General features: G+C 26.0%; 1 protein-coding gene and 5 long non-coding RNA genes across 10 annotated transcripts in view; 5 read left to right on the top strand and 1 right to left on the bottom strand.

The window, feature by feature from the left end:
* Positions 1-8,986: 8,986 nt before the first annotated feature.
* Positions 8,987-11,249, top strand: LOC126550072 (uncharacterized). The gene is made up of 2 exons (XR_007604087.1): positions 8,987-9,178; positions 10,317-11,249. It is a non-coding gene; the product is annotated as an uncharacterized LOC126550072 (long non-coding RNA).
* Positions 11,250-37,335: 26,086 nt separating this feature from the next.
* Positions 37,336-43,823, top strand: LOC114121199 (uncharacterized). 2 transcript variants are annotated; one of them, XR_003592182.2, is made up of 8 exons: positions 37,336-37,448; positions 37,523-37,622; positions 37,747-37,858; positions 41,111-41,182; positions 41,298-41,523; positions 43,417-43,543; positions 43,629-43,687; positions 43,768-43,823. It is a non-coding gene; the product is annotated as an uncharacterized LOC114121199 (long non-coding RNA). The 2 variants fall into 2 exon arrangements; XR_007604427.1 differs by having other exon boundaries at positions 41,111-41,221.
* Positions 43,824-43,912: 89 nt separating this feature from the next.
* Positions 43,913-52,560, top strand: LOC114121241 (tubulin polyglutamylase TTLL6). 4 transcript variants are annotated; one of them, XM_050201720.1, is made up of 10 exons: positions 43,913-43,931; positions 45,022-45,088; positions 45,571-45,727; positions 49,734-49,864; positions 49,931-50,087; positions 50,181-50,281; positions 50,946-51,074; positions 51,145-51,370; positions 51,449-51,624; positions 52,306-52,560. In XM_050201720.1, the coding sequence occupies exons 2-10, from the start codon at positions 45,030-45,032 to the stop codon at positions 52,499-52,501; spliced, it is 1,332 nt and encodes a 443-aa protein (XP_050057677.1). In that variant the 5' UTR covers positions 43,913-43,931; positions 45,022-45,029; the 3' UTR covers positions 52,502-52,560. The 4 variants fall into 4 exon arrangements, with proteins under 4 accessions (XP_050057677.1, XP_050057678.1, XP_050057680.1 ...); XM_050201721.1 differs by lacking the exon at positions 43,913-43,931 and having other exon boundaries at positions 45,014-45,088; positions 45,621-45,727; XM_050201722.1 differs by lacking the exons at positions 43,913-43,931; positions 45,022-45,088 and adding an exon at positions 46,879-47,027 and having other exon boundaries at positions 45,659-45,727.
* A 7,108-nt stretch (positions 52,561-59,668) lies between these two features.
* On the bottom strand, positions 59,669-61,634 carry LOC126550555 (uncharacterized). The gene is made up of 5 exons (XR_007604666.1): positions 61,509-61,634; positions 61,330-61,385; positions 61,139-61,252; positions 60,914-61,023; positions 59,669-59,989 (listed from the first exon to the last, which is right to left on the bottom strand). It is a non-coding gene; the product is annotated as an uncharacterized LOC126550555 (long non-coding RNA).
* Positions 61,635-67,015: 5,381 nt separating this feature from the next.
* Positions 67,016-68,061, top strand: LOC126550557 (uncharacterized). Its single transcript, XR_007604668.1, has 3 exons — positions 67,016-67,351; positions 67,425-67,716; positions 67,785-68,061. It is a non-coding gene; the product is annotated as an uncharacterized LOC126550557 (long non-coding RNA).
* Positions 68,062-71,974: 3,913 nt separating this feature from the next.
* Positions 71,975-72,089, top strand: part of LOC126550554 (uncharacterized) — a 2,331-nt gene continuing 2,216 nt past the window's right edge. Inside the window, exon 1 of the long non-coding RNA XR_007604665.1 lies at positions 71,975-72,089. This exon is cut by the window's right edge and continues 327 nt beyond it. This is a non-coding gene — a long non-coding RNA (uncharacterized LOC126550554).

The following is a 72,089-nucleotide window of genomic DNA, read 5'->3' as shown; positions in this document are numbered from 1 at the left end:
AAATTTGTCTCTGAATACACGTCAATTAAAAAGTAAATAAGCTTAATATATAAAAATGGATAATATTAATTTACTATAAATTAAAAAAAAAACATAGGAACTAATATACTCACTACATATTGTTAAATTTAATTTATTATAACTAATAAGTAGCTAACTAAATGTTATTGTTCTAATAGAATAGTATAGTATTTTACGAGAGTATTCTTTACGAATATAAACAATTGTTTTTAAAATTAAATTAATATAGAATATAATTAATAATATGTAACAATGCAATCATACTAGATTGTTGTTTATTAACTTTGCAACGTATACTCGTTAAACTAATTTATATTATAACTGTCACATCTGTAAAAATTACACTATGCAATATTGAGTTAAATTATTAATATTATTTCATAAATGTTCAATATAACTTGTATATAAGATTGATAATAAGATAACTAATATTAAACTAATATGTCTATGAACTATAAATTTAAAAAACTTATATGTAATCATAAACAATACAGTAATTATAAGATTTTAGATAATAAATAGAAAATATCTAATATGTACATGTTATTAGGTTAAGTTAAATTTAACCACATCCGCATTTTGAATTGAAATTGTTATCATTCATCAAGAGATAATATAATTTTCAAAATACATTGACTGTTGTTATATTTATAAACAATTTAAATTGTAGATTTTTATTAATTTTTAGATACAAGATGTCAATGCTTTTCTTTTCAAGTCAAAATACTTGAAAATGTTATATTGAATTCTATATAAATTATTCTTGTGAGTTGTGACAATTAAAGCATAGCGAAAATAAGTATACATAGTTTTTGTTCATAAGTAATTTAAACTCAAATTTTGATAAAATTTGTCAAAATTACAACGATTTGGAATTTTTTTTTTTGAAATGCCATAGTGTTTTCAATTTGTACTACAACGTTCCTCATACAACAACTATGGATTTCAGTAGATAACGATCTATAAAATGTGTCTGTAAAAATACCAACTTTTAATTTTAGTCAATCCTTACTGTTTACAAATTAATACTATTTTTTTTAATAATACTTTTTACCATAAATAAATAAAACAAAAAAAAATTAATTTAATAATTGTGGCTGAATAATAAACTGGATAATAATTTTACAAAACCATACTTTAAAATAATATATTATATAGGTAAATTTACTTCTACCATTTTAATAAATAATAATAAAAAAAAGTCGAGGGAAAAAACAATCAAATAAAGGATATAAAATGTAGTTAGTAATTTGAATGTGAATAAAATTATAAAATGTAAATGCATTAAAATCCACTACCTTTATAATATTATATTGCACAAAAATAATTAAATTAACTTTAATAATTTATAAAAAAAAAAATTAATTAAATTTAAATAAAGCACTAGGAACCCAGCTTTATATTAAAATAACCATATAACCATATGTTTGTCATAGGTAAATTATTAAAACAATGTTATAATAACGTTTAAAAGTATAATATTATTATAGTTGATACTAAACAACTCAAATCTTAATAAATCAAAGTTATTGATAATTTCAAGCTGTAGATTGTAAAATTTATTATATGGTTAATACTATGTATTATAATACAATGTACACTATTTGTTATATCCCTTTCGTAGCTGTTGTAAAGCGATAAGTGATAATCCAAATATTATATAGTATTGAACAAAGAAAGAAAATATTTAAATTTACATTTTTATACAGTAACATAACTTCTCAAGTTCTAACAGTCTATATAATATTATAGACATATATTATAACATTAATATAGTATTGTTTATTTTATGCTGCTATAAATGTTTCAAAATATTGTAAAAAATATTGACTACCGGTTAGTCTAAGCTAGGTAAGTATATATCAACACAAAAGTCAACAACTTAAAATAACTAGTTTTTATAACAAACTTCCGAACTCTAGAATTAATAATCATTAATAAGTTTATTGATTTGAATAGTTATTTTATGGCCACCTAAAACTTTTTAGTGTATAATAATAATATTTAGCTTATAACACATTCATTTTATTACAAAATTGAAATCATATTGTGTCTTCAAACGTAATTTTAATATATTAATATAGTATACCGATTTAGTATTAACTTGTATACATTATCTTTCTTCAGTTTAAAATTTGATTTACAAATCATTAATGATGTACAAACTATAAAGCCAAATAAAAAAAAAAATGTTTTTAAAAATACGAATCTAGATTCAATATAAATTATGAAATGACTTGTATAAATGTAATATTGCTACTTGATTTGAATTAAACTGTCATCTGTATATCACAATTCTTCGTTTCCATTAGTCAACTATTTTATTTAAAATATTATACTGTTCTTTTTATGTTATCTATTTGTCTGTTTGATGATTGATTTTATATTTTCAAGAATTTCATTAAGCTGGTCAAAATCAATTTATTTCTTTTGAAAATCGATAATGGCTATGGAGAGTTGAATTTATATAGTTAACTAAGTATCTAGTTACCAAAATATTAAAATTTTTTTTTGATAAAAAAAAATATCTATACCTATGTATATATTATATACACATAATAAATGATAATAATAACAACAAAAGCTTTTAAAAATATTTATTATTATTACTCCAATAGTATGATAATTGTTATATTTTCTGTTCTAAATAATATGTATTTTATTATAATCTATAAAAAAAGCCATTTTATTATTAGATATCAGTTCCTATAACCTAATATTATTTTTATATAATGATATCTTGCAAATACCACATTATTAATATTTTCAACAGATAATATGTACCAACCTCAATTCTTTAATATAATAGTATTATACCATTGTAAAATGCGTAATATTTTTTGTAAATTATACACAAACTACGAAATTAAAATAATCATTATCATCGGTATCATGTAATGATAGTTACGATTATGATAGTTTGATAGTCAAATTATCACATTATATTTTAAATTTTTAAGCAGAGCAGTGAATTGTTTTTTAAAATGTTTTTTTTTTTACATCAGTCCTAAACTCCTTCTTTCCATTTAGCTTGGTTAAGAGCAGTAAAAATAGTTCAATCTTGCACTTTGAGGGAAGATTTTCCTTTCTGGCTGCAAATTGGTGTTGTTGGTACTTTAGGAGTCAACATTTCTCATTACTTTTTTAATTTATTTGGAAAAAACAAATTTAGAAAACCGAGAATATTCATGTTAAACCAGATTACATCAAAATTATCAATATGTTTTTTCTTTTTTAATACAGAATCAAATAACTATACAAAATATTAGTGTTAGAATTATCATGATAATACTTCCAAAACTATTTTGGCTCATTTTATGCTATATTTCGCATCTATATAATATTTAATATGTCATAGTCACTTTATGAAATCGATGTTTTCATGAAATTTTGTCGATTTCATAAAGTGAAAATGACTTTTTCATGCTTAGCGATATACAAAAATATCTCACGAAACGATCACTGTTTTATGAAATTGTTATTCCAGTGTGATGTACGTAGTCAGTATAATTTTTTTCCACTATGAGCTATTCTACTTTGTGAATTAAAATTTTTACCATATCATACAATTATTATTAGGTGTTAGTTATAAGTAGAGTTAAGAACTTCTTGCATTTTCCGGTTTTTGAGTTGTGAGTTATTCTAAGTAATATAATACAACATATTTTATTTTATGAAAATTTAAATTAAATACAAAGTTTGACTGTTCAATGTTCATATTTCATTATATTTTATGATTACTTTATGTTTGATAGTTTATTATAACATTAATATGTATATATACCATACAGGTTTTTTATATGGATTTATTTTAAATGTTTTTATTTTTAAAAATGTAATATTGTTTGGATAACGTTTTAAAATAAATATTTTGGAAATAAATTATCTATACTCAAAAAGTATTTTTACTGAATAATAATTTAAAAATTAGAAACTTTATGATATTTATAGATTCTATATTTTATGAAAATTAAAGACAGTATGTGTTAGTGTGTATTATAGTGATTATTATTTCGTATACTAGTCCGATGCAAAGGGTGAAAACTATGTATCCTATTCGTAAAAGCCTGTTAATAAAAAAAGTAAATTTTATAAAGTGGCTATTACATTCACATGTCAGTATTTATTTTATTTTTTATGTATGATTAAATTTTGGTTGCTATTAAAAAAGATTGAAGAGGTAATACAAAGTTCCTCGTGAGATTTTCTTACCATAATTTAAAATATCAAAAATACATATTGACATTTTTTTATGTAAGTGTTTGAAGATTAAATTTTTATTATAGAAATCATAAAATGTTTGGTTCAAAATATATAAAAATTTTAATTTTGATAGTTAAAGCGCCTCACCTTACTATATATTAGTATTTACTTATACGTTAATAATGGCTATTAATATTATATAAATTAGTGATATAAATATAATTATTCTAGGTAGTATACTTATGTATGATATATTTTTGAAAAATATTTGTTCAATCAACGAGTACTATTCTAATTTCTAATAGCATTATGGGTATATGATGAAATATCATTATAAATATCGACAGACTGTTTACGTTCCAAATCAATTTTTCTATGAAATGATTTATTATTTAATTCAAATTTAACACACGTCCATTACAACATTAAAATGCATAATTCAATACTCGATGACATGGTAGTTCTGAAAACTATACTATACGACAAAACGACTACTTAACCAATTTTATTTTAATTTTGTAGGTATCCTGATAAAATTATTATAAGTTATTTATTTATGTCGCAAGATAAAAATTATAAATTTGTAAGTAATTGTAGTTTTTTAACGGTAATCAGTGGTAAGTACGACTGTTACACTACCACTATACTATACCATGTAAACAATCAATGTTTAGTATTTAAAAATAATATTCAAATACAGAATGTGCTGTTGTTTATAATTTTTATAACTAACAAGTAAAGAATTAAATATATTTTATAAAATGTTTATTTCTATATCTAATATTATTTTCCAAGAACTGATTTGTTTATTATTGTTTATTATTCATACATTTAATTATATAACAACAAACCTTCATTCTTCGAATTGTAAGTGTTTAATCTAAAGCTTTAAATGTGACAAACCGACAACCGTGTGTAAATTAAAGACCTGGATCAACGTAAATTGCTAGACATTCATCTAGGTATGTGTAAATTGTAGGAATATATAATGCAATTGGTATGATAAAAATTCAGTAGACTAGCTTTATATGACTAAATTCTTACAAACAACTGTAAGAAAAAAATGCAACATGAATGTTAAATTCTAAGTTTAGAAACGCCATTTATTTATTAAAAAAAAAAAAAAAAATACTATTAATACACTCATAATTGTGATATATTATAGTGTTGTAGAAAGAATAAAAATAGGATTAATTTACTTGCAACAAGCTTAAAAAAACATTTAAAGGTTTCCATATTAGATAATAACCTTTTAACGTAAATTAAACTGAACTAAAATCAAAATTTTGTATATTTATCAAAAAATACTAACATACCGAGCTTTTTAAATAATACATAACTATATTTTCATTCTGCGTCAAAATAATGTTACACCAAACAGATGTGCTGAATAATTTTAAGTAAAAGCGATCGTTCGACGAATTTTTAAATAAGACGAAATTATATTTCCAACCCAAGAAACTATTTTGAAAACATATTATATCATAACGACAATATCTTAGAATAACCAAAAGTCAATAAGTATGTTGAAAATCGAAAGTTAACATTACCGAAATTACATAGTAATGGACAGTGGTACTTAACTGGTTCTAAGAAAATCGAGTCAATGAAAAAATAAATAAAATAAGGTTTGGAATAGGCAAACGTTTCAAGTTAGGGTCGTGAAATATTCGTCACTCAGAAAGTCATGTCATATTACATTATGACGAACATATACGATTGCTCTATTTAGATAGCTAAGAAAAATACCGTTTTATGTGTCAACTATTGGTATCGATTTCCGAAGTTCTGTCCCGATCCACTCGTTGTAAGTTTTCGTTTTCGTCCATCGACGCCGCTCCGTTGTACGTATAAATACATACACCTTGATACCGTGTAATACACACGGGAGACGCGATGCGTGAACCCCTTTCCCGCTTTAGAATTTTTCGTCACACCTTTGTGATTGTAATGTGTTTGTACCTATTGTGTGTGTGTCTGTGTGTTGGTTTTTCTTTTCACTGTAATCTAAGCTCATTCGCGCGCGCGCGCGCGTGTGCGTGTGTGTAATTTATATTATGGATAAATAAATAATATAACAATATCGGACCTTCGCCTTTTGTACGAAGTGTTTGTTTACGGCGTAGAGCTCGAGCGTCGAAGGAAAAGCCGATTGGGCACGCACGTGCCGCCGGCGTGTAGGTTTTTCACCGACAGCCTCCGTCGACGCCGGTCGGGTGTCATCTCCGTCACGTGGACGTGATCCTATCAACGATCACTATATCTAGTCCAATATTATTATATACGTATATTGTTCGTATTATTGCTCGTTGTAGGTCTGTCGATAAAGAACGAGGGCGCGCGCACAATATAAAATACGTAATATAATCGCCGCTCAGGTATTATAATCGTCGAGCGGTGTAACGGACAGCGCATATACATAAGACCGCATTACGACCAAGACAAAATCAGTAGAAATAACAAACCGTCAAAGTAAAATAGACGAACAATAAATATAAAAAATAAAAAAAAGACTACCAATAACATTGTGTTCGGGGTGCCGCGATGTTCGGCGGCGGCGGCGGACGTGCTCGCGTTCCGGGCCACCGCGACGTCGGCTACTCCTCATTGTAATAAGTATAACACAATATTATATTATTTTCGTCTCGATCTTCTCCGATCAGCCGTGTTCACCGTGAAGACGACGTGTCCGACGAGACAAGGTCAAGTCATATCACGCGCGGACCCAATGCTACAGGTGGCATAGATTCTTGACTGTCTCTATACACAATACGTATAATATATACGTCTTATATTATGTATAACTGAATTGCCGCCGTGTCGTACGCGTATTACGTGCTATATAATACACAATATACCTCAGTAGAAATTACATTGGGCAAAGCTCGAATGTTTTTAGGATTTGTTCAGGACCAAAATACGTTATGCACCGGTTTTGTTACGATCAAAATGGACTACTCGATTTCGCGTATCCGTTTCGACACGAGTAAATAATATTCTATGCAGTGTCAACATTTAAACGATTAATATAATATATAATCGACATTTGCAGCCACTTACTCTATTAAAATGCAATTCTACAAATATTGAAGTAGTGAACTGGTTCGTTCAAACCGTCGTTTATTTGATATGCAATTCAACCCCTCGACGCTACATACATATACGCACCCACTACTGACCCCCTCTTATCAATGCACTTAAGGTTTAATTTCGATTTTGTGGCGATGAGTGGATATTGAGTGCTTGAAGACCCTTCATTAACGACGAATTTTGGAAATGAATATTCCACCATGCGTGATGTTTACGTATTTACCTGGCAGAGGTTCCAAGAACCAAACAGTAAATATTTTAGTTAAAATCTATGGGGTTTCGAGTAAACGTTCAACAATGGCAATGAGTACTGATTTTGAAATCGTACTCAAAGTTCTCGTAATAATAATTTTGTCTATATTTACAATCAATCGATAAACCTCTATTTGAACTTAATTAACATAATTTATAAACATAAAGATTTAAATATGTAAACATTAAGTATGCTTAATCAGTGCAATATTATTCAATTCGAACATTAATAATATTATGATTGTAATTTCAAGTCTATATGTAGATATACTTAAGTATTTCCTATACAATAATAATTATAAGTGGATAACAGTAATTGATTTTATATACCAAAGGAACTTTTTATCAAGTTAAGTGAATAAATCGAATCATAGAAATTATCAAGTTACACATAATATTATTTTTTAGAAAGATCATGAGAAATTAATTAATTACAATTTTTATTAAACTTGACAAATTAATACATAATAATAATAGGATCAATTATTATTTTATTTCTATTATTATCACATACCCGTGGTACACTTTGGTACGTTGTAAACTGATACATAAAATAATAATGAATACTAATGAAAATATTGATAATATTATATTAACCTCATTTTATCTGTAATTTTCAGAAAATATAATTTTTATTTTTAGTGGACTGCACAAAAACGATGTTTCAATAATACCATTGTTTAATAACATATAATAACATTGTTTTTCCGAAAAAAATATGTTGAGCATTACTGATTAAAGGGAACTATAGCGAAAATTAAAAATATAAAATAAATTACTTTTTTCATATAAGTAGTAACTAAGTTAAATTTCCAAGCTGAAAACGATCTACGTAAAACATTTTAAACACTCCTCGAAATAGATCGATATAAAAAACTAGAGAACACCTTCTAGAAAAACTATTGCTTTCCTTTTACGGCTCAGAATCTACAACGTTCAGCTCCAAATCGTATTTTTTTTATTATCTACATTATTTCTTTACTTTCTGAAAGAGGTACGTAATATTAGCTGCTATATCTACAAAATGAACAATTTTTTATTTATCATCAATATCAATCATAATTTATTAATCATACAATAAACGGTTATAAAAAAAGTGTGGTACGCAGGTAGATTACTCGATGAAATTGAACCATGGACTTTTGTCCGCCGTCTAGTTGAGTTATAGTGATTCGTTCAGATAGAAACTGAAACAAATTTTCTTAAAGTCTTTTGTTTATGTACAACGATAATAAGTAGATGTAGATATAATATGATATATATATATATATATCATACATAGTTTCATAAATTATACATAATACATAAAATATATTCTGTAGGTACGTCATACTCACGTAAATGGTAACGGTTGGTAATTTCGTTTATAATAATAATAACTTCTTTGTGATTATTTCCACCTTAGAACCTTACTGAATACCACGATCACGTATGATACGTCATTTTCAAAGACCATATGGCGCGTGCTTCGTATTTCAAGTCCAATCATCGTCGAGCGCTGAGGCCACAGAATCCGACACGGTGCATCTGTTCACATTAATTATGATTTCAATTTTTGTACAGCCTAAGCACGCGTACACATACGCGACCTAGTGATATATGATCCCAGTTGGTAAGTATAGGCTGCATTCGAAATTTAATTTTTCATTATTTTTATTAATTTATATGGTAGGTGGATACGCCATATTTTTCCAATTACCTATCCAGAATCATTTGATTTTTTATTATTATTATGCATCACGTATTTTTTTTATGCATTTCTATAGAGTGGGACTAGTTTGTGACATTATCGTTATCATAAATTTAGTATGTATGTTTGTTTTTATGTATTTTTATATTTAGATGTTTTGTCATATAAATTTTAGTTAGGTACCTTTCATCATTACTAATGATTCATTAGTACAATGTTATTTTTTGAAAACATCAAATCATTATTATATGTTATTGTGATCGAAATTAAATAAATGGGGTTAATGTAAAATATACTTCAATATTATGTTTATTATTATGATTTTATCTAAAAATAAAATTAACCAAATATCGTATTGATAACTCGTAAATCTTACCAAACAAATGTTTTTCTTGACCCCTAAAGTTAGGTAGGTATTTAAATTTTATAACTTATAAAACGACTAATATTAAATAAATTTTTATCCGCCTTCAATTATAAATTATCTATAATTGATTATTAAATAATTCTATAAATTAGGAACTTATTTTGTTAAATAATAATATAATTTGTTTATATTATAATATTATATTTAAATATATCGTATATTATCTTGAATTGAGATGGCTAACTTAATTAAACTGTAAATATTTATGGTAGCTGATATACATTTTTCTAAATTTAAAATTAATCATAAATAAATAATAATAATAATAAATAATATATTTTTCATAGTAAGTTATTAATATTTGGTTTTATAAATTATTATTTAATGGTTATTTGTTACTCATAATATATATATATATATATATATATATTGGATTCAGTATGTAGTTAGATTCACGTACATAAAGTGTAAAGAATAAGAGCTAATTATATAAAATGTATATTTTTATTAATATAGATTTGAATGAAATACAGATTTACAAGTAGGTATAGTTCATTTTTTATCATAGTTAAAATATTAATAATAATGTTCATTATTGCCTGAGTAAGGATTGTATCATTTAATCTCCTAATTCAATCCAAAACCTTACACCACTGCTTAAATTATGAAAACCTTTTTTTTTTTTTTTTTTAGATGGTGGAACTGACAACGTATAATATGTCTAACCTTGGATACGTAATTACATTGTTTTCAACCAGTGTTCAGAGTGTTTTTCCGTCACACAATTTCATATTTTCACTCCTGCAGTATAAAAGGACAGAAACATCTTGTACAGGGAAAATATGTTTAAGTGTACCTGATAAGCCTACTTCAAAGCTCTATATTCTTTTGTATTTATTCTACTATTGTACAGTTACCCCTTGCAATATACCAAGACCACACTCCCGAGTCCTTTTATCAATACGACTTTTACACAGTTACGTTTAATTATAATTATAGAAAAGTATACATTTTTATATATACTAATATTACTGAAGTATACATATAAGTGAATTAGTAAGAGAGTAACAATTTTACTGTGTTTATACTTATTATAGACTAATAGTATTTTATGTACGGTAATAATAACGAATACTTATTATTACGGTTTTGAAATATCTTTCAATTATTTAAACTTAATACATCAGAAAAATAGTAAATTCCTTAGAAAAAATACAATTCAATTTTTTTCTCTTTACAAAACTGTATAGTTTTACAAAAATCACTACTTTTAAACACGAAAATTTATAAATTAGAAGGAATCTGTTTTCAATTTATATCAAAAAATAATAATATAAAATTTAAAATTTAGTGATATTTTCAAAACCATGACTAAAAATCTTATTTTATCTTCTTACAATATTAACATGCAGTCTTTTTTTATCCTTTATCGCCTTGAGCACACTCTTTTATTGGGTGATATTCAGTTATGTGAAATATCTACTTAAAATCACATCGTTGAGGGAATGTAAGATGTCGTTTGGTGGAAGTTTATATGGATACATGACATGTTAATTACATTTATATTACATGTATTTACACATTACACATTACATTTATAAATTTTGAATTTTTTTACCAAATTAATTACATTCTTTTTATTTTTGTTCCCTTCTACACTCAATATTCACATACTTGATTTAAACAAATTTCCGCACATCCTATTTATTAATTTAATATTATAATAATATCATACTTATAAGTAGTTATCAGTTGTCAATGTTTCGCAAGTTATAATTATTATTTGGTGCACGTAAACACAGATGTGTGTAGAGTATATAATCAGGTGCAGCATCTTAATAAACCGACTCGACATCTAATGAGATTATGAACTAGTTGAGTCGTAATTCACTAAATAAAAATTAAATTAAAAATTGATTCTTTGAAAAGTCTGAAAGTCAGTTTACTGGCTTACGTCCCACTTTGTGCACTATTTGAAAAAATGTATAATACACGTATCTGCAACATATTATATATTTCAAAAAAGGTAGACAAGTGGGCGCCGCTCTGAATTACATTATATATCGAGTGGGTCTCTATATGGGTGAGTAAAATTTGAATTTAATGATATACCATTGTATACGAAAAACGTTTTTGAGAGGAGACAATTAACCTATATTACTGAGTATATTTAGTGATATATTTTTTTGATAAAGTAGCTATTAAAGTAATTTATTTTACTTTAAGTATTATGGTAGATTGATGTATTTTTCCATAAATATATTATTTAATTATTATAATAATACATATATATTTATAGCATATTCTATCGACTTATATAAATTTAATATTATCTTTTTTGTAAATAATGTAAAACAGTAAAAATAGATTTATTGTATAAATATAGACAATAATGTATTAAAAGAAATTACAATTTTTATTGCGTATCTATAATAAAATACATAAAAAATTAAATTTACACGAAAAATGTTTTTAAATTAGTTTTTAAATTTCGTCCAAATTTGAACTTGAAATGTCTATAATAATTAAAAATGCCTTTTTACATTAAATACATTAAATTTTATAGTTTCAGTATCAATTTATTATTTATGAGGAAACTTGTGTAATTTCTTATCAACAATAATTTATAGAAAAGAATTATTATTTCTATATTTCTGTAATTTCTTTAAACTAGATATAAACTTAAATAATATAAGCTAATACTAATTTATTATAATAATTATAGGTTCTACAATTTTTATTAAATTTTATTGTACATCAGATATGTTTAACAGTGTTATTAGATTTTATACTTCAATGTGAAATTGACATATTTGAAAGTACTATACTTTATAGTGCATTGTGCATATAATTATAATTTATAAATATTCCATACCTAGTAGTATATAACCATACATTTTTTATATTTAGACTAATGTATAAATGTAAAATATACAAATATAAATTTTATAATTCATATGACGCACACATTCCAAGTTATCGGGTATGCAAACTATAAAATACACATTTTCAAAACAACTGAATAATTTAAATGATATAATGGCATATATTATTATTATTATAAACAGATCAGTTATATAGTCCACAGAGACATAAAGTTAAGTATGTTATAAAATATTAATACTTTGAAATTTAAATTTACTTTCAATTACGAGATAATAATATAAGGTAAATATAAAAAACAAGCTAGTATGAATCTATCTCTCCCCGCCACCAAACAAAAAAATTTTAAAAATGAAAAAATTTGTAAAGATGAGTTTATCACATTAAAAATGGACAAAAGTCTATATTATTTATTTATTTATTTTTTTATTTTTTGTTGGATATTGTACGTCATCTTCTCGTGCTTCTCGACGCCTACCTGCCACGTCTTTCTCGCACAACCAAACATAGCTCATGTTATACCTACACGCGTAAGACGTAATATGAACGCGAAATATTTCTAAGAATCTACGTCACGCGAATACGCCACAACTGCGTAAAAGCTGCTTTTAATGGTCCCGGAGGCTTAATATTTAAATATGCATGACGTCTCTATATTGATCTCGATACGCTCGCTTGTGGGTACCAATATGTTTTGCGTATACGTGCATTACTATTGATAATTTACACCGCGTCGTTATAATAATATTAACATGATGAACATTGACTCTGCATAACTCTTACAAACCATTTAATTATTTCTTGTCAGTCAACACACCACACAAATCCAGATGAAATGCAAATAATTTATGGTACTTAAGATAAAACAATATTTGTTTGCATTATCGATTGCATTTGCTTGATGAACATTCAGTGACTACTAAACCGTAGACCATGTATATCATGAACTGAACTCTTTGATATTTAATGTATAGCTTGATACCTAAAACATAATATTATCATACGGATATTATTTTGATGCTCAATATTAATATTTAGGCGTTATTTATTAGGATGTGTTTATTTAAAACAAAAAAAAAAAAAAAAATGAAATTAATATACGCAAATAATACAATTATTTTATCCTAACAACAAAATACTGAATCAAAATCTATATTCAAATTAAATTTATTGCTTTTTTTTAGAACAGAATATTTTGATTAATAATTGGTGATTTTGGCTAATCGAGTTGTCTCAATAATTAGGATTTTTTTCAAGGGTTGCAATAAATTTAAATAAGTACCTATGTACTTATATGTATACAATCACTAAGATTCAAAATCAAGTTCTCTACGTTTTATTGTGTGTAATCAATAATTAATCAATAACTGTTTATTGTGACAAATAGGTTTCTCCGACGTATATTTTGCTGCACTTAATAATGGCTGCAGTATGAAATATATATAATTATATTAAGATAGCTTTCTAAAAATTATTTTTGACGTAAATAAACATTTTTGCTAGGATAGACTTCCATAAATTTTTTTATCGTCATTGAATAACTATAATTGTTAAGAAACATATAAGGCGAGTGGCCCTAAAAATAAATTCTAACATGATCGACTTTGAAATTGTCCGCGATCGACTGTTTGATCACCCCTGAATTTTAATGCATTATTATTATTAATTAACGCCAAAATTCAACTGTAAAATTATTAATCTATATGGATGGATTATGAAAATGTTCATTGTATCATATACTTTTGATATTTTTTCAACAGGTATAAAATAACACACAAGGAACCTTGTATTGAACATTTAAACTTGTTGACAAAGAAACAAAAAATGTTATTAAAAATATATGGTAAAAATACTGCGATATCTTGCATAATACGATGTGTGTAATAAATCTCACTGAGTATTTGGTTTCATACGTTGTAATTTCCACTTGCAAATAAAAAAAACATAATAGCAGGCACATTTATCCAGCAACAACCTTCCAATTTTGATATTGAATCACTTAAAAAGAAATGAAAGCTTAATAATGTGCTTTAGCTCTACAAGTTACTTAATTCACTAAACGACTATCTTGAGTTATTAAGTTAAATACCCCTGAATGTCTCCCTACTGATACATTATTGCGTCACAAAAATGCCATACATCTACAGTCTACCTAACTCCAAAATTATAGTCCGTTTGCTTCAATTAATAGAATGTTAACTACAGGCATTTCAAAAAAAAAAACAAAATATTATTATTTAGATACAACATTTAAAAATTGAATATTAATTGTATTTTTTATCGTTCGTGATAGAGTTCCATCGTAGCGTCATTATAATATAATAAATCGTATATTAAAATAACGTAATATTAAAAATAAAATGCCTGTTTTATTTTATACTTACCTGCGTAGTTTTACTCGTGACATTTTTCTAAAAATGTATAATTCTTATAAAATGTAATTAAAAAATCACACGTCCAAAATTTGACCTTTATAGAACATAGTACTCAAACTACAATAAGAACTGCTACGAAATATAAAAATATGAAATTAAAAATATAGTCGTATGTTGTTATTCCAAAGAGTGAAAAGGTAGGCAAGTGGTACCACTTTACTGTACACTAAGTGTCGAGCGTATCACTATAATGGATGTTTTAAATTTGAATTCAATGATATATCATTGTATATGAAAAACAGTTCAAAGCAGATGTTAACTGTCAGTCTATATCATAATTACATTTTATGAAATGTTTTTTAATATATCTACTAAATTTATTTATTTTAATATTTTTATTACCATAGATTGGTTTAAATTTTATCAAATATATTGCGTTTATTATATTATTAGTATTTAATAATATTTTAATAAAATATACCTATGTGTACCATATAAAATTATTTATTGTTATCAACATTGTAGTCAATAGAATTTTATTGTGAAATATTATAAAAATAATTGTGTTGATATATTTTTTGATTATTTGGTTTCAATATAAACTACTTATTATGAATCGTACGTTAAATTTTAAATCTTAATTATAAAAATAAACCATTTTTATGAATTTCTACCTACAAAATAGTTAGCAAAATAACTATACGAATTTAGTAAACATTTTAAATATTTGAATTTCAAAAAATGCTTATAAATAAGAACTGCGTCTATATATCTTTAATATTTTCAAGTACCTATAAAAAAACCTATAAGGATCCTAAATTTGAATTTTCAACCATTTTAGACCCAGCAAATAATTTTGTATTAAACATTTACAGACTAAAATTTAAAATTTTTAAATCTTTATAAATAGTTAAAATAGAGCCAAAAATTATACCATGTGCAGGAAATTATAATATGGTGGGTGATTCTTTTATCGAATAAGACACATAAATAAATGATTTTAAAAATATATTTTTTTAGATAATTTCCAGTCAAAATAAAAGGACATTAAAAAAATAAAAAAATAATTAATATAATATTATATTTTATAGATAAATTTAGATGTTTTGTTTGATTTATAAACTAATAACAATAAACATGATAACAAAATGATAAACCTACACGAATAATATAGTGATTATTTATGAAAATATTATACGTATCATAAAAATCAAAGTGTATAGCTACATTTTGGTTACTAAAGTAGTTTTGGGAATTCGTATTTTGTCAATGGTAACATGACAAAAACTATAACGAATTACACATACTAATGTTCATTTACTACTCACGCATCAATACAGCCTAAATTTTTGTGTCATATTAATCACCTAACTATTACTTCTTGGGACATACTAAGCTTCAGTCATCTTTGTTATAGTCAAAGTTTTTTTAACAGCACCTACTTTTGCCTCTAAGACTTCAATAAAAATAAGTAGAAAGTATTAAACAAAGTCACATCAAAGTCAAGACCCTAAACTACACTATTTTCCGTGTGTTAAAATATAATATTATACGTGATAATAAGCCTGATCGCTATTTTCCGGGTAGGTTTTTCAACATATTATGGGATATTAGTGTATTATAAGTTCATACCATGCCATCTCTGCTGCATCGCTAGTCGTCGAAACGTCGTTGGACCGACGTAGAAGTTGAGACGTCTTCAGGTTAGATAAATTATATAATGCTAAAATATTAATATATTAATACTAGTACACTAGTAGAACTCTAGTTGTACCTCATACCTATACCTACTCTTGTCGTTGTCGTATTTGTGGGAACCAAGCCATGACAAATCGACCAAAGTTTTATTGTTTTTCTCCCGCAACGACATTAGCAGCCGGCGAGGACCATTACCGTGCACGTCGACGGCGATGCATTAATACGTACAGACAAACATATAATATACGAGGTATTATTATTATATATATGTGTGTGTATATTTTTCCACCCCAACAAAAGCGTAACCGTCCCCGCAGCAACAATGCAGAAACGACGACGCGGGGACTTTGCAAAGGCACAGGGTTATCCAAGACTTACACTATATATAGATCACGTATATATATTATATATACGACGCTCACACTTCACTTTGCACAACTTTTTCCCCCGAAAACGAAAATCCGCCGCAGATGTGTAGTATACACATAATATATACGTATAAATATATATAGATGTGTATATACATATATGCACGCAAGACGTTGTATGTGCGTACACGAACACCGGAAACGCCAGATAATGGACAACGATTAATATCTTTGGGTCGCCCTTCATTCGTACAAACAGAGCTGAAACGATAGTTTCTTCTATTTTCCTCTTTCTTTTTTTTTTTTTTTTGATAGCGATGGCAGTGTGCATGTCGGTCAGAACGGATGTCCGGGGGGATCCGACACGTCCGAAAAATATTCGCACTCCCCGGTGGCAACCACAACGCGAGCACAAATCTCCGCTGTCGCCAAGACACGGTGCTGTTTTTGGGGTGAATAATAATAATAATAATAATATATAACTATGCGGCACATAAATGGTACCAGAAAAGGATGTATGCATGAAAAACGGGCCAAATTTTAGTCGGTGATATTAAAAATAATACTACCTCCGGGGTTACCGGAAGTGACTCACTATTATACTGCACTGGTAGGTAGATATTTCAATGCACCTGATTTCCGTCTTTTATTAAGCAAAACATTCTAAAAATACATTATATTGGTTTATGAAGAAACAAAAACAAAAAAAAAACTAAAATTTCTCTTCAAGAGTCCTTATTATAATAATACAATAATTTATCTATCTACATATCGTAAAATATTATTATTAATTATTAAAAAGTAAAGTAATATTAGTAACAAACTAAAGAAAGCATATTTTATAAAAAAATAAATAAGTATAACAGTTATTTACCGAACAACATTCATTCCGTGATGAATGATATATTGATATTATCTATGACAAATAGCCAATTTTCTACAAACGATAGACACGTCACACAATTACTTACTATAGTAAACCTTGCACTCGTACATCGAATCCATAATATAGGATATTGTTGACTGTTTTAACTATGATTTACTATACATTAAATAATGTACAATATAATTACGTATATTTGTCAGCCACTTGTCACTTATAAAAGAGCATCTATTTCGTCTCACGAAATTTAAAAAACAGACTAATCTATAAATTAAAAATAATGAAACTCCGTTGATGTTTATTAATATAAGACTACACCAAAATAATCGATTTTTTTAATAAACTAGAACGTAGTAATGCTGTCTATTTTAAATTTTCCTTATCGTTTTTTTTTACGTTAATAAATCATAATTTACTTCTTGATAAATAATTGTTTAAAACATTGTAGATGAAACCTTAAAGTTTTTGTAAACTTATATATTTATTAAAAAATGGTAAAGTAAGTAACCACTCTAGTAGATGTCAAGTGTACCTCAACATTGAGTAGTAAGTCACTAACATTTTGTAAAAATTTCAAGTGCCTATCTATGGTTATTCGTTTTTGAATTGCAACAAAATAAAAAAAATCGTTTCATGATAAATCATATAAATATTCGATTTTATACGAATTTAAATTTCAGATACTTAAAAAAAATATTTGTAGATTTACTCTACCAATTTTTCATTTTAGATATGAATATTAAAAAAATATTATTGTATTATTAATTTTATAAATATTTCCAATAAAATACATTTTTAAAATAGTGGGTTTAAACGCTCTTTGAACGTATGTTAATTTTTAAGTCTCTGTACACTGTTTATCTAACTATATTCTTTTAATAATTATCAATTATAATAATAAATATTTTACCATCAATACCTACTATTAAAACTGAGAACTGGATTTAATATAATGGATAAAATTTACAAAGGGATGAATACAACAACACAAACCAATTTTATAGACACTCGAATACAATATTAGACATTTATCAATTTTTTGAACGGCGAAACAATGCAATGAAATATAATGATTCCTATAAACATCTAAAACTAAATTTCTTTTTATAAATTATAGCAATGACTATATATTGGCATGCAAATAATATTTATTAATAGTAATAGTTTATGCGTTTTTATAAAAAATCTTTAATTAAATTAAATAATAATGTCATGAATACTTAGCTATGAATGTGTTACAATTTGAATGATTAGATTCTTAATTTTTTTTTTTCAACACAACGAATAATAATCAATAAAATGTGTTCAAAAAATATGTTAATAAAAAAATAAATAATACATTAAATAGTTTGAACTCTTATAAAAATCGCAACTTAAATGTTAAAACCGTATTGCAGTAGAAGCCTAAAGTCTAATCAAAATTGGCGTACTCGGTATGTTTTTGAAATTAGATTTTTGTTTTCAGTAAGAAGCTTTGTTGATTGACATTGTAAATATGTGGTCAATTTACTATTTTTGAGTCACTAAATCGATAAATCACTTTATAAAATATATACATACAATATACTACAATATACATATATACGTAAAAAACCATATTATTATTGTTTTATTTTATTTTTTCGTTTCCAATAACCGTACGTGTGCGTTTTTACTGAAAGTTCATAAACCCTTTGGGATCACTTGGAATTCCAGACACGACTGACGTCCATAAAAACTGGACGGTTTATCGGGCTTGGTTAAATGTTTTTTAGAAACGGCAAACGACATTCGGGCACGATCGCTAATTCGAAGATATATTTCCAAACATTCGCGTTTCCCGAGCCCTAGCTACAGAACCCCGGTGGACCTTTACGCACACCCGCGCCGCACAACAGCGCGATGGCACTAAAGTATATTATATATATTTCATATGGACGTCGAAATTGATCCATCATAAAAATACATAAAACTGCGTTCATCTCCGGTCGGGCTATCGGAGAAGGGTGAAAAGCCATTGTCATGCACTGCAGCGCATGTATATGTATAATAATGTCCAACTGCTGTCGAGCGTCGGTAGTCGAGGGGTGAATGGAAGGGAGTAGAGTGCAATAACTGCGTCTCGTACGGTGGTGTATTCGAATGACGATTTACAAGGGAGAGAGAAGTCTGCAAATTAAGCCACGTTCGATTATTATTGCGCTTTTTTTCCCTCGCCACGCCGTCCCCTTTCGGCTAGAATATCGCATTTTACCACCGACAATAGTAATATAATAACTGGACCGGGCAGTTTTTAATAGACGTCCTATAATATTTATCGTGAGGAAATACATCAACGACAATTTCGTTTACCCACATACGTTACAAAATATTTTAATTAGCCGAATAAAAACATCATATACTTATTCAATATAACATACGTTATAACGGTGAGCCTTATTTGAGCATTTCATACGAGCCATGTTTATTGCAGTATACACAGAGACTGTTATAATATTATTATTATCTAAAAAACTACAAAGTTATGTATACAAATCGAATTTGTTAGATTTCATTAATTAAATAATTATGCCAGCTTTGATGGACGTTTAGATTTTTAAATTTTAAATCTCTTAAACTATTCAAATTAGTTCGAAAGCAATTCGGGATATTTTTAGAGTAAATATAGTTAGGTGTAAATTGACTAATTTTTGTTTGATTATTTATTCACTAAGATTTAAATCAATACAGAAATATCCTAATATTTATATATTTTTAAATATTTGTTTTAGTCTATAATTCCAATTATGATAGTACATGTTACATATTTATTATTTATTTAAATCTATTTGTTTTAATTAGGAAGTCTGTAAAAACCAACAAAATAATTTATAATGTCTGCTTATGTGCAAAAGAGCTCAGCCCGTACATTTTAAAATAAAAAATAAAAATAAAATAATATCAATTATAATATAATATTCTGCAAATAATTAGGTATTATGATTAACTATATACGAGTTTGTAGGTGTACTTATTTTTTATTTTCTTCATTTTCATTTATTAACTTATTATTAATATAAAAAATAAATATCTTTTGATAATTATAACTGACTTGTGCTAAAAATATTTTTTATGTACAATTATTAGCCATGACTTTATATTATAAAATCATAGTATTCCACCACTATCCATTGGATCGAGATGAGTAAAGCGACACGAGTACCCTAAATTCGGGCTTTATATCTTATCCAGCTCTTTCGATTCTATATCTGTAATAAAATAAATATTCATTTTAAATAGATATTTAAAAAATAATTTGGGTGATTATAAATCAAAAATAGGTAGTATATGATAAAAAAAATCATAGGTTTACAACTAATTATCATATTTATAGTGATATTCTTGAATGTGAAAAATCGATATTTAAATCTTGTATATTTGTTTTTGGGTTCTTATAAATGTAATAATAATTAATTTCTTTTATTATTATACACATAAAAATTAAACCGTGTACATAATAAACAAAGTAAGGAAAAACATATTTTTGCATAATAAATATTTTTTCAGGCTTGAATGTTCATAGAAAAATAAAAATTTTAATTTATGTATAAGATAAATAAAAAATAATGAACTATTCTTTGCGTTTGGAAATCTTTATTTAATTCAAGAAAATTATATTTATTCTAAGAGTATTAAAAAATGATATCACGCTTATAAAAGTCAGAGCCGTTCATGGTATATTATTTTGGAATTTCAAACAATGACTAACAGTAAGTAATGGGTATTAAAAGCTCAGAGTGTCTTATTTACGGGACGATTAATAGTATAACTAGTAATCACATATAATAAGAAATAAAAGCGAAATATAACAACAAATACAAAATTAGCTGATACTGAACAGTAACGAACGCAGTTTAATTAATCATAACCGCTTGAAAAATTTTATTTTGTGTATCATGAAAAAATAACATCTTTTAAAAACAAGTTTTCCTTTTGATGTCACGTTTCAGTATAAAACTTGAAAATGTTAAAATTAAATATTTTAATGTCCTTTATACTAGCACTCCTTTTTTAATAGTAATATTTATCCAATATTTATTCCGTCGCCATCTTTTCTGACACCTCATCATAATATATCAATAGCAAAATTATAAAAAACACACATTCTGGGTTTTATAACTATATTCTTTATAACTATATTTTGCATGCCATAAAAATTCTTAGTCAAAAAAGAAAAATGCAACGGACATAAAATTACTTTTACAACAAAAAATTAACTATCGCGGCTATGCTGAAATGTTGGTAGATTGTTCATTTTCCGTGACGATCGTTTAATCATTGGCGAACAAAAAAGCTTTCTAGTGTATTTCACACTTAGACGAATAAAATAACAAAAAACAGCAATGTCGACGACAACAAAAACAACCATTAACATATACTAGCCATTAATGTATTCATTGCGCTGCTATATGTAGGTAGTAGATACCTAAACTCGACAGTATAACAAATCAAAGATAGAAGTGCCTATATAATATGGTGTATACCTATACGTAGGTATATATTATTATGATTATAATGTCGTTTCCCGGAACGTTTCGGCATAAAATCTCGATAAACTATCGTGACTTATATCGTGGCACGTGTAAATAGGTAGCAGCTAAATCGTTTCCGGTTCAACATTACTATACTACACCACCGCATAATAGTGTCTACTTATATACACGTATACACGCACTATATATCGTACTCGTATATACCTGCACATATTATATTATGTGCGTATATAGATTTTAGTATGCGAAACCCCCTTGTGGTTTCCAAATTAAAATACTCCACTCCAGACAATGCGTATATTGTTTTCCCGGCTATTGATCTATGTACGTCGTGAGACTGTGCGCGCGCGTTCTCGGGTGAGTGGCTGGGGAAAGAACTGCATACGTTGCTCGTTAAATCGCCGATTTATGTAAACTTAGGTACCTACATACGCGGTACAAACGCCGACTCACGGCGACTTTATTTATATACGCTCGTACAAATCGCTAATGTTAGAATTATTCGCGATACTGCGGTATAAAAAACATATAAACAGAAAGCGATTATTGAAATTCCGTAAGTATGGCAATCGTCCATCAAGAATTCGATGACTTTTGGGCAGCTCTTATAATTTAAATTTGATTCAAAAACTCACCATAAGAGGAAATTATTCTTAGTTATTTCTCAGTCTACCTAAGTCGAATTTAGTAGTATACAAGGGTTGATTGTATTGAAAGAACGCGCTAACGAAGTAAATAAAACTCAACGTTTCACACTTCTTGAAGTACCTTATTAGTTAGGTACTCAGGTTTCCAAACTAAATTAGTTATTATAAAAAATATGTTTAAAAGCCATCAATTCGAGTGTATCGTTGTGAATTAGAAATGAAATAAATTACAATAAACATTCTAAGTTTGAATAGGACTAACGATAATCATTGTAATTATAGCTTATTTATATAAATAATAAACAGTTACTATGGATTTTCAAATGAATCTAGATTCTATGTATTATAATATATTATTATATTGAAGAACCATGCTGTTGGTCTAAATGAGGTAAAAATATGAAAATGAAATCGGTTAAGCCTTTTGGAAAATCGGCACCCTAAAGCGTTGAACAGTATTTTTTTCATATCTGTCGGCACGTCGTCGTCCGCCCACAACATGTTTCCGAGGGATCTTCGTCCTGTAGCACTGCAGTGTAGGGATTAGATGATTTTACAACGTTTTCCCTTCGAATAAATCCTTTGTTTATTTATGACCGGTTGTCGTGGGGTATGTAATATATATACATATTATATATGTATGTCTATAGGGAGCCAAGCGGCAAGCAGGGGAGGCCACAGCAGCGGCAGTCCAAGTTAATTGTGGCTGAGTCACCCTTGTCGCTGCGAAATGAAATATGGCGTTTTTTCAAACGTTATAAAAAGTCCATATATTTGAACGACGAGAGATCCCACCTACTTTATATATCATCTTTTTTTAAGTACTTTCCCAATACAACCACAAGACTTTTGAGTTCCGATGGCAATAAAAACATCGTCAACCTTTTATTGCCCTGGAGACATTACATTGAGAGAAGGTGGGTGAGTGTATCATGAAACCCTCTCTATACACACACATATTATTATATCCACGTTCTGTGTCGTCTGGGAGGGTTCATATTTATTTTAACATTGGAAAATGGTAATGGAAGGATTTTCTCCGTCAACTACAGAGTTATTGTATGTATGGATATTGGATACGTAGTGTAGATACCTACAATGAAACTTTGTTTGACTTAGGAATGGTTATAGAGTTATCCGCATTATTATTTTCAAAATAAATGTTTTTAGTACATTCTGTCAATCTTCAAAAACCATTTGATCTTTGAATAACAATATATTTGAATAAATTGAACGTATTTTACTATAATTCAAAGTTAATAATAATAAATATTATTTTAGGTACAGTATGTAAATCATAAATATATTACCAAATTGGCATGTTTCAAATTGTTATAAAATAAGGAAATTATACCAAATTGTACTTTTTTTCCCATTCGATAAACATAACAATATTTGATTTATCAAAATGTTCTATAAACTACTAGAAAGTGGCATCAAAGCAAAACAATTTAGTTATAAAACTTAATGAATATCATATTTTAGAAGTCATCTTGCAGCTTTTTTCTAAACTATAGTACGCTATTATAAAATCTAATTTAATCTAAGCATTAATTTAAAAAAAAATGTCAACAAATAATTTATACTGTAAGATAAAATATTTAATATAGTAATAAAACTTAACGAGATTCCTTCCAAAATATTACTGTGATTAATTTCTTTAATGTATGTTAACTTTTGAATAATTTAAGGTTTTAAAAATATTCTTATTTTTATACTACTTATCTATAGTGTTTCAATGCTTATATTATTCTATTGACTGTCAAATTAAACCACTTGAATAAATCATCATATAGGTACCTACATCAAACAAATTGATCTTAAAACGCAAATTACCAGATAATATTTTTATCAAAAATCGTATTAAAATTCAATGATTATCTACGATAAAAAGTACATTTTCTGCATATGTTTTTTTTTTTAGCTTTGTGGGACTTGGGAAAATATTATAGAATAAAAAAAACAATACACCTATGAATAATATCTTGTATGCTATTGTATATGAATCATTATTTTGATTCGTTGATCCATTTTAAATAAGTTTCGTCTTCCTTTTAAAACGACCATGTATACAATCATACAATTGCACACGGATTATATACGTAAAAAAGTAATGAAAAGCAACTGCTCACAGATAAAAATCTTGCCATAGTGTACAACAATACAATATAATCAAAAAATAAAAATTTAAGATCTGTAAAAATATTCTATAGTTCTATTTCTATATAACAATAATAAATTCAAAATTTAAATACTCATGACAGGAGACCGATTTGATCGTATCTTTTACTATATGCCACAATTGATGGCTTAATAATAATAATATACAAACATTAGAAACATATTATTTTTGATGTTGGCTTACTATTTAAAACCTTCATGATGTTTAATATACTTACATTAAAATAATAACCAAACAATATTATGATTTAACAAAAATACTAAGTAAATCTAGTTATAAATATATATATATATATATATATATATATATATATAAATCTACTTTTTCTATTTCGTATATTAATTAAAATTTGTTGTATTGAAAAAAAAATCAAATGCAACCTGCACATTCTTTTTTTTTTTAACTTAACACAAAATAAATGTAAGTAATGAATATTACTATTAATTTCGACATCCAAATGATATATTCTTGAAACTCATGCTTAACACGTGATATAAAATCGAAATAAACAATATTTAGCTTACCCTCTGGCCTTTATTAATAACCTCGTGTGTATGTACAACATACATATAAGATTATTTATTAATATAATACTCAGTACCTATAGGTATACATTTTAAATGAATATTAATTAATCATTTATTTCAATTTTATTATAAAGCAGAAAAACAGATAGTTTCTTTTACATTATTTAACTTATTTTATATTAGTTAATGGATATAGTTAATACCTATATCAAATAATACATGAGACGTCGTTTTAAGTTAATGTTATTCAGCGTGCTTCGTTATTGTTGTCCGATGCTACCGTCCGATTTGGGCGTTACTATATACTTCAGTTCTTCGAAACTCATTTAAAAAAAGTAATAATAATAACGTTGGTCGAATATAATTATACAGCATGGGACCGGTGGTATAATGATAAAACATGCGTGAAGATCTACCGAACAAGGCCTATAATAGACTGTTGTTGGAATTTAATAATATAATGAACTCCGACGCAGTGATTGCCCGTGTGTACAGGTGAATTATTCGAGGGATACGCGTAACTAGCTACTACTACCGTCCACAGCCACTGTCGACATACAGTATAAAAATTTAATAATGATTCTATTGCTTCTCGGAAATATCACACGAAACACATGCCGTCTCCGTTTGGAATTCGATTAAAAACTTTCTACTGATCAACGTGTCCGACAACTCAAAAAAATAACTCATATAAAACAAAATATTTGTGTGGTAAATTTTCGTGTGCACTATCGGTTATACATAATAAGCTTCATTGTACCAAGTAAAATAGTATGGTGAAAAATAAAACGCCGTTTGCGTGATAACTGTCAAAACTAAAATGCGTTGACACGAACGACGTGTTTTTTTTTTTTAATTAAGAAAAAAAATTAAATAAAATTTACAATAAATATAAAAGTAAAAACACTAAACACACGATAACATTTAACTGAATAGGTGGCATATACGTTTTGAGAATTAATAAGGTTACTTTTATGCAAAAATGAATAACTTCAAATCAATTATAAGTACCCCTCTTGGCGTAATGCTTTTATAATATGATATTATTATAAATTAATAAATTGCGTGTTCCTATAATCATGTACCTATTTGAAATGTATAATAAATTAAATGAAAATAAAGACGAAACAAACAACTAGTTATCAAACACCAAATAATATACAAATAATCTAATGATAATGAGATTTATTCCTTCAGAAGATAACCCATATAATATAATATATAAATAACTTTTATTAATATGTATATATATATATATTAGAATTTCATAGAGATTTCTACAAAAAAGTTATTAGTTTGACATGTGTACATCATTAAGCTGTCATGGTTCAAAACTTCATTAATAAGAAACTGTAGTTTTTGAAAACCAAACAGTAAAAACATCAGATCTCTTTGGACGTGTTGTCAAATAAATCGTAGTATTACATTATATGCAAAAAAAATTTGCTGAAATGTATGTTTAAATAATTTCTATCCAGTTTAATGTAAAAATGTATCGTACTTTTCGTACCCTTTCCTATTTTTTCTTTTATATACAAAAAGATAAAATATTATGCAAGCTGTTGTTCACGGTTCGCAAATTTTTTGAGATGATAAAATGATAATACATATTTATATAGGAGTTTCAGCTACCAGATTCAATTCCGTAAACACAAGGGGTAAACTGCAAAAGAAACCATCTAGTTTGATATTTAATTTGAAAAAGACGATGTTTTTCGCCAGGGGCAAATGAGAATTGGTTGAAAACATCACCCTCTTTTTTCACTTCAGTGAATTCGTCATTATTTATTTATTTTTGGACGAAATAGTACATCAAAAGTCACGTTAACTTAATATTCTAGTTTTCCATATAATACAGAGGTTACCTCAATTTCATCCGTTTTGACTAAACATAAATCACGCAAATACTTTATTGTATGTCTCGAATAGCTCGATAACACATACAAAATCACTAACATTATAACTTATAAAGAAGGTCGGGTATTCTGTAGAACTCATTTTCCTTTTGACTAAAATAGTTGAATCAATAGATTTTAGGGTTTTACTGTTTCGACAAAACCAACTTGCCTTTGTACTTTTTTGTTTTTATTATTATTTCCAAAGACAAAGTGGTATTCGAATTCAAAAATGCCAGAAGGTGAAAATCTGCATTAGGCACTTGTTACATATTTACAATACAGTAAACTATGGATATTAGAAAGGTTTCCAATTTTATTTTGTTTGCTGACTTTGATCAAGATTATAAACTTCTATCGCCTCAGTACCCTAAACACTTTTGTTTCATCAAATACAATATAATTCAGCACGATAACAGTATCTCAAAATGCAAATTAAATTATCAAATTATTCTCTAAGTTGTTACTGTTTACTTATACATAAACTTTGACACGTAGTAATTACTTTCATACTAAAATTAACAAAAGTAATTTGCCAATTATACGAAATACCAATTTAAATTTAAAAAAATATATTTAATAAGTAATAATAATGTTTATATTAATTAATATCAGTGAAAAATTGGCCATTTTTTATGTTGGGTACCTACTCAAAATATATGAAGATTAAAAAAAAATCTTACATGAATACATAATTTTACGCGATCATAATTTAAATATAAATACCAACTCCATTTGTAAAACAAATACGATAATTTATTCATCTATTTAAAAAATTATACATTCAATTTATACTCTTAACATTAAATACTTACATAACATTAAATGCTTTCAAGATGAAGTAGTGTTACTGGACGCTACCTTCATCAAGCTGACAAGCTCTGTAAATTGTATCATGTATATAAATACATATTAATATTATCGTATTTTTTCGTGCAGATTTTAAATATTCGTTTTAAAATAAAATAATAAAAAACAAACATTATATACATGGAATAATGAATAATATATGATAAAACTTTTTAAATAAAGAATTAATAAGAATTAAAAATGTGCATGAAAATAAATCATGTTTTATTTTTTTTTTTATTACCTAACGAAGTTAATTAATTATTAGATATAATGATGACAACTCTAGATAACTCTTGGTGGACACATTTTTTAACAATCGCAATTATTTCATCAAAAAAGTATATCAGCATAATATGAATAAATAAAACATAATTCACTAATAATCATTGATAATTAGTTTGTCGTTAAATAACATAATTATGTAATTTTAACTGTTGTTAAACAAAGTTACTCAACCTCTACAAACTATACCAGGTATACCTGTTATAATGGTAAACTTTAAGTGTTTTAATATAAATCAAATATTTTCTACACACTGATTATAGTTTTGCATTGAATTTTAAATAATTATATAGATTATTGAAAATTAGTAGTAGAACTACCCCGTATTCCCCCACCTCATCATAATTTTCCATCGTAGTTTATATGAGTGTGTGCAAGTGTTTGTATCATATAGTATATGTTTGCCTGCGTATGTATTTATCCATACATAAATAAATGTTAATGTATATTGCAGTAATTTTACTCTTTGATTAGTCTCGAAAACAAACAAAAGCATCGTCCTCGCAGTAACTGGTAGCTCGAGTTGTTTGTGTTTTCGGGACGCCCCGGGGAAGCCCCCTACAGTGATCTCCTTTTGCGGGGGGAGAAGATTAAAAGTATCACCCACAAATGTGAAACACATACATTTTTGAGCCCAGATCCATTATCATAATTGCCCCCACAAGCGCGTTGTGTGTTTAAATTGATTCAGAAAAATACCTAATTCGGTTTATTCAAAATGTGTAGTATCTAATATAATATAGGGACACGCCCAACGTGTTTTTCAGCAGTTGTTTATCCGTAGAAATGAAAACAGTTGATACAAAAATATAATCAATTCTCGTTGAATTGACCGATAATAATAATATTTCGATAACAATAGCAATGGTCAGTGTGTAACTAAAATTTAAATTGCCAATAATCATACATTTATAACACACCCCATCACACTTGTAGTTTGGCACTACGATTATTTTGATCACGCCGAGTTAATGATGATATTGATGATCTAATTATACTTCTAAAATTTAGACAATATAAAAGGTATAAAATAATTCTCTGCATGGCTACATAAGATACTGTCACGTATAAAACTAATAAATTATAAATACAAACAATTAGGAGAATTTAAGACTTAAATTATACGTTAGTTGGTATGTATACATATATTATAACAAACTATTATGTTTATGTGTGTATTGTAGTATCTATAATTTGTTATATTAAAAGATATTAAGAAATTAATTTTAATATTACTTGCATTACAAGTCAGAACATACTACATAGATATTATTCAATCGGAATAATAATGACCAGTTTTCTACATTCGCCTCTAAGCAAAATGTTAGTTCGTTTAGTGTTTGAATCAATTGGTTGTTTATGAATCTTTTATAATAATATATAATATTTGTATATATTATATATTATTATATATATAATATTTATATATCTTCTACAGATAATAATTTATTCAATATTAAAATACTTCGCTCATTTATTTGTTTTTTACCGTTTTCAATAAATAAATGTGAAATACTATTTAAAAGCACAAAGACGTAGGGTTGGTGAAAGATACAAAAACGGATACCAAAAATACGCGAGCACGGATACGCGAAAGAATGGATTACTTTTTCCTTTTCACTGTTATCCATCAAGCCTTATTATTGAACTGCTTTCCTCTTTTCTCCTCGTATATTTTCTCATGACTTTATCAATGAAGACAAATTACTTTTTCGATGTGGCTAACAACCAGCAAAATGTTAAATCATATCGTCAAGGAAAAATAATAATGATTAAGTTTCACACAAGGCTACAATCACTGTCAATAAGATTATAATAATAATTGTACTACGCATTTTACACCGAATAACTAACTCAAAACCTACAGAGTTTATATTTCTTACACCTACTCACATTTTATGAAGTGTTAATGTTAGAAAGGAGTATAAAATAACTTTTGTTCGATAACTCTATATACATACCTATATTAAACTATATTAGCGTTACAAATATTTTTTCATCTACCTATAGGTAAATCGAAAACTTATATCTATAGAATATAGAAGTAGATTTTGTAATTCACCGTTTCTAAAATCAAAGGTATAAAATAAAATATTGTTTCTATAAACTTCTAAACGATAACTTTTAATTTTACCACTAAATAAAAATGAATAATAATATTGATAATTAATTAAAACTCAGTACTTGTCTTATTAAATAGATGTAACATTTATTATACAGTTGACAATGACAAAATGATAAACGTCGAGTAAAACAGTTGTTGATTTGTATTTTTTTGGTACCTAACTATGTTACTCATGCGAATAACACAGTAAAAGCCAGGGACTACTCATTTATAACCAACCTATTTTATTATTTACGGAAGTTATAATAATATATTTTTAAAGGGTTGTTCACAATTCACTCGTGTCATATAGTTTTGTGTTACTTGAATTTACAAAATATAAGTGCCTACTTAATATTATCTTAGATGTAAAAAAAATTGAAAATAAATCGTTTTTACGACTACTTGATGAGTTTTGAATAATTTGTTTATTGTGTAGGTGAATTTTAGTCCTATCTTGTAAGGATCAATACCGCTATATTCTGCTACAGATAATTCTTAAAATATTAAAACTCATTATTGAAATAAATATTCCCATTAAATTTAATATTAATGAACTCCATTCAATGTTAATAAACAATAATTAATAATAACTTTTGTTCCACATTATTGTTTTAATATGTATTATTTATTTTTCCTCAAGTATTTACCTTGTAGAATAATTTGTATGGTTTTATTTATAAATATATTATTCTATAAAGATTAATAAATTAATAATGATTGTTTTCTTTTTAATTTAAAATTAAATTATTATTTATCTGCTACTTAACACTTACACAAAAATTGAAGAAATAACTTTAATTAATAACAACATTATATTATAATGTCTGCCAAAATAATACTTAGGTTACAAACTTTGGCATATTGGACAACAATGATTCTGTAAATATAATAACTAGTAATTGTGCAGAATCTTTTCACATCACACTCTTAGTTTACGGAAAGTTATTTTCAGCGGTTGAGTTTACATAGGTTAGATTAAGTTAGATAGCTGTTTTTCGTTATCGGTAGAGTTTACATGTATCAAAATATGACTTAGATACAACTATACAAGCCAGGGGAAATTATATTATATATCTCTAGCTATTACATTTTTCGAATGTAAATATTACGTTTTTTATGGGTTATAAATATTTAAATTATATACGATCGCGTTCGAAATACTCAACCCAATAGATTTATCTAAAAGTCATAAAAAATGTTTTAATTGTGTGTACTTTAAACGAAGAATGCATTCACTGTGTCATCACTTCCGCACACCCACACAACTAACTGGAGACGAAACGAAACGATAATATATTACTTTGAGAAGTGCATAACATACTTTAGGGGTAACAGGGTGTTTTAGTAACTGGGAACTGAGCATTCTGCGCAACACAAAATATGGGATGTACAGCAATAGGGTTTCATTAAACATAACATCGTTACATTCTAAACATTTAATGAAAATTGTAATTAAGAACAATAGGATCAAATGGGGTATACAATCATAAGATTTTTAATATTAATAATCTATTAAAAAATCCGGTTTATTTTGATAATTTTTTTGTAGTGCAATGAATTACATTTTCTTTACAAAGTTTAATTTGTATATAAAAAATATAAAATACTGTAATTGAAGAATTGTTAAGTGTAGTCGTAAATATTGATTATACATTGTATACATAATTTATTAAGACCTATTTGAGTAATTATATAATTTAATATCACACAATTTAACGTTTTTATTTATTTAATGAAAAATTTAAATTTTTATTTTAAAAAGACGTGAATATAGCTTCAAATCTTTAATACTTAACGTAATAAAGTAATATATTATGTGTTTATTTTTATTTTTATCAGTTATAAATTATAATACGCTTTTAAAATTTTTACATATAGAATCTAAGAGATCAGTGAAATGTATGATAAAGTAATAACTAGATGATATTATACATTCATGGTAAATTTAATCTTTCTATTATTAAAATATATAAATAAATAAAAATATTTTTTAAATAAGTATTATATTTTTATATACTTAACTACTTTGTTTATTGTATGTTAATATTTTCAGCAAAAATCAACTATATATACATACATAGGTACTATTGTTACTAATAAATTACTGGGAAAATAAAATAAAGTTTAGAATTGCTTAAAAATTAAATATTATATTTAAATATTTTATATTTTTAATTCAAATAAATCACTAAAATTTTAAATATGACATATATTAACGTGGGTGATAAACAACATAATCATAGTAGTGGGTTCATTGTTTATTTTGTCACTAAAAAAATAAACAATAAAATATCGACTGAATCTATGTATATTGCAAAATAATTCACAGTTTAAGTTATGGATAAATACAAAAAAAAAACCATACCGAAAAAATTGAAATCAACCCACAACTACAAAAAAATGTAAATACAAATCTGGTTAAAAAAAAATACTGCATACCTAATCCATTTTATTTTTTAGATTATTTATGTTTGAATCATTCATCGAAATACTAAAAGTTTATTTCACTACACATTAAAATAAACACCAATAATAGTAAAATTAATTTTTTTATGTAACAAACAATAATTCTTACGAGCTACGACCTACTTTTATGTTTTATTATTGTATGATATAACACGAGTGTTAATTATATACAATAGTGTAGTTCTACAATTATTAATATTATTTAATAAAACAATAAAATTCTTATTAATTTATCATATGGTGTATGTACCACAATCACTCATCAATAAACAACAAGAATTAACTTAAGAGTTAACAATTATTTCTAGAATTAATTATGATTTACACTTACCCATAAGTTATAAATTTATAATCTATAAGCTTATAACATTAAATTTGCTTAGGAATTAGGAAGATACAAGTTTAATGAACTCAAATTGTCTTAAAGGAACGTTTTTTTTTTCATAGTTTTTATAATTTATGACATCACATTATTTGTTCATTGGACTTATAATTTATGACAGATTTTTAATTTTTATATACAAGTTTTAAAACAATTGTTGTTGCATTGTGACATTTTTCATTGTATATTAGTGTAAGTGTATTGTGTACATCATAATTTTACTGGTAAATTCGTTAAATCACGTAGGTCTGAAACTCCACCAAAAGTATATTATAAAAAACCTGCAATCGTGTAATAAATAATAATAACAATTGTTACATAAAAACAAAATGTGAGGATATATTTTGTCTGGTAGGCAGGTATAATATATAATAAAACATATACATATCATAGTAAACACATACCTATACTATATTATAGTTCCAGTTTTTTTTTCATCTTCGACCATACATAGGCATGTGTCCAGGTAATTTTCAGCCTGCAGCCGTGTTCTTGTCTCCTCCTTGCCCCCCTCCATCACCTACACAACAGCCAAACACTATCAGACTATCTATATTATACCTGTCTGCCTGCCTACTTGTTGATGCGCGCATGGGGGCTATAATTTATTTTTAGATTAAAAATAAGATAATTACAAAACCCAAGCCCAAATGATTCCAGCATCAGTCTACCCCGACGATAGGGCGGCAACGGCTGCATTATGTTTAGCACGTTCCAATTGCACCCACCAAAAACGAACTATTAATTTACAGTGTAACCGACCATGTTTCTGTCTCTAAAACATATATTAAGTGTATTATGAACCTGATACGTACATATAATGAGTTTAAAAATTATGATGAAGGCGTAGGTAAAAATGTCGAAAATTCCCAATGGATATATACCGACAATTTCGTCGAACACTCGCCATTACTGCTATTAATTAGACGAGTGTAGCTTGCAGCTGGATACCTACTAAACACTAATACAACACCCTTCTTTTTCTTTTTTTTTTTTTAACGGAATTCGCAATTCGACACAGAAGGGTCGGTGAAATATTTCTGAACTGCACCATCACGCAGTTAACAGCTATACACCGTATGCTCCATTAATTGTACTCCACTCAAATAATTGTCGTACGGATATAATATATAATACTCATATACTGATAATTTATAAAAAAAATGTATAAATACAAGGTATCAAAAATAAACACAAAATATTCAAATTTTAGATATAAAATATATTCTCGAATATTTTATATAATATATTTAATATGCCTCAACTGCTAAGGTTATTAACATTTCTGAACTATATTACATCTTAAAGGTTTATATAAAATATTTTAATAATGATACATGAAAGCCGAGGGGTTTTGAAGGTATAGTCTATGTGTAGCATTCTCTAGATCGCATTCGACTCTTTGAGGATTTAAAGAAGAATCAATATCGTCTCCAGGTTGGCTTTAAATCAATTATTTATACATATTTTAAAAACTTTTAAGTTTTAAGGAATGCAATTAAAAAATAATAATTAAAAAATAGAGCATTCTAGATAGCTAAACTTTATTATAGCTCATCGTAAACACATATATTTTGGATAATTATTGGGAAAAAATTGAAATATTAAAGCAATACTAGATGTATCTTATAATATTGAATATAGATAAATAATTTCTGTTTACCAAACACATGATGTAAATTTTGTAGAAACAACAACTTACCTAATGATAATTATGTACCTATACTATTTGATATCAGTAAGCAATTTTAAATGCAATAATATTGCATACTGTTAATATTATACTCTACACTAATAACTATATCAAAATAACCTTTTCAATCACTAATTGATTCTTACAAACCTGAAATTCCATATATGTATTTACAACTTTAAATATGATTTAAACGGATTTTAATAATATTGCTTCTCAATTTAAATAGAAACTTAAGATACTAATATTTGAATTTTAATATAAAAACATAAAAATTAAACAATAAAAATGTACAGCCCACAAGTTTACTTTTATGCATACTAGCCACTAGGTATATTAAATTTTTAAACACTACTAAAAACGATTTTCTAGAACACATACATCATACATTCTTGCGCTCGCGTTGAGTGTAAAATTATAAAAATTTAATCAACTGTATGTAAATTAATTTTATTCAATGTACATTTTTATGATATCATTTTTTTATATCTACTTCAATTTTTAAAATTTAACTATTCAATAATACATATTTTATATAATGTCACACTTTTATATATCATTCAATTTGAATTCAATACTCAACAGATTGAATTTGGCAATACCTACACTATATCTGTCTATAATACAAACAAAAAATAACATGTGTTATTATAGTCCTATTTGTGCACAATAAAATAATTGTAAATAATGTACATGCAAATTTAATAATGTTTTGATTATGTTTTTGATAATTGATCATTGATTTAACCAATTTGTTCCTATGACATGATATTAAATAAAAATTATTATTACCTAAAAAATTTAAAAATATTCTTATTTTATTTTCGGTTCCATAAGATGTTATTATGAAATGTATAACTCTATCAACGCTCAGAATTCAAAAATTATAAATTAGACCTACCAACCTAATTTGTACTTATTACTGTCATAATTGGCTAACTTATTAAAATCGATTTGGATTTCAAAATATAAAAACCCTGTAACGGCGCAAGATTACAATAAAACGGCTTTTATCAAAACCATACATATTATTGAATAAAACAGGACATGATGACAAATGAAAACAACATCGTTTTAGACTAGGAAAACAAATACCTAATGCATACATATCATTTTTGAAATAATGTAATATTTTCATTTAATATACATTACCTTGGGTACCAATAAAAAATATCGTTAAACGTCAAACAGTTATAATTATAATATCACCACTGATATATAAAAAAAATAGTAATAATAACTAGCTGAAATTCAGCTAAAGGAAAATTACTTTTTTAATAATTTTTTCTCTCAAATATAACTAATATAATTAGTAACCTAATTCCACAATCAAATTAAATTATTAAATTAATATTGTAGATAAATAATTATTGATAGATTTTAAAACTTAAATTGTTCATTATTTGTGTGAAATTTTTGTATTTTTATATATTTTGTTCCTCCGTTATCTCATATTATGATGTTATCTATAAACATTGTGTGTTATAGTTAGTATTTTGAGAAGTAGGAATTTAATTTAAAAAATATATAATAATTATCTGCTATTACAATAAAATCTTCTAACGAAATGTTGTGCTTCTATTGCTTCCAAGAACTGAACCAAAAGAACGTTTGAGCTTTTAAAATTATAAGATATCTTAGAAATAAGAACACTACGATAAATCAATTTATGTTAATTGAACAATATATTTTTGACTAAATTGTTAATAAAAAAATATTCTACATAAACAATTTAGTACAGCATAATCATTTTTATTTATTAAACACATAATTGTCTATTGGTAACTTTTTTAAAACATCATTTCAACTAAGTGATTGAAATTACTGAGGAGAGAGAGGACTAAGTTCATATTCCTGATAAGTTTTTTTTTTATTTTATTTATTTATTGGCTTATTTGCTACTATAAAGAAAACTCGCAAATTGAATGTGATTATTTATTATTAAATAAATATGCATTTTACTAATTAAATTACCTATCTATGTAATTTTAACTGTTAAGTATTTGATTCAGTTTAGATTTATAAATCATGTAGGTACAATAGCTGCTGAATATGCTAGCAAGTACTAATCCGAGTAATTTTCGTGCTGTATACTGCGAACGTGTATACAAGTTTTATTATTAATTTAAAATGGTTGATATGTTATAGAAAAAAAAAATTATTAAAATACGTGGTAGTTATGAAAATTACCAAAGAAAATATATTTATCAAAATTCGACGATTCTTAAGTATCACTGTCGGGGCTATGGTAATAAAACTTTGAATTCTTGTCTCTTTTTATAATAAACCATCTCTGATTTTTATATACTAATAATATTAAAATTCAAAACAAATATTTTTATTTCAAAATAATGTTTGAACATTTGAAATAGAATAAATATAATCAAAAGAGAAAAAATACTACTTCAATCGGACTGAGTCTCCTAATAAATGAGTCACCATCGTAACTGCGAAACCAAAAAAGTGAACGTCGAAAAAGCGCCGGTAAAATAGATAAGAATAAAATAACTAAAGAATAATAGCGAATGTTCAAAACAGCTAAAGTATATTATTTTAAAATTTTGATTATTATACGGATTTAATAATACTCCAATCATTAGAACTTAAAAAAATTAAAAAATTAAATATAAAACAAATATTGTACTATTATTTTATTATACTTGTAGTGATAAACTATAGGCTACACCTTTTAAATAATTTCCAATGCTGTTTTTGAGTTTCTAAAATTGTTTATTCTTATATATGTGTGTTAGTATCTTATCCATCCATTTTATTATTATTATATCTCACCCGTGTCCGTCCAAAATATTCGTTAATCCACTGGGACAACTCAGCTATAAAACTAATTATGATTATATCTATCTATATAATTTATAAGTAACACTTTTAGTAAGAAAATGACTTTTGATTAAATAATAATAATAAAAATTTTAAAATAATATACTTAAGCTGTTTTGGACATTCGCTATTGTGGGTTTCGTGGTTTTGATACGATACCATAGTATATACTTTTGTAATGTTTAAATATACATTGTAATAATGCGTTATTATTAAAAGTTTAAATGTTAGTTATGTTCGTTATTTTAATTTTAAAAATATAATCAAGTTGCAAAACCTTATCAAAAAATTAAAATCACATTTTGGTTAAATATGTATAATCCTAACCTAAACCTAAATCTAACATAACTCATTAATTTCTATCAAGATCATATTCAAGCAATTAAATATTTTTTTTCTATTTTTAGTAATAACACTCGAGTTATATTTTTATTTAAGTGATTACAAATAACTCAAGAATTAGCTCTGTCTCAAAGCATTATATGTCTTGATTATCAGGCCAATACTAGAGTATTGTTCAATACTAAGGAATCCGTTGAAAATAAGTTTATTCGTATTACTTAGCGTGTTCAGAGAATATTTTTACATTCTGTTGGCTAAAATCGACAGTTAAGAGACCTTTTTCTTTTATTTTCTATGCCTCTAAAAACAGTTTAAGAGCATCTCCACTTGGAATGCATGTATACTAGACGTCGATTTAATGACATTTACTTCATGTCTTAACTTTTAATTGGAACAATATCTTATCTATAGTTTTAAGAACTAGTATATTTACAATATTTACATGTCTTGTTTCTGTACCACCTTCTCTATAAAAAGTCAACGAACATCATATGGATATAATTATTAATAACCCAATAAATAATATTGAGTAATCATAATAAAGTCATAAATGGATATGGAATATGAATAGTGTAGCACGTCGCATGCACAATGTACATAAAAAATAGCCATAAATAGGAATACTTTAATAAAAAATTACAAAAAATTAGAAAAAATTATGAAAAACCGTAAACCATATTTAATAAGTTACTGGACAAGTGAATTGTATCCATAAAATATATAATAGCTTAAAATATCGAAACTCAGCTGTTTATTTCAAGAACACGTTTGAACTAGAAATATATAAGTAATTATTTGCTATATATATTATTTTTTAATTTTTATTATTAGTCTAGTTTTTATTAATTTTATTTAGACATCTAAAAAAAAAAAAAATCACTATACATAATATTTTATTCGAATTTTGCTTACTTTATTTCAAAATTATAAAGACTTTTACATTAGAAACTTGAAGTAATTTTTAAAATATGTAAAGATTTTTTATTGAATTAGGTTAGGTATTTGATATTTGAATTAAGTTACATAAAAATATTTATTACAAGTTAGATAAAATATTAAAAATAAACTCATCTCATAATAATATTGTCAGTTATTGTACAAACCATTTATTGAAATAATATCAAAAAGCAACTAATCAATTTTCTATAAAAATAAATAAGTACCTAACATTGTTATATTAATTTTAAATTATATTTTGATTTAAAAAATATGAATAATAAATAATTTTTTAATCTGAACTGTTTATCACTTTTGAAATGTCTCCAATGCTTACTAAGCAAATATCGAATAGATAATAATATTATCTATAATATAATAGGTGCATACTATGTACTTATTGGCTATTATACCAAGTAGCTACTCAGTAGACTACAAAATATTTATTAATAATAATGGATATAACAAATTTCAGTTTGTGCACGATTACCTTTGGGACTTAGGTGACAGGTATTTTATAGTTATAACTACTTATAACCAGGGTTCGGGACTTGTAGCATTTGCATATCCATCATATATGTAGTAAAATATGCAAAATGATATACAAACATGGTTTATAGCACGGAGAATTCAAATATAAAATTTTATTTTGTGTGTTTTTGGATATTTTTAATTTTTTGCTATATCGACGTATATTCAAAATTTTTTAACAATATTTAGATGATATTTTTGCTCAAAATGTAAAATATTATAATATTAAACAATTAATATTACAAAAATTTGTTTTGATCACAGTAATAGTATTTTTTAAGCTATCTGTCACAAAACTGCAGCACACCAACGTTATTTATAAATACTCAACAAAAGCCATTTAAAACGATCAAAAACAATATAGCCATCTGAGCTATAACTTATAACTTAAGAACTATGATAAATGATAAAGATTATACAAACGTAAAATAAAATATTATTGACCATACATTTGACTATATATATTTATACATTTGTTTATGTATGGGTAGTGCCAAGTATTAGTTTATTACTATTACATTTACGACATAATATCATTAAATTGATACTACTTATAATTGTTAGAATAAACAGTGACATTATTCTAATCTTTTTTCTTCATGTTCATATGCTGTATTAGCTTTTATTTAATAATTTAAAGTTTGCATAATGTAATTACATATTCTGTAATGTAAGATATAACATTTTACATAATATATGAGCAGTACAAGCTCAAAATCATTGAATTTAATTATTACATATTATTAATATATAATATCTAAATGAAAAACGAGTCCACACCACCTCATTTCCAAGTACTTGTATTGTGTGTTCACTGTTCAGCCATTTTCAGCGACTTCCGACACAGACCACCTACTGCATTCAACACATATTTTTAAGTCTGATTATACACAATTATACAGTTTAGATTGTTTTAATTTAATGCATCATACTTTATAAATAGGCAGTAGATATTAAATTATATATTATTATAAAACCACATACACAGGAAATAATAAACCAAAATTATTTTACTATTGAGGTAAACAAAAATAATGCCTACAGCAAAAAAATAAATAAATACCTAATGACTTTGTTATCTTTTTGTAGTTACCGACGAATCCACACACTTCCTCGCCACTGGACACAAAACTTCAAACTAAGTATGTACTAAATACATAGGTAAATAATATGATTTTATGATCAACAGAGTTTATAAATGTATGTGTAGTGTATTGTGATTTTAAAACGGTGTATTTTCCTCGTTTTACATTAATCGTATGCATGCGTCTTATAGATAAATGATTACGGCGTGAAAACACGAACGCTTTTTCAAATGACTTGAATAGTATCGAAAAACCTTCTCAAGAGAGAATGAAAAACCCATATTTGTGGACATTAATTTACACGATACACGCGAGTTTTCATTTTATCTTTATTAGTCTAAACTGTAAATGTCTTTTAAATTGAACTGTAAGAAAAAAATCAAAAACTCAATATAATAAAAATAGTTCTTATAACACGTGAGTACATATTTTTACCCTATACTCTCGAATACTTCAAAGAAACTATTTTCAAAACTTTTACCATCAGTTATTTATTTCCAAAGCTATTACTTTGGCTACTCAGTTAGTGTAAAAATATTTTACTGTCGAAACAAAAACGAAAATATTTCATATCAATCGACATTTTGTACTTAAAAAATAATATAATAACTGACACAAATAAATATTATAAATTATTATAATATTAGTACCAATACAAACACTAACTACGTAATTATTCTATTGCAGCACAAAAAAAAACCCCATAAAATATTAAATAAAAATTTGTTTTTATTCTCGTGACATCAATTAGATAACAGATTCATATTGATTTAGTTGTTAATACGATCCGTAAAAACATATTAATCGAATAAAAAAAATATTTTACTAGACGATAAAATATATTAATATCCTCATTCAAATATTTTAAAAACACAAAGAATGTTGATGAAAAAAAGAATGTTTGTTTATAAATTATAAGTTATGAGTATTATGACATAAACAATAGATTTATATTATAATTAATATTTGGAATAAATATTTTAAAAAACCACTGCAGTTATGACTTTATGAAACATAAATATTATATATTTCTAATTCAAGAACTTCTCAGAAATAATGCAATTAAATTCGTCATTGAACAAATCAATGTGGACTTCTTATGTCCTGGGTTTTATTACTAAAGTTTTAAGCTCACCCTATTGTGAATTGTATATTATTATTATTATTATTTCATCAGCCAATATAGTATTAATAAACAGTTGTGTATCGAAATGTTATGCGAGGAAAGAAATATAAACTCGTCAAAGATTTTCTTTTCTGAATAAATACCAGTTAAGTTGAGTATACGCCTATGGAAAAAAGTTTATATACGTGCTATATATGTTTACTTGAAACCTAAAAACAATTAAACAATAGGTACCAAAACGCATTACCCATATCTGTGCTCAATGAGTTAACGGTAGAAATCGTTTTTATTATAAAACTTTTAATATAAAAAAAAGTAAACATCGACTACGATAGGAAAATAGAAAGACGCAAAAAAATCAATTAAATAAATCACAATAATATAGGAATCCAAGTCCTCGACCCGGTAACTTTATTTTATATTTTGTTTGTATTTATTTTTTGTCCCTCACTTTTAATTTGCATTTGGAGACTCTTAGTTATAACATAGAAGGGGTAAAGTTTCAAGAGTTTTCAAGGGCTCGTTAACCTTTTCCGCTTGGCCATTCTCAAACAATAGTCGTTCAAAGTTTATTATAGGGTTGCCGATTATAACCCGGGCCAACGAAATAAGGTGAACAACCCATTAAATTATAAGAAATAATCACAGCCAAAAAAAAAAGCCTAAAACTTGAAACAGAAAAACGTATACAAAGATCAAAACATAACAAAGTAACGATTTAATGGGTTTTATTAAACATTTTCAACGTTTATTCTCAAGAAATAGAGATGCATTTGTTGTTTCTTATATCAGTGGCTATTCGCCAAATTCAATTATCCTTACACAGACGATTTTATGTATATAAAATTTAATATAATCTCTTGCTGCAGATCAAAACATATAATTGTTGATAACAAGATGGGTATTAAAATAAATGTTGCTAATCGTAGGAAAAAACTTAAAGCACTAGAATTAAAATAATTCTTTGCTAGATAAATTATTGTTAATTTTACTTAAACACTATTCGTTAGTTTTATATTTATTTATAATGTTTAAAATGATAAAAAATTAAATAAGATACTTATATAATTTAATCTCCTTCTATTTTCTTTAACATATTTTAAAATACTTGAATAATACTTAAACATTTTAAGATAAAACCATCCTGTTGAAAAACATGGTTAACATATTTTGAACTTTTAAAGTTTCAAGAAATTTGTATTCACTCGAGTATACTACTACAATAAAATTGTAAAAGAAAAATAAGATGAAGTAAAACCCGTAAAAATTGATCGAGTGTATTCAAAAGTGGCACATACATGATACTATATTGTAAGTTATAAGTTAAAAGAAAATATACATTAGATATATCATGAAGTTTACTAGGTATCGAATATCATATTTTTATTTGTCTTAGATGTATGTAAGCATTTTTCTTTCGATTACGAAAACATTCAAGACGTATACATTTCATAAGTGAGTTTTCATTTTCCATACTAAAGGTGTAAAACAAGGGGGGTAAGCAACTTTGCTATACTCGTATAAAAATATTTCAGCACAAATCAAAGAACCTACCTATAACATGATTTTATCCAATATAGTGGAAATCTGTACTTTTGATCTAAAAAAATACTCTCAAAACGGAAGGAAATATTAAAGTCATATTTGTTGAACTTAATCAGATAAGTGATAACACTGTAGCACGTGAATATAACGTTAGGTACACCATATATATATATATACATATTTTAACTAGATTTACTTGAAAAATTAAAATATTTTATAATTTTTTGCAAACATTAGAACAAAAAATATTCAATTCTAATAAACGTTGCTATTAAGTCTTAAAAAAAATGATAATTTATCCCTTCCCATTTTTAGAAAGTATGATTATCAAATTCATTATTATGATCAAAAATATGTATAATTTTTCTTGATTTCATAACATTTCTGTCATTAACAAATAATGCAATTATGTATATAAATATGTTTCAATATTATCATTATACTTACACAATAATTTGTAAACTACTAAAACCTTTCTAGAAAAAAATTACTTATACATAAAAAATATAAAAAATATTTGAAAGTTCATAACTTTTCATAAATCATATGACAATTAATTAAGGTGCATACATTATAATATTATATATTTAGCCTTTATAGTTACTTACTAATAGATTATGAAAGATTTATGATTCTAAATTTATAATATCATAACTAGATTTTAGATAGAATTTCTTGTTTATTTTAAATATTGTACTATTTTTTGTATCGCTAATATATTCTAACCACTATTTGATGCATGAATTAGTAATTAATATTGAAGGATGATATTTAAATTTAAATTATATTAAAATAATTCTTTTAAATTCCAATTAAAACTTACTATCATTTATTTTAATATTTTTTATATTTTAAAGAACTTCTGGGATTATTAAGCTAGACCTAGTTTAATATAATTACAAGTAATAGGTAATATCAAAAATATATATATAATATTATAACATTTTTTCATGATATCTCGGCAGTACTATTTTTTTTTATCACTAGTGCCTAATGGAAATAAATTTTGTATTCTAGATTTTAGTAATAGATAATATTATAGTATTTTTTCATGTCTAAGATTAAATAGACAAAATATACAAAATATACAGTATATTTATTACAAATAAACGTAAAAATTAATAGGTTCACTGATCTAAACTTATAATCATTTATGCCAAAACTGTTTTCATGACAACCAAATAATATAACCTTGAACAAATGTTGTTAAAATTTTTTATTTTATTTTTGTGTTTTGTTTTTAGATTCTACGATGGAGAAAACAATTTCTGTCCAACAGATTACTGAGGAAAAGAATATTATACAAAAAAAGTAATCGAATCAATAATATATTAAAAATACCTACTTATAGAATATTGAAACCCCGATTCGTTGGAGTGCCTAATAAATATTAGGAATGCTAATTTTTAGTATTTATGTTAAATAAATAATTGTTGGTAAATTTTAAATAGCAATACTATTAACTTAGTCTAAGTATATTTTTAATTTAGTGGAATATTTGAATAATACGTACCTTGGATCATTTTAAACGCTCAATATTATTCCCCAAAATAATTTTTTTGTTGTATCAATAAAATATTATAATTAATATCGTGTGCTGAAATACTTTGTACATCACAAAAATTATTAATCTAGTTCGATTTAAAAATTAAACTATAGAGGACATCATTTTTCTATATTTTATTGTTGATGTATTATTGTCAAGTACTCGTATTTACTAACGTATTTATCGTATCCTAAGATATGAATTTCGAACTAAAAATTATAATATTAATATTAATATAATTAAACAGGGCTGCAATATGCTTGCAAAATTGTAACTATTCTATTGTTCATGATGTAGCAGTATCAATGGGTATGCATATCGTAAAACCTGAAGAATCGTGGGATTTGTGGTGGTGTAACATACCTATGGATATTAAAAAAGCCAAACATTTAAAAAAATATCAAGTAAACTATACAATTAATTATATTGAAATTATAATACATAAAAGGTAAAAAGATTTTTAAGATTCTAAGTGTAGTCCTAAATGGATTGTTTTTACAATTATGTGTTGTTGTTTTTTTTTGTCATTATCTTTTGGAATAGCAAAAATTATTTAAACTTTAACCTCAGTATATTTTCTGGTAGGAAATTTAATTTAATTGGTTATTTTAAGGGTCAAAAGTATGAAAATTCTAGTACGAGTACTCCCCTTAATAGGTAGAGAATAACAAAAAATGTTTACATAAACCCATTTTTTGACAAAGTGAATTTTTCATTTTGTTATAATTACTGTAAATATTTAAACCAATTGACAAATTTGTCATTGTTAATTTTTAAATGTTTTTCCTAAATAATGTAAATAAAAAAAGTGTGCTTTGTCAAAAAATTTAAGGTTAGTCAACAGTTGTTTGTACTAGAATTACAGGGTAATAAGTAAATCTACACAATAATTTTTTGTGAATTTCAAATTTTGAAAACATTAAGCTGCATTTTTCTGAAGACTAATATTATTTTATTATTTTTCCTTACAACTGCACAAGACATATATACTATTTTGGAGATTATAGATAACTTTCCTTAGATAGGTACGCTTATAGAAATATAGAAAAATTCAAAATATATAATTGTATATGCTTTTTTGCATATTTTTTACTTAAAATTTTAATTACCTCAGTAATTAACAATGTAATAATGTAAAAAGTGACATTTTTGAGATCCTCATATAATTTCCTACTCGATATTTACTATTTAATATTTTTCGGTTAAAAAAAAAAAACACAATATATAGATATATATAGATGTATAAGCAGGTATTATTTTTTTGGACATTAACAAAAAATGAGTAGGTGCCGTAAACTGTACAATTAAAAAAAAAATTTACATGAATAAACTAAAGGCCACCCTAATATGTAGCCTATAAAACCACCTCTACCGGTATTATGGTAGTTTAATGTAAACTTTACAATTCTTGCCATTTTCTGTATTTTAAATTCAATAAACTATTTTATAGCACAAACTTTCGATAATCCAACTACCAGTTAGTATTTGATATATTAACATTTAAGATAGGCAAAACGTATCGATACATTCATGCATATTAATCTGATTTGAACAGAAAACTTCTGGCGTAGTAGGCAATAAAAAAGATTTTACGGCCCAATGGATGGAAAAGGGTCATTTTCCAACGTTTCAACTCGCATCTTACATTAAACTATCGGTGCAGGCGTGACAAAAAAAACAAACAAACAATTCCTAAAAACTACGGTATTACGCTCTTGACAATTTTTCTTTATAATATTTCAATTATAATAAGTTTTCATTACTCTAAAATGTAGATATCCCTATTCAATATACGCAAAACTAGCCAAGATTTTAGCACTATGTCTATGTATTGAAATACATTCTTGAAAGTCATTCAGACTTTTATTTAAATTTTATTTTAAACTATATGTGTTAGTTAGGAAGAAGAACATTTTAGATAGAGTAAATTTTTCTTACATATAAAATAATTTGGAGATGAAACTATATACAAAAAATAAGATACATAGTTTAGGTAGGAGCTAGATGTAGTAATAACCCATGCAGGGTGATACTTTGATAGGAGCAGAATATTTTCATACAAAAATATTTTCGCATAATTCTAAATTCAAATATAATAAATTAATACCTTTATGTTAATGTAGGTAAAATAAAGTTATATAACAGCCAATATGTATATAAATTCCTTTTTTTGTTATTTAACAACTGAAATATATCAACATGTATATGTTTTACAAGTTTATTTACAATTTACAGAAATAATATGTGTGTTATGGAGTGAAAATGATGTGGAGTGCGATTTTGTTTAATAGGGAAGTTCAGGCAATTAGAAGGTGGTTAATGATAGGTTTTAATTCACCTAGGACTTAAGTTATGATGTGATGTGGTTAATGTTGTGCTAGCTGTAGTTTCGGTGTATGATGATTTATCTTTGGGATTCGAACTGAAAACTTCACGTCTGCATTTTCCACGGCAAATATCGAAATGGGATAATTTTTTAAACTATTTTTCGATCTATTGATTTTATGTGACTTAATATATTTTTATAGGTTTTGCATCCTCTATAGTTGGCTGTGTTGCGGATCTTACTGTTTTCTAGAGCATTTGTCCGTGGCGTATTCTTTGCGCATTTCACGCCTCGTAGATAGTGGTGATAATAGTTTTGTGTGTATCCGAACTTTTAACAGTAGTGACATTGGGAATGGCCGAGTTTCCTCTTTGGGCTTTCAAATTTTACAATTGAGTTGAATATTTTGGTGGTTTTGCATATTTCTTGATTATTGGTGTTTCTAGCTAGGTTTATGTTGAAAAGAGGAAGTGGCAATTTGTTTCTAAGTTGAAGTATATTTGAAATACTGATAACTTTATGACCAAGGTGACTGAGTCAATTTGCGATGTCCATGGTAAGAGTATAGTAATATATTGGAGGTAATGTGGTTCAACACGGGAAGGTTGGGAAGAACGGGGAAAATATGGATATTATTCGTAGTATTAACGTCTACTAGATAAAATTTAATGACCATGAAATTGGATCGTGTATTTACCCGGACGATAAAATTAGATTTATTAACTTTGCATGTGAAACCTTCTGGGTCCACCTTGCGAGTTATATGTTTACTGAGTGTAACAAAAACAATTACGTTTTTTTTTTTTAAAGACAATGTTTAAAAGTTTAACATTACTTGGTTTTTATGAGGTCTAGTTAGATCTCGATGATGAGACAAGTTGAGCGTTTGGACGCAGACGTTGTCTTGTTTCTTCGTTAACACAAAAAACATGTTTTTCTTATCTCCTGAGCCAAAGAGTTTGTAGAATTAGACAAAAGAGCTCGCTTTGTTGAATTTTCCATCGTCTTCTTTTTAATAACTGAGTTCTTGTTTAAAATAACAATTAGTGAAACAGTATTAACCATTAGTCGTGTTATTAGTCGTGTTTAGTGCCTCATTAAAGGTAAGTAATTGATAAGATACAATACGCGACACATTACGGAATGGCCACACTTTAGTTGTCTGAACCTGACTAGCAAAATTCTTATATCAGTATAATTTTGAGTTTTGTCAAAATTAATTAAAATCGTAATGAAAAACAATTATTTTTCTGTTAGAAATTCATAAAAAATTTCATTTTATATCCAAGTTTTGAAAATGTACCACAAGATTTCCCATATATATAAAACTAAAACATACTATAACCATGAAATATAAAAATAATATAATAAGGCAATTATTTTTTGTAGACATTTTAAATTTAATTTCGATGAAATTACATGAAATAACGATGATTTAAAAATATTAGTCTTGGGAACTTAAGACTTTTACGTATACTATATTACTATGAATTATACTACAAACAGTATGAATAATGACATTTTTTATTTATTTTAATTCATTATTACCTATTTATGTTATGAATCTATTTTTACTGTTTTACGTTATTTACAGAAAGATGTTATGATTGAAATCATAATGAATTTCTAATATTTACCGACAACAGTCGGTGAAACTTAGAATTTACTGTTTTTTATACTTTTTCTATGAAACATTTTTATTTTTATTTTATCTTTAAAAAGGTAATAAGTCCCTTGGATCTAAATAGGTAAATTGGAGATGTTTGTGTAAGACTCCATCAATTCATATTTTAATATTTTAATTATAAATTTAATAAATTGATAGTACAATTAATAAAAATAATTACAATACGTTTTCTTACATACATAATTATATAAAAAAATATAAAATTATTTAGCTAACTAAAATATTTAATTGCAAATATTTTATTATTCATTTATAATACAATATTATACATAAAATCGCAAAGTAGGTTAGGTTGAGTACTGAGTAATAAACATATAGAACCATATACATTATTAAAATATAATAAAGTAAATAATAAATTGAATCGATTCGCAATTATGTGGCTTTTAATTTTCAGAAGACGAATCATTTTCTAGGTATGTCAGAAATTTGTCGCAAGGATTCATTAGCTCGCAACCTCAACACGATGGCCACTAGTTTTCGAGACGATTATAACTTTTATCCTATGACGTGGTATTTACCATCAGAGTAAGATTTTTCTAATAAGTAATCAACATAAAATAAATAAAACTTATTTGATTATTTTAATTTTAGTTACACGAAATTTCAAACTTACATAAATCAACACAAAAATTCAACATATATTGTAAAACCAACAACAGGAAGTCGAGGAACCGGAATATACATAACAAAATCTCCGAAAAAAATTAATCAATATGAGCATATGATTTGTCAGCTTTATATTTCCAAAGTAATCAAAAACAAATTGTTCAACTATAAGTAATATATTATTATTACATAAAAAGTTATTTACCTATCTACGTATAATATTATATTGTTTTAGCCATTGTTATTAGATGGCTATAAATTTGATATGCGTGTGTATACTTTAATAGCATCATGTGATCCACTTAAGATATACGTTTACAATGATGGTCTTGTCAGGTAAAAATAATATCTGAATATTTAAGACTTTAAAACCCGAACAATATTTTATACGAGAAGTTATAACGCTTAACATTATTTCCTCAAAAAAATAGTTTTTTGACCTATTAAAAGTAAAGTTACAGTAGCTACTTAAACAGCTAGATAGTCTGTAGGAATACAATTGAATGTGCGCAAAGTCTAGAACTCATTTTCAGAAGTATGATACTCATCTTGAAGGATAATTATGTTAAGGTTGAAATTTCAAATTTTAAATCCATGATAAATCATCAAGTTTATCCTAATTCAATTTTAAATTTAGTTAAAATGTTAGTATATAAGCATTTTTAATATAAATTAATGCTAAGAGCTTAAAAATTTATTCAAGCAGATTGATTTTTTCATAATTATTAATGTAGTATTTAATACTAATTTGATTACATTTAAAAATTGTATGACTGTTATTTTAAAACATTGCTAAAACAATTAAGTACATTCAGAGCTTTACTTTGCAGCTTATAAACGTACATAAAATGTCTACAAATTGATTACATTCGTGTTACTCTATAGTAAATAATTTATTTTGCAAGCTTTACATTTGTTAGAAATTCACCTCTACAACAATAGTTCAATAGGCAATGCAATTCAATTTTCACTTATATCATATTATACGATTATTTCACAGATTAGCAACGGAACCCTATGAAACGCCTACACAGAATAATGTAAACGATCGGTATATGCACCTAACCAATTACTCAGTGAACAAATGCAATAAAATGTACATCGATAACGAACTTTTTGGAAGTAAACGGTGAGATAATAGATAATAAAAGTAAAATAGAATGTGTCGTTAATTTTGGAATATTCTTTGTTGAGTTTAGCCGAATTACAACGCTCAGTAATTGGCTACATACAGAAGGCTACGATGATAAAAAAATATGGAACGAAATTGATGATGTCATCATTAAAACCATAATTCTGGCCTATCCGTTTGTCAACCGCACCTATCAGACGTGTTTCTCCGGTCATAAATATACGCCGGCATGTTTCGAAATTTTGGGATTCGATATACTTTTAGATGAAAACTGCAAACCATATCTCTTGGAAGTTAGATATTGTTACATCATTGATTCACGCGATCGATTGATGTTTAATTTTTTTAACACCGTAACGTATTGTGCTTAGGTTAATCATGCTCCAGATTTTCACACGGACACTTCTATTGACAAAATAGTGAAACGAGAACTATTGATTGATACTTTTAATCTATTGCAATTGAATAAGACTTTAAAAAAATTTGTTTCTGGAGAGGAGAAATGGAAAACTCAACAACAAACCATTAATGCTGATAAAAACGTGTAGTATGTTTGATGACCATTCGTTTACATTTCTTTATTTCAATATGTTAATCATTTTAAAATACCGTAAATGTAATAATTAATTTCGATGCATCGGTAATTTATTGAACTGGATATAAAAGTATAATGCTACCAGTAACCATTCTTGTATAGACAATTGTATAATTTTCTATAAAACTTAAATAGTAACATATGATATTCTTAAGTAATAATTGTACAATATCTACATAAACAAATTGTTAAATCAATTGTATTTTGAAAATTTTGTTGGTTAACTATTCTATCTGTAATCTTAGTCTAACAGTTAGTTAATAATTTCGTATCCATTGTTGCTAGTTGCTACCATTCTACTATATTTGTACCAGCTACCACGATTATTAAACTCTGAAAGTTTGTAGGTATGTATTTCTGAAATCACCTTTAGAGAAATTAATTTCAAATATGTTTACCTATTTAGGTATTTATGATATTTTCAATTATATGCTGGATTTTAGTTGTATAAGACCTTATTAATTTATTAGTAATGTTATTTCCTATGAAACTTTAAAAATAATTTAATATTGGGTACTTATAGCTTTAATCGTTTGTTAAGTATCGTTTAATAACCCATAAATAATAGTGTATTTATATTATTATATTATATTGTTTTTTTTTTTCATAATAATGTGAGTAAATAATTTTTAGCAAACAAAGAACATTAAGGTGCAAAGAAAATTTTGAACGACAAAATAATTTATGGGAAAGCAAAAATATGGGTAACTATAGATTAGTATTCTCAGAGAAAAATGCACATTTGTATAAACATTATTTTTACTGCAATGAAAGTGCAATTTATCGACACACGCGTCGTACATCATTACATCAAGAATCTGAAAAATAACTTCAGAAAAAAGTAAAATTATTAGTGTTAAAATAAAAATACAAGTATTATAAATATAATTCCTATGATTACTTCTATTGCCTCTCTACCAAGGGCGCACGCAGGGGGGAGGATCACTTCCCTCTCTCAGTTAGATAATAATAATAATTTTTTAAACTTCCTATGTTTTATATTTTATTTAGAGTAAGTGTATTGTTTTTTCGATGGACCCCCCCTCCCCGAGAAAAATGTTTGCGGGCGGCCTTGCTCTCTACTAAATGATTCCCAACTTTTATGCAGTATAAATTTCCGTGTTCCTGTATACTTTTCTAAAAACCTATCTCTGTTAAATATCCCTTGACCCTTCTACCACCCATATCTCTATCAATATTTTACATACACATTATATTTATATTATTCTTATAACTAATATTTATATATTAAATATTAATAAACAATTAATAATAATATAATTATACTACTATAATAACTATTAGCTTATAATAAAATACTATATTGTATTTGTGGTACAATAATAAGATAAATTTCAAATAAATACTAATACTAAGAAAAATTGAAAATTTCAGTTGTCTATAAATAGCTTAAAAAAGCCATAATATTTTAATTATAATAGAACTGTTTATATACCTACAGTGGAACCTCGATAACTCAAACCTCTATAAGTCGAATTTTAGAAAACTCAAAGGAATACCTTGGCCCTACTTTACAATATATTATTATTGTAAGTCGAATTTTTAATAATTCAAATTTTTTCACTCCCAACCGATTCGAGTTATTGAGGTTCCACTGTATAACACCAATATAAAAATTTGGAGAACATTTCAAGTATTTAGAGTGATTCGTTTTTGAGATACAACTATGTAAGAAAATCTATTTTGTCGAAAACTAGTTTTGCGTGAAAATTCCCCTTTTTCCGTTACTTTTCTGTGGTTTTCTGTGGTTTTCCCCGATTTTTTTAAAAACTTCTTACTTTTGACCTCTATAATGCACCAAGAACATTAACTTGGCCATCGAAAATTACCCCTGACATATTAAATTGAAACATTAATTGGACATAATATATTATACAACACACAAAAAAAATACATAGTGAAATCAATACATTTATCACTTGTTCAGAATCTAAAAGTACTTTTGAATTTATTATTCAGCATTCTTCAAAGAAACTGAAATCTACAAGCAACCAGGTCTACTAAAATGTAATTAACAATTTTTAAAAAATACATAAATCTCAATTTAAAAAAAGCCGTAAAAAAGTTCAAGTTTGATACCATAAACTGATGAATTGAAAGAAATTAGATAAATCTAATTAAAAAAAAAAAACACCAAATAAATTATAATATTATGTCTATAAATAAAAAAGTAAAAATAAAGTCTGCAGATAATCTAAGCTAGTTTATTCATCCACCTAATCTAACCTAACCTATACGTAAAAAGAATTGTAATACAAACAAGTACCCAAGTTAAAAATATATGATAATCGAATTTTAGTGTATCTACATGTATTCTGTTATATGACTCATATGTAAATAAATAATAATTTTAACTTTTTATGGATTTCATAATAATAAAAATAAATCAATTATACATAAAATAGTAAATACTATATATTATGTAGGTTATATATATTATTTGAATTAAAAATAATAACATTTTTATCGTATTGAAAATACTCGTTTAAAATGTTATGAACAAAATATTGACAGAAAGTATACTTATTTTCTAAAGTTGTGTAAATATTATTATGTGTTTTTTATTAGCTTAGTCACCGTACTAAACCATTAAACTCAAGTTCCATTCTCATTCGATATAAGGAAACTATATGGAACATTGATATACTATATAAAGTTAAAAGTCATAACTACAAAAAAACACAAAATATAACAATTTAAAAATATTGTATTATATATTATACATATTTGATGGATACCCAATACTGCAGGGGACCAAAAAAAAAAAGGTTGTCAATAAAAAAAAAAAATACTATTATTATTAAAAAAAATATCATATGTAATATGTAGGCACATATTAAGTATAATTAACAGATATCAGTTTATAGACTCATTTTTCAGAATTATTTATTGCCTTTTCCTAAATCTAATTTTTATATACAAAGATACACTAATTTACAATAAAAAATTATTTTATTTGTTTTCTGAAAAAAAATTTAAGAAAATGATAAATGGTATCGTGATCGACTTTAATTAAATTCGCGATCGACCAGAACCTAACCTGACCCCTGCTGAATACTGTACCTAAAAACTATGTACCCTTGTACTCTCCAATGTAAGTACATGTAATAAGTAACTTAAAAATTGTGTATAGGTAATATTTATGCTGTTAAACAGTAATTTTATTTTTATCTAAATATTGATTAGTTCATTTTATTAACTCATTCTTATAATGGCTATAGCCATAATGCGATAATATTGAGTATATTTTACTAAAATTAATTCGTTACTTAGCTCCATTTTTTTTTTAAATTTAACAGGTTGTAAATACTTTTGGAAAATAATATGATGCTACGCATTTTTTTTTAAAAATATCTAGATACTATTATTGCTTAAAATTTTGTCGAAAAGATTGGACAAAGGGTTTTAGAAAATCAATTTCAAAATTATATGTGTCAAAATGTATTGGATAAGCGGATGATTAAAAAATGTTGATACGGACTGTCTGGTACAATTAAACAAACATTTTAGGGAATAAAAATAGTGGAATGATTGCGTATGCATACATTATGCATTATTATTCATGGAAATAGATTTTATGTAACCGTACCTCAATATCTTTATATCACTACTTACAGCCCAGCTTACATTTTTTAATCAAATAAAACCACAATAAGTCATATAATATGTACAAATATTTTTAATTTTGAAGTAACTATTTTAACTGAGTATGAACTACAACAATTCAAATAATATTTAGTTAAATAATATAATATATGTATAATTAAAAATAATAAATTGAACGGTTGTTATACCAAACCGATTCGTTCACAAATTTGTTCTACGAGTATGATATTTCTCTTCCGTTTACGTCTCGAGACGTAAATAATTAGGTAATGTATTCAAAACCCCATTGTTCCAATATAAGTGTAAGACAAGTGGTCTATAACAAATTAGTATTCCCAGACAGTTCCATTTCAGACGTCCGGTGTGAATCCCATATAAAATACCCCTAGTATAATATATAAAATATAAACACTGAAACATGGCGGACGTTTTTTTCCTGTAATTGTGTACAAAAAAGAATAGAGAACAATTATATTATTCCAATAACAATAACATAATATAAACAATGTATTTTATTCGATATAATGAATAAAAATAATAAATAGGTACCTATATTTCACTTGAAGCTCGAAAGTTGAAATAAAATAACTTATAGTATAAAAATTTAATGTGATTATTATAATATTAGTTTCCTATTGAATGGATATAATATATTAATTTTATACATTATACATACATACCTAATGTATTTTATATTGATCACAGACACGGCATTGAAAGACTCGATAACGCTCAATTCCACGTCACGCAAACCACTTTTAAAAGTTACATTATTTTATCATTAATTATCAACATAAATACCTATGTACCTGTGTTGAAAATAATAAGTGTATATCGTTGTATTATTGGTTCACAATTTAATATGAATTAAATAGCTCCTCAAATTACTGTATAATTATTAGGATGGCTTTTCTTTTCTAATCCCATATGACCACTTTGACATACATTAAACATTTTTAATTAAAACACAGGTATTTTTATTTTTAATAGACCAGTGATTCTTAACTGTTTTAAATAATGAGCCATTTATAATAAAATTGTATGATTATTTTAATATTTAACTAGAAAATATAATGGCTAGACATTAAGATACAACACGCTGAAATACGTCTATACTGACATTATTTCTATAAATGTTAAACATCGTCACTTTGAATATACTTTTTATTTCTCTTTTAGCTGGTAAACAGATTCAGAGAAAAACGAAATTTTTTTTAACTTATTTTTAAATTTAAAATATTTTTAAGGTACTAAGAAACTCAAATATAATATTAAGAAAATAAAAAACTATTAGCGCGAGGGATGTTTCATAATCAGATGTCACTGTGAAAGTCTCGTATTAGTTATAAAAAATGAAATTGTATTATTTATATATATTAGGTACAATGTACCTACACTATACACAATATGAATTTATATTGTAAATATTTTCAAAAAAATGTTTTTTAAAATAGAAAAAACTTAAAAACCAATTAATGCATAAGTCAACAATATTATTTATAGTGGTTGGCGCAAAAAAATCACCCACATCTATTCGATAAACGTTAATTATATTTAGATAAGTATTATTTTCTTCGATATTATAAAACATCGGAATAAATAAGTAGTATTGTGTAGATTCAGAACAGTTGTTCAGCTTCTTTAATCATTTTTAAATGTGAATAATATTATTATGTAAAAATATATTTGTCACCGACCTACAGGTACCTGGTACACTATACACACACGCCCGCGCACAATATTGTCTAATTAATTTTAATATTTGTAAATTTTCCGTCTGTGAGTTACCGACATAACGTCGATTTTAATTATTCCCACCGTTCCATTGTGAATGTGACTCTAATAGCCCAACGTAGTCCCTTTATAATTTATATATGCAATAAATAAGTAACCACATTAAATATTTGTGAATAGTGTAAAGGCTTAAAACCAATGATACCTGTTACTTTATTCGTGTGTATTTTTAATAGTAGGTCGAATAGCAGCTCAACTATTTACTATTCTCCTACGCCTCTAATGGTTTATAATTACGTCGGACTGGAATTTTCGTTCAACTTATAATTAAATTTGTTTATATTCACAAGTGTATAAGCTGTAAGTGTTAATTTATATTTTATTTTTTGTGTTCGCATTGTTTTATTAAACATTTATTCGGATTTTGGTCTTCCTAAACAAAGGCGACAACGCGCTGACTTTGTGAGTAGGTATAGGACACTACCAACTTTTATTATTATTTTTATATTGTACCGATGGCCAATATTATTATTATTATTATTATTATCGGTGTTGATCTACATGCGCTTAAGATCTTTATCATTTTATTCGTAAATTATTAATTACTAAATTATCAATTATTTTTAATATATTACAGGAGTAGCCCGAGTAGGTGTATACAAACACCTACATACACATACCTACATCATGTTGAACGATGCTGAGTTTTTTTTACAAATTCAGCTGTGTAAGATTTTATTATGGCTATTATAATTTCCATCGTTATAACCCAACCACTCTTCTTATTTCTTCGTACGCTCGTTGGTACCTGTTTACTTATTTCATATACCATATAGTATATTTATTTACATTTAATACAATTTACAAACACTTAATAAGTGGTATTGTTATAAGTTGTAACCCGTGATTATAAAACAACTAATAAATATATATTATTTATTAATATTATCCAATTTAAAAGTGTTCATCGCTAAAAACATTGGTCAATTTCAATAATATGGTCCATTAGCTTTTGAAGGTGTACACTAAGAGCTAATTTGCACTCTTTGTGGAAGTCCGAAGACCATTATTGACGGAGCATTATATAGTTTGTCGTAACGGCAGTAGAATAGAACGATAGAATAAATTTAATTGTCACAGTAACACGAAAGCGTCTAGTTTACTAGATAATGAAAATCCCCAAAAAATATATTTACGTATATATTTACTTATTACTATATAGTCGTCCATAGGTTACTGAATCTGATCGATGATATTTATTGAATATTTTCTTTAACATTTTGTAGACATTATATTATTATCAATTATCAAATCTTAAATATTTAATTCTATAATATTATCATTTTATTTTTTATTTCTTATTTTTATTTAAAAATTAAAAATAATAGTAAAGAATAATTGTTTATAACTTTTAACCATATTTTAAAGACATAATAGCTTACTATAATAATTATTAATAGTTTACTTACCATATACCAGTGTCGTATCCAGAATGACTTGATGGGGGTGATTACAGGAATAAAAATATATCTACAACATCATATTATTATTAAATAAATGTAAATTTAAATTATTAAAAATAACATTAAAAAAAAGGCCAAGGGGGTGGTTTGAACCCCCCAAACCACTCCTGTGGATACGCCACTGCCATATACCAAATAATAATGATAAAAATTAATAATATTATACTTTAACTATATTATATTATATTATGTGGAAAATGATCGTTTGACTTAGCATATTTTATTTATTTATTAGTGTCTGTGCTGACTGGTAGTCAACACGTATAATATTATTCTACCAACGCTGTCAAACATTTTGCACTAATCTAACGCTAAAATAAATAACTAAATTTTACCTTATTATTACTAAGAGCGATTCAATCGGGAAAAATATAATAACAGCAGCGCTATCTAGCGTCGCTACTCTTAAGCTTTTAATGTATGAGTAAGAAACAACTCACTATTTTTTGTCCGTTGTTTTAAACGAAAGATAGCAGTACCATAAATTATTTAATTTTAATATTAAAATATTATTGTAATAAAAATTTAATTTGATTTGAATATTATTGTTGTAATTGTTCAAATTATTGGTCATTTAAGTGCCTCATTAATATAAAGACAAAATATATTCAAAATCTGTTACAGTGAAAAATAGTAACAATTCTCAGTATAATTTTATCACCTGATTGAATATTTTCAATATCAACAATAGGTATATTATTTTTATAAAACTGTGTTTTCGATTTCTTGAATTTTATTAGTGAGTAAATTCAGGTACTATTGCATATTTTTAGTTATTTTAAATTAGAAAATATCGTTAATATTTTACTTAGATTTAATCACATTTTAATCATCGTTATTGCCCCGTCTTTGATTAATTATTATTTGCTACCAATATTTAATAGGTGGGTACCAACAATCATTGATTAATACAATAATACAATAATTATAAATATCATTAAAAAGTTATATATTTATTCGAGCATTACGCAGTAGGCATATAGGTAGTAAACTGCATAGATACCTATATGCATTCAAAAAATAATTATTTAAAAATGTAATAATAATGTCGTTTTATATTTATATTTATAATTAATTCTTGTATTTCTTTAGAACAAAGTAATATAGAACAACTTTTTTTACAACATGTAGTTGTGAGAAGCTTAAAAACTTTTATAGTTTTAGTTTCACCCTTTCAATCTTTATATTCATCTCCAAGATGTTTACAGTTATTCATACATTTCCGTTTACCTCATATCTACCTCTGTAATCTGTTTATTATTTATAATAATTTCAATATTTTTATTAGTAGTATTGCAGTGTATATTTTGGTTATTAAGAAGCAGCACATTATCTTATGATAACTACAGCTTGGAGCCTTGGAATAAGCTGAATGTTGCATGCTTCTTCAATTTCATTTGGCACTGGTTGATTATTTGTACTTTATGTGCTATCTGTTAGTAAACAAAAATTTTATTTGTTAATAATACTTTGGTTGTTAAGCCTGACCCATGACTGTAAAGTTCTTATATTATATAAATGTTTTAATAAATTGTTGTGCCTGTATCATTATGTATAAATTTAACTGATTATTATTTTTGTAAATATTACATTTTTTATAATGTTTTAATGATGTTGGTATTTGCTTATTATTATCCCACCATATGTATAGTGTGCAATTATTGTTTCTACAAATATTGTATTTAGCTCATGATAATGATATAATTTTTTGGGAAATAGGAAAACAACATTGTTACCTTTAATAAAAATATATATATATAACTAGGCTAGATAATTTTATCAGATTTTTGGAAGTTTTACAAAAATTTGCACAAGGATTCCAACATAATACTGTTAACCATAATTATAGTTTTGTTGATCCGAGCACAGGGGCACATACTCAAAACATCGAGAAGTTGTGAAGATCTGTTAAATGGGGTAATAAAAAGCGTTGTGGAATGAAAAGAAATTTTCTGGAATTATATTTGGCAGAATTTATATTGAGAACAAGTCTTAGAAAATAAAATGCATTTAAAACTATCTTAAAAGATATAGATATCTGAGTTAGGGTAATAACAAACAAGAGGGGTAGGACGATAAATTTTATGCAGAGTACTGGCGTTAACAAATAAGTAACAAGATGTTAATTAAAATTTAAAAAATTAATTTCACAAAAGGTACTTAAAAATAATATTTAAATCCATTTACATTTATTAAAAACAAACATTTTTAGAACACAATAGACTGCATTTATACAAAATTATTTTATTAATTTCTAATACTTTTGGAAACAAAATATTAATATCCAATGGTTTTTTTTTTTCACAAATGAAAGTCCTTTATTAAATAAATAAAATTATTTTCTAAGACACCATTACCTAATAAATCATTGTATATAAGCTATCTTGACGTTCAGAATCTTATTTGTCAATGTTTCCACATACATTTTTTGTAGCGTTATAACTGTGACTGTCTTAGACTTAAGTATCTACAATACAAAAGATGGTAATAAAATAAAGTTTTTATAAAATTATATTATAAATTTAAAAATTACAGAATCCTATGACCATTTTAATACATTATAATACAAACTTAATATTTACCAATTATTGAATCATTATATGCCTCCAGACTTTTAATAGAATTGTTTTCTTCATTAAATGATTTATAACTATCTTCTAAATCAACATAATCTATTAATGATGATGATGAATTACCTGTTAATTTAAAAATGCAAAATTATATAATAATAGTTAGATAAAAAATATTTGAAACAAATTTATAATTAACATACTAATTGGCTTCTTGGTGTTGATTTAAATTTTTAGGAGTTGTAATAGAAACTGACTTCTTTGGTAACATAGTAACATAAGTTGTAAACAAACAATAATAAGAAAAAGTCTTAATTTTACAAAAAATATTAAAAGCAATAAAAAATTATTCTATGTAATCATTATAATTCAATAGAATTACCTTTGAATGCTTGATTAACATTATAATTTTTGTTTTCATTAGAATATAAACATTTTGATAATGTCCTTGTAAAGGTAAATCATCACTATTAAATACATTAATATTAATTTCTTTTAAATCTGTAAACAAAATCCAAAACATTTAATTTTTTTTTAAAAAAAGCACCAATGCATTTTTTTTACACTTAAGTTATACCTAATATTAATTATTCAGACTAAAAATAATAATAATCTATATAGGTACATAAAAATTAGTGTACATTTTGAAATAATTTTATAACTCAAGATTCACCAAACCGATTTGGATAAAAATATCAAGGCATATTAAGATTGATATGTAGATGGTTTATGTGAAGTTTGAAAGCTGTGGGATAAGTGGTTCCGGAGTTATGGCCTCTTAAATGCACAAAAAAAAATTTTTAATTGTCGGTAATCATGGTAACAATTTTAACAAAAAAAAAACTAATTAAAAGTACTGATTATTATTATTATTTTATTTTCGGTAACCATGTTAACAATTTATTATTATTATTATTTATTTTCTCCGTTCATTGTAACATTTTTCACTGATGATTCGCTCCTATTGGTCACAGGAGAAGGTTCTTATGTAATACAATTTTAGTAAAATCCACCAAAAAAGTACGGAATCTGGATGTAATAAAACAACAACAATGACGTGTCACTGTCCAGCAAGAAAATAAACTATATTTTTGTTTATTGTAAAGTCGCTATTGGTTAAAATTGAATATAATAGTTGTAGACCTGTTGTTATATTTTGTCAAAACCATAACAATATAAAAAAGAATTAGCGAAATAAGTCAATTTCCACCGTAAATCTCAAAATCAAATCAATAGACTAACATAAAAGTTATACCAAGTTTTATTGTTTTACCAACAGGCAACAATATAAAAACCACGAGATGGCACATTATTGTATTTTATCCACCATATTTTTTTTAATTTTTTTTTTTTCAAACCGTACTTGACTAACTCACTGACTGATAAACATAAACGTAAAGCGTGAACAATATAATAGACTAATGCTTGCAATTTACACGGTACATTCGTACAATCATACCATAAATTTAATGTACAATAAGAAAGCATTTTAAAGTGGTGCTTGCTCAAGTATTTTGAGAATCAAAATAGTCAATAAAAATGTCTAAGTTTTGAACATCGTAAAACTGAATATTAAATAACAAATTAATCAAAATTCGAATCATATTATAGAATTGGCATTTTAACGAGCAACAAAGTGCACGGGGTCAGCAGGTCAGCTATTGATTATATTAACTTGGTATAACTTTGATACTTTATTAGAGTTTTTTTTTTTTTTTTATTTTAACTTTGTAAATACAATTAGTTTCAACAGTTACAATTAAAATACAATTACAAATTATAAAATACAATTATTGTTACCAATAGGTACATCAGAACAGTAGGTACAATATAAATTTAGATTAAAAAGCCTGAATGGTTAAAGAAAGATAAAATATTTAATATGATGTTTTTTTGTTTATTAGAAAATATATTTATAGTATCGAAAGGGATGTTGGAGGAATTCAAAATAGATAGTAGGTGGTCACGATGTGTAGATAGGCTAGGGCAGATGTAGAGAAGATGGTTAATATCACAGACCATAGGGTCATGGTGTTGTGTGCAGAGAAGGGAATCGTTCAGTGACAGTTTTATTAGAGTTAAATCATACACTTACGTACAAACAGCACTATATAGGTCCGCGATCTACCACAGATAGATTGCCTATCTGATAATATACTGCTGCGAATCAGAATTTTTATTCCGAGCAACAGAAAACTTAAGATAAATCTAGAACATAATCCACCGAATATTAAATAACGAACTGAACAAAGTTTGAGTCATATAAAGTTAGTATGTTTAACAAGCAACGAAGTGCGCGGGATCAGCTATATATAAAAGTATACATAGTTTATTTTCATTTCTAATTTTAACTGTACAACCTACGTGCTATTATTTTCGTTTGAAAATTCACGTCGTTTATTTAAGAAATGTTGCTAGGGGACCAAAAAAAGAAAGAAGGTAAATAATAAACATCTGATTTAAAATTTAATAACTGCACACGGGCGAAGCCGGGTTATTCAGCTATATAATATATGACCAATATTATGAAAATATTATAGAATATGTTATACTATTTACCATAATTATTTGTGTTACCTATTTTTAGGCTCAATATCTTTGTCTTTTGTACATAACTTAACCCCTGAAACAAAATAAAAATCTTAAGCTTAACATTCAGCCAAATAGTGTAAATGAAAAAATGTGAGGCACATACTTACAAATATAATATGTTACATTATCATCTTCTTCGCATGCTATTTTGTAATGTGCCACGTATGAGCAACCGAAGAGATGTAGGTAGTTAAAGAGATATTTGAAATAATTTTAACGCTGATGAAATATTTTCTAAGTGTTTTTTATTACAAAATTATTCTAAATTCAAATATTTAAATTAATTAAACTAGTGAAAAATATTACAAGTCCAAAAGACACAATTATTGAACTGGGTGAAGTGAAGGTGCTCGCTCTAACTCTGGTAAATCACGTCTAAAATGTGCCCATTCGGGACCCCCTTATACAAGGCTGGGCAAGTTAATGATTTTTTTTAACTTAGTTAAGTTAAGTTGATATGCATCAATAAGAAAAAGTTAAAAGTTAAAAGTTAATAAAATTTTTGGTTAACTCAGTTAAGTTAAAAGTTTATACACATATTTTTTTAATTTTTTAATAAGTTAAAAGTTAAAAAAAAAATTATTTTTTTATATGCTAGCGTTAGGTTAGGTTTATTTATAATTTAATTATTTATAAAATAACGTAACTTAGATTTTATTAAAAATAACTCGTTATTTATTAAGTTAATATCAGTAAACATCAATTAAGTTAAAAATTAAGTTAATGAAAATTAAATTCAAAAAAGTTAAGTTAAAAAGTTAAAATTAACTTAACTTTAACTTTTTAACTCGTTTATGCCCGGGCTTGCCCTTATATATATCGTCCAGAGACCCCCGCGATATTGACAGGTTCCTGCTGGTCAGTGCACGCGCATCCGCTCTTCCTACGCACTTCATCAATCGTATAACGATGTGAGTCACTGAGGAGTCAATCCTATTATATCTATGACATCCTGTTAAATCATAAGCGTGCGTACGATGATATTGACCTCAATTAATTATATATACCTAATATAATATAATATATTATGACCCATTCCGGCAGCATTTCCAAGAAAAACAGCATATTTATTACCTAAGTATTACCTGTGTTCATAGGCCTATAATGACTATTGTCTTAATTTCGGGCGCGGATATTATTTTATGTTTCTCATACGATATGTAGTTAAGTAGTTTTACCCTTCACTTTTAGGTATAAAATCACCGATCCGTACTTGACCATTATCTACTCTAACGTCTCTAGCGCACCTGTTAATGAATTTTATTAAATAATACCCATTATAAACATATTTTGGTCATTAAGATCGTTTTGGTACCTATATGCATTATATTTAATATATGAGATATCAGAGCACGTAAAAATTTTAAGCAAAGCTAATGCGACCATTTTTTCCTTCTTGGCATTTTTTTTTTTTTTTTATACATTTAAACTTAGTTAGATTATAAAAACAATTAACATTCAACAAGACATCAATATTTAGACTTCTAGATATCATATTAATATATTATACAAAATTATTTTATGATTAATAATCTACGAGATCAAATGAAATCGTAATTTGAATTTTGAGCGCGGATTAGATTACTTTGTCATTTTATTGTAATCGGTCTCGGTGATTGGCGTATAAAGTATTAAAGTCTGAGTCTCTAATATTGCCGGTTGTTCAGCTTATTTATAAATTATAACTGTGTGACGTGTGTGATACATCATACATATTAGAGTAAGAATCGTGAAGATTAGAGATATCGAAGATTTTCAAAAAGACTACATCGTTACGTATCGGTTTTTTATAGTGATACGTATCGAAACAAAACCGGCACACATAACAAATTTGAATGTTCAATTAGAACGTTCCGGGCTTATATTATTTAATAATAAATGATACGGGCGTACAGGCGCACCGTAAGCACGATTAAAGATATTAATAATATCTTTAATTAATAATATCTTTAATCGTGACCGTAAGCCAAGACGTACCTACCCTAGAGGACAGGACAGGTACCTACATCAAATCCCGATACGAATAGATACGACGACGTATCGCAAGTGTAACTTTTTAACGTATCGTAAATTTCATGGAATATAACATAAATTGTGTGATAACATGAATTGTGTATTGTCATCACTCATATATGAGTGATATACTGCAGTCATCACGTTTAAAAGATATACTGGTTACACGTCGAAATATTGTAAGACCACGTCACGACTTTAAATAGGAAATCTAAATAGTAAATCTATATTATCTAAAACCGTGAGCCTGGTAGAACGCGACTCGAAATGCGCGATTGTAAATGTACTGACTAGTAGCACTATCTAGTGGTCTTCTCAACTTATTTTAACCGCGTAAATTTATCAACTATGAAAACTTAGTATCTACTAAGTAGTAAGTACTATAAATTAGTAATTACTGTTTACTAATAATATTAAAACAGTGCTACTTATTAACTTTAACAAACTTTAAGTCAATAAATAACAAGATGACTAGTTGTATAAAAGTTTCCGAAATGACATTTGGAATACCTAAAGATGAAGAAGAAAAAAATGGGAAGTAGCTTTAGGTATAGTATTTAAAAAATCAAATCGGGTTTGTTCAAATCATTTTTATAAAGAAGACATTAATAGTATATGGATGTCAGGTTCTACAGACCCATTAACAGTAAGCTATTATGTCTAATTTAAATAGGTACCTAATAAAATATCAATAGAGATTATGTTTATTCTATAATACAACCAACATTTATTTTAAAATAAAACAATAAATAATTGATATGGTTAATATTAGTTTCTTATTCTTAGGTTTGCTCGAAGAGATGGCAACTAAAAAAAGAGGCATTACCATTTATACAACATTTAAAAAAAATATCTAGAAAGTGATAATATAGAGGTTTGTTAATTTGTAATGTAATAACTTATAGTGGTACCTGTGTTGTATTATTTAATTGATTATGTTTGTAAATTGTTTATGTAACAGGATGATCCCATTGATCCGTGTTTTAGTGATTTGCTAATGATGTAAAAGAGACAAAAAGTATGTAAATTTCACGCATATAGTAAAAACAATATATAAGATAAGCCAAATTTCAATACATTAAAAGATATTTTAAAAATAAAATGTACCAAATTTTTCTTTAGATTGAACTTATTAATGATCACAAATCATTATTCGAACATATATTCTGTAAAATTACCAAATAATTGGTTTTCTAATATTGAAATTTTTAAAAATGAATATAATATGATATTTTTTTACACGTTAAGTCATTTAAGTTTAGATTAAACGAGATGAAACAACTGTTTATATCAAATGGTTTGTTAATAGGTTTAAATATTCTAAAATAATTTTATTTAAATGATTATTTATAGACTCTAAAATAATTTTACTCTTAAGTCTTAAATGGAAAACAAATATCACCACTGGAAATAGATGATACTTTAAATAACTTTCAAATACTCTTGGACAAAGTTAATATAACACAATTTTGCTAAGGAGATGTTATTGCCAATCAAAATGCTAACTTTGGAGCATCATTTGATGCCCAGTATGTGAAGTCCAGTGGCCAATGGTGACATAGTAATTACTTAACAATTATTAAAGAAGCTGACAAGTACAATCAAATTACTTTTAAATAGGTAAATTAATACAATTAATACATAAGTAGTTTTGTTTTATAGCTTATTATATTTACAACTTGTTTTATTTCAGTATTGTAAGTTTATGATGTAAGCGTTTGATATTTTCTATTCAAAGAAAGTGTACAAAACTTAAAAAAGAAGAAAACACCAGTTTATTAACTAGAAAATTAGTTAAATAAAGTAAAAAATGAAATGAACGCATTTGGGGACACAGAGATAAATGCAATTTTTGAGAGGTTAAATATATCAAATTAACAATCTGAATTAACTTAAGAAATAATTGCTGCTGCTAAAGTAAAAATCCCTAAAAATCAATGTTATAGTGAAAACTGGATGATGCTGTGTTTATTATTTCAAATAAGGTATCAGCTAGGAGAAATTAAGTTTCTTAAATAAGTATTTATTTTTAATTTGTAAATTTCTTTGGTAGATTTCCTTGCGGTTATATATTTTTGTTAGAACAAAAGATTTTGCCATTACCTTGTGTAAATGCACTGAGAAATCACTTATCACTTATTGGCAATTAAAGTTGGTTGCAGTTTTTATTATGTGTTCTTTGGATTACCCAAGAAATATTTTTCTTATAAAACTGATCATCAAAAAAAGGTAATATTAGTGTTCTACAAGACATTTCTTAGGGAGAACATAAGTGTTAATACTAGAGCACTAACATATCTCGGACAAGAAGAGTTTGGTGAAGGCTTTGAGTCTAGAGAAAATAAGAAAAAATAATATATAACAATAAGAAAATAATATTTTTATCTAATTTTATATAAAAAAAAGGATTAAAAGTTAACCTATTTATTATAATAATACTTAATTAATAAAATTAGTTAAATACACTTAATTTATTTGTTTATTTTAGATTCACCAAACAAAGTCTTTTAGAAAATGTAAAGTTTATGAAGATCTTAATATACATGATTTCAAAAATATAACTAGAGTATGTCCAAGATTGACGACGAATTATTTTGAACTTAACAACTTCTCAAAAATGAAAGTTAAATTTGCTATACAAGTAATTTGTTACCATTTTTTTAAAAAATATTTCTTCAGTAAATTGTTAATACTGATAGTCAATTAATAAAACAATTGATTTAATGAATACCTATCTAATATATTTTATTTTTTTTAGATAGTAAAAATAGCAAATGGTAGCAAATGGAATTACATTTTACAAAAATAAAAAATTTTCAGGATTGGATGATAGCAAGGAAACCATACAATTCACTTTACTAATAAATGATTTATTTGATGCTCTTAATAGAAAGTATTCTTTAGAAAGAATTAGAAAATCCAGAAAAGATATGGTTTCTTTATGGAGGAACTTGTTTCTAAAAACAATGTCTACTGAAGACACCACATTAAAAATGTACTTACCTTACTATTATGATCATTTAGCATTGTTAAATCATTCAAAACAAGGTTTTAGTCAAGTCCCTAGCTTAGTCTTGAAAAATAGATCGACAGTGAGATATGTTGAAATTGGATGACTTAATACTGAAATGTCTGCGTATAAACAGGTATTATAAGAATGAAAAAAGCATGACTATTTTTGTTATTTTGTATTATTTACCCCAAAAATATCATAATGGGTAGTTCTTATAAATTTTTATTTTTCCATGGACATTTTAATATAATATGCTTTTCAATGTATATTACCTTCTACCTAGTTATAAGTAAAATATTTCTAGGTGAAAACTGTTAATGGTGGTGGTACAAGTACAAAAATCATTCTAAAACTCTGATTTAATTGGTCTAGCTAAAGAATTATTTTTTCCTGATGGGAAATCATCTAAAGCAGGGGCGGCCAAACAGTTGATCTTGGACAATTTCAAAGTCGATCGTGTTAGAATTTATTTTTAGGGCCACTTGCCCTATATGTTTCTTAATAATTATAGTTATTCAATAATAAAAAAAAATTTCTATGGAAGTCAATCCTTAAAGATGAAGTATATTTTTAGTAGATCATGACCAAAAAAAGTTTGGCCACCTCTGATCTAAAGGAATGATTGATCAATTCTCAACAAATTTATTCAACTTCCAAAAAAATGATTTACCTAACGACTTGTCAGTAGTTAATTTATATGATAAAACAGATATGTACCTACATAACAACATTAAAATAATTTCTTTAATTTTATTATGAAATGTATATTGTATATTTTATTTCATTAGGTTTTTAACAATTAATATTTTAATTTTTAATTTTATAATATTCATATATAATATTTTTATTTCTTTATATTTAGGCTTGAATTTATTGAGATCTTATTTGGCAACAAAGGAAACAACTTCAGTTCTTTTATCTTCAAAAATGTTTCCACCATCAAATTCAGAATCCTTTTCACCAGATAGATCATCGAAGTTATGAAAACGTATTCACTTCTTTTTTGTGGCCATACATTTCTATAATACTCTTGATGAACACAACTATTAATTCTAATGTACCAGAACATGAAATAGAAACATCCAAATTGATTCTCCACAGAGATTATATAATTAATGAATTAATAGAAGTATTTGAGGACATGAAACACATTTCTTCTCGATTAGAATTTGGGTTAATTTTGCTGAATGGAAGTTTGAAAAATGCAATAGACGTCAGAGGTGTTTTTAAAGATGTGTTGTCGGTTTTGGTCAAACAATTTTATCAAATGGCTACTATTGGATGTCACTGGAAATTTGTAGTTATCAGTTACAATTTTCAATTGGATAAATGGTTAGCAATTACTAGTGGTATACACAGGGGTAGGGTTCTAGGGTTTTGACCTCCCCTGAAATTTTATCATTTTACAAAAAAAATCTTATTTACCACCATTTCAATAAGCTGAGTCGATAAATTGTTATTGATAATTTTTACTAGATATACATTTAATTATAAATTATAATTTGTTACAACTAATTATACAAAAAATGTTAAGAAAATTATTTAAATTGTTTATTATTATTTAAATTATTTACTCGTTTAAAACCCTAACCGAATTAAAATCCTGCGTACGCTACTGGCAATTGCTAAATTATCTTTATAGGTTGGAGAGATGATAACTACAACTACCTACCAATAAGTTTAGCTTGACCTTTCATAAAATATGTTCTCTGAGGAAATACTGTTGATAAACAGGGTTTAATTGAAGGTTTTTTAAACACTCTTCCTATAAGATTAAAAGATTTAATAAAATGTGCTATTGAAGATTTTACTAAAGTCGACCAAGAAGAGTTACTTAATGTTATTCAAGAGTTTGATTGATGTTCAATGGTACATGAACAAAATATAAAAGATGTTATTTCTGAAATTGCTCACAACGAGGTTAGGTATTCAGAATCCTAAGTATAATATTGATATATGGTTCAAAAAATTGAAAAATAAAATGAATTTATCAAAATATAGATTGAAAGAAGAATATAAAAATAAAATATCAACATCAACAAATATATTAAAAAATCTATGCTGTCCAGAAAAAGATGACAATGAAATAAAGCGCAGGGTCTTTGGGTTTTTGAAAAAATTTATTTATGAAGCCGGCTTAAAGCTTTGTACAAAGTTACTTTATTTTGTAACTGGAGCAGGCATCATAATTTCTACCATTAATATTAATAATTTTAATTCTGTAAAAGATTGTTTTTCTCGATCTCCAGTTGCTCATACATGTACTGATACTTTGGATCTGCCTTTAACATATGATAGCTTCATTAATTTTTGAGTTTTACATCACTTTTCTCATTCAATTTGGGTAATGGATGTAGCATAATTTTATTTTGTGATTATATTTTTTTTATTTTTTGCCCAAGTAATATTGTTATATTTATTTTTTGCTTTAGTGATATTGTTATGTTTTATTTTTAATATTGTTACATTACATTTGTTGCTCAAGTGATATTGTTAAATTTTATTAATATTAATCACTTATTATATATTAAAATAATAATTTATTTTACATAAGTATTTTACCTTGGTCTCATTATACAATGTTATTATGTTATTATTATTTATTTGTTAATTATTTATTATTATTATACATAGAAATTAGCAAAACATATTTCATAATAATGATTGATTTAATCCCTAAATAGGAACAATAGATCCTTTTACTAGTTAAAGATTTTAATAAATTATTTACATTTTTAACTCTACAATCCTTAGTACACATAACTTAAAACCTATAGCTTTAGATAGGGCTTATCTAAAGCCGTGGTATAAGGACGTCTATGCATAGACATAATATAAAACAACTATTTTTTTTTTAGATAGCGGACTGCACGATAAAATTGAAGTCAGCGGCCATATACTAACAGGGCAAAATTCGTTATTTGTATTATTATCACTATAGCTATCTTATTCATTGAGTTATTTTGTAAGCATTGCCCTGTTACTTGTCAGCATAGGCCGTACGACTTCAATTTTCCTGTGGGAATGTTATACGTAATCCGCTAACTAGTTGTTTTATAATATTATGTCTACGGGTCTATGAAAATGAAATAGACGCATTTTCTGAATAATTAAATATATAATGGGAGTTTTTATAAATCAAAGTTGTTACATTTGCGTTTTCGTTCGTCTTCGATTTATGCGTTTGTTCCATGATAATAAAACCGCCTGTTGGCTGAGCGGCTGTACGATGTCCGAACCGACGTATCGTGACTTTGTTTACTATTGTAGTGGGCGTGTTGCCGGCCATATCGCTTTATGGCGGCTACAGATTGGTGATTGGCGATTCTTGAAAGAAAATCGATT

The sequence above is a fragment of the Aphis gossypii genome, chromosome 2 (assembly GCF_020184175.1).
Source record: "Aphis gossypii isolate Hap1 chromosome 2, ASM2018417v2, whole genome shotgun sequence".
Classification (NCBI taxonomy): domain Eukaryota; kingdom Metazoa; phylum Arthropoda; class Insecta; order Hemiptera; family Aphididae; genus Aphis; species Aphis gossypii.
Note: the sequence above shows the minus strand (reverse complement) of the source record. Positions and strands in the feature narration are given on the sequence as shown.

What these genes read in the sequence shown, in the direction of transcription:
- LOC114121241 (XM_050201720.1), top strand. Translation starts at nt 45,030, where the DNA reads ATGGAGAAAACAATTTCTGTCCAACAGATTACTGAGGAAAAGAATATT. An exon ending in ACGTGGTATTTACCATCAGA is followed by an intron (nt 49,865 to 49,930) that starts GTAAGATTTTTC and finishes TTTTAATTTTAG; the next exon opens with TTACACGAAATTTCAAACTT. An exon ending in GAACTTTTTGGAAGTAAACG is followed by an intron (nt 51,075 to 51,144) that starts GTGAGATAATAG and finishes TGTTGAGTTTAG; the next exon opens with CCGAATTACAACGCTCAGTA.